General features: G+C 43.3%; 7 protein-coding genes, 3 long non-coding RNA genes and 3 pseudogenes across 23 annotated transcripts; 3 read left to right on the top strand and 10 right to left on the bottom strand.

Annotated features, from left to right (window-relative positions):
• Nucleotides 1-8,817: 8,817 nt before the first annotated feature.
• On the bottom strand, nucleotides 8,818-9,706 carry LOC123469947. 2 transcript variants are annotated; one of them, XR_006643233.1, is made up of 4 exons: nucleotides 9,604-9,706; nucleotides 9,373-9,458; nucleotides 9,025-9,308; nucleotides 8,818-8,946 (listed from the first exon to the last, which is right to left on the bottom strand). It is a non-coding gene; the product is annotated as an uncharacterized LOC123469947 (long non-coding RNA). The 2 variants fall into 2 exon arrangements; XR_006643227.1 differs by lacking the exon at nucleotides 9,604-9,706 and having other exon boundaries at nucleotides 9,373-9,534.
• A 796-nt stretch (nucleotides 9,707-10,502) lies between these two features.
• On the bottom strand, nucleotides 10,503-11,939 carry LOC123470479. Its single transcript, XM_045170752.1, has one exon. It carries the CDS (start codon nucleotides 11,766-11,768, stop codon nucleotides 10,503-10,505), a length of 1,266 nt encoding a protein of 421 aa, XP_045026687.1. The 5' UTR covers nucleotides 11,769-11,939.
• Nucleotides 11,940-14,170: 2,231 nt separating this feature from the next.
• On the bottom strand, nucleotides 14,171-15,469 carry LOC123471574 (annotated as a pseudogene).
• A 545-nt stretch (nucleotides 15,470-16,014) lies between these two features.
• LOC123470450 lies at nucleotides 16,015-20,341 on the top strand. The gene is made up of 7 exons (XM_045170723.1): nucleotides 16,015-16,116; nucleotides 16,179-16,371; nucleotides 18,886-19,044; nucleotides 19,105-19,719; nucleotides 19,784-20,007; nucleotides 20,067-20,188; nucleotides 20,308-20,341. Exons 4-7 carry the CDS (start codon nucleotides 19,230-19,232, stop codon nucleotides 20,339-20,341), a joined length of 870 nt encoding a protein of 289 aa, XP_045026658.1. The 5' UTR covers nucleotides 16,015-16,116; nucleotides 16,179-16,371; nucleotides 18,886-19,044; nucleotides 19,105-19,229.
• Nucleotides 20,342-20,911: 570 nt separating this feature from the next.
• Nucleotides 20,912-22,839, top strand: LOC116932934. Of its 6 annotated transcripts, none has more exons than XR_006642801.1 (8): nucleotides 20,912-20,928; nucleotides 21,186-21,368; nucleotides 21,441-21,681; nucleotides 21,763-21,872; nucleotides 21,935-22,072; nucleotides 22,130-22,406; nucleotides 22,470-22,563; nucleotides 22,635-22,839. It is a non-coding gene; the product is annotated as an uncharacterized LOC116932934 (long non-coding RNA). The 6 variants fall into 6 exon arrangements; XR_006642799.1 differs by lacking the exon at nucleotides 20,912-20,928 and adding an exon at nucleotides 20,987-21,104; XR_006642795.1 differs by lacking the exon at nucleotides 20,912-20,928 and adding an exon at nucleotides 21,019-21,120.
• On the bottom strand, nucleotides 22,425-23,897 carry LOC123469602. Of its 2 annotated transcripts, XR_006642803.1 has the most exons (4): nucleotides 23,711-23,894; nucleotides 23,574-23,641; nucleotides 23,173-23,496; nucleotides 22,425-23,077 (listed from the first exon to the last, which is right to left on the bottom strand). It is a non-coding gene; the product is annotated as an uncharacterized LOC123469602 (long non-coding RNA). The 2 variants fall into 2 exon arrangements; XR_006642804.1 differs by having other exon boundaries at nucleotides 22,425-23,496; nucleotides 23,711-23,897.
• A 2,097-nt stretch (nucleotides 23,898-25,994) lies between these two features.
• LOC123469597 lies at nucleotides 25,995-27,237 on the bottom strand. Of its 4 annotated transcripts, none has more exons than XR_006642782.1 (3): nucleotides 26,930-27,226; nucleotides 26,241-26,844; nucleotides 25,995-26,177 (listed from the first exon to the last, which is right to left on the bottom strand). XR_006642782.1 is itself a non-coding variant. In XM_045168622.1 (3 exons), the coding sequence occupies exons 1-3, from the start codon at nucleotides 27,171-27,173 to the stop codon at nucleotides 26,088-26,090; spliced, it is 405 nt and encodes a 134-aa protein (XP_045024557.1). In that variant the 5' UTR covers nucleotides 27,174-27,237; the 3' UTR covers nucleotides 25,995-26,087. The 4 variants fall into 4 exon arrangements, 1 of the variants encoding a protein (XP_045024557.1); XR_006642792.1 differs by having other exon boundaries at nucleotides 26,241-26,329; XM_045168622.1 differs by having other exon boundaries at nucleotides 26,241-26,311; nucleotides 26,930-27,237.
• Nucleotides 26,049-30,628, top strand: LOC123469585 (peroxiredoxin-4-like). Of its 4 annotated transcripts, none has more exons than XM_045168611.1 (10): nucleotides 26,049-26,104; nucleotides 27,132-27,218; nucleotides 27,290-27,481; nucleotides 27,761-27,795; nucleotides 27,863-27,956; nucleotides 28,066-28,133; nucleotides 28,227-28,353; nucleotides 28,454-28,545; nucleotides 28,625-28,732; nucleotides 29,832-30,523. In XM_045168611.1, exons 2-10 carry the CDS (start codon nucleotides 27,176-27,178, stop codon nucleotides 29,877-29,879), a joined length of 807 nt encoding a protein of 268 aa, XP_045024546.1. In that variant the 5' UTR covers nucleotides 26,049-26,104; nucleotides 27,132-27,175; the 3' UTR covers nucleotides 29,880-30,523. The 4 variants fall into 4 exon arrangements, with proteins under 4 accessions (XP_045024546.1, XP_045024548.1, XP_045024540.1 ...); XM_045168605.1 differs by having other exon boundaries at nucleotides 26,056-26,104; nucleotides 30,488-30,628; XM_045168613.1 differs by lacking the exons at nucleotides 27,761-27,795; nucleotides 27,863-27,956 and having other exon boundaries at nucleotides 30,488-30,628.
• A 9,461-nt stretch (nucleotides 30,629-40,089) lies between these two features.
• Nucleotides 40,090-42,093, bottom strand: LOC116922642 (annotated as a pseudogene).
• Nucleotides 42,094-43,469: 1,376 nt separating this feature from the next.
• LOC123470373 lies at nucleotides 43,470-46,360 on the bottom strand (annotated as a pseudogene).
• Nucleotides 46,326-51,005, bottom strand: LOC123470357. Its single transcript, XM_045170581.1, is given in 7 exon segments — nucleotides 46,326-46,822; nucleotides 48,206-48,967; nucleotides 49,150-49,295; nucleotides 49,755-49,869; nucleotides 50,188-50,424; nucleotides 50,427-50,789; nucleotides 50,792-51,005. Coding segments are annotated over 7 exon segments (2,328 nt in total). The 5' UTR covers nucleotides 51,000-51,005.
• A 166-nt stretch (nucleotides 51,006-51,171) lies between these two features.
• On the bottom strand, nucleotides 51,172-54,855 carry LOC123470336. Its single transcript, XM_045170543.1, has 2 exons — nucleotides 53,160-54,855; nucleotides 51,172-51,407 (listed from the first exon to the last, which is right to left on the bottom strand). The coding sequence occupies exons 1-2, from the start codon at nucleotides 54,853-54,855 to the stop codon at nucleotides 51,172-51,174; spliced, it is 1,932 nt and encodes a 643-aa protein (XP_045026478.1).
• An 876-nt stretch (nucleotides 54,856-55,731) lies between these two features.
• Nucleotides 55,732-56,706, bottom strand: LOC123470314. The gene has a single exon (XM_045170486.1). The coding sequence runs from the start codon at nucleotides 56,704-56,706 to the stop codon at nucleotides 55,732-55,734; it is 975 nt and encodes a 324-aa protein (XP_045026421.1).
• Between the last annotated feature and the right edge of the window lie 11,271 nt (nucleotides 56,707-67,977).

The raw sequence follows: 67,977 nt of genomic DNA, 5'->3' as shown, positions 1-67,977 counted from the left end.
CCCATTATGGAAAAAACCCCGTTAATTTTAACCCTTTAAGAAAAAACCCGTCCCATTTGGTGCGGGCCAAAGCCCTACTATAGGTAGCGCTCAGCCCCGCGCCAATCGGGGAGCTTTTTAGTTGATCTGGTGCGGGGATAATCTGAATCAAGGGAAGTCATATTGGTGCTCGGTGCGGTGATTTTGGTGCTGGGTGCCTTCCCCGATTATCAATAAGAAGTATTCCCCGATAATCAATAAGAAGTACTCCCCGATTACGATCCCCGATTAGGAAACTTAAGACAACGATTTTGGAAGTGTGGAATAACTTCGAATAAAAATTAGAAGAATACACCATCACAACGTAATTAAACTTGAATTAGTAATAAAAAATATTCATTTAGAATACTTTTTTACTAAAATGTTACTATTCTTCTTATATCAACCTGTCTTAAAAGCCTGTAATAAGTAAAAACGGGAAACCATAAATATTTCAGTTCACTCCGAAAATTAAAATGTGATTATATTCTGTAGACTGAGAACATGTTGTTGACGTAGATGTGCCTGTGGACAAGTTTTTGTTGAATTACTTAATTTTTCCTCGCAGAATTGGAATTGAGAAGAGAACTGACCTGCAAGACTACTTGCTTCTTTGTTGATTGCATTTCAGCACTTTCATCTGCATTGTCGTAAAATTCAATGCTAATTGTGCTTTGTGTACTGACGTTAGACGCATTGGACAAAGCCGACGCCGATCTTTTATGTACACGTGAATTCTCCGGTGGCATTTTCGTAGAAAAATCGCCTTTAGGTTAATCAAATAACAATTACACAACGAAAGGATCAAACTAATAATCCGACGATTCGTAAACAACTCAGAAATGTAAGTCACCATCAAACGAAAACAATACAGTGCCGGTCCAGTTATAGAACCGCCTAGCTATGGAACCGGCTCGGTTATCGAACCGATTTTTCTTTGCCGTGTTTCAACGCCACCGTTGGCCGTATTATGAACTATATCGATTTTCTATTGCGGGAATGAATGGGTTTTGCCTTTTAAAACATGCAAAGAAATATTACTGTAATTGGTTTTATCTTTTTAGGCAATGTTGTACATCGGTTCAATGACCCAACTTATAATAATAGGCGGTAAAGTTATTCATACCAAATACAATAGAAAAAATTAGTCATTGTGTTACTTATATCTGCGTCTGATGCGTAATGCCAACAGCATTACCACTGTGCTATGTGCCCTTACATTCTAAGACCGTCAAAGTTTGAGGGATGAAAGAACCGACGATAGGTGGCACTAAGATCGGGTGCTTGGTTATAGAACCATTCAGTTATAGAACCGCGCACAGGCCGGTTCTATAACTGGACCGGCACTGTAACAATCGCAGACTAGTCACGTGGTCCTGATTGACCAATGAGAAACATTGACTAGTCAAACATGGCGTCACCTTTTTTTTCCATTACTTCAGACGCATTTCTTGTCGGTGCTTGCGGTGCAGCACCGATTATAGCATCGTTCAGCACCGAAAAAAAAAATCCCCACACCGAACTTCCCCGATTAATTTTAATCGGGGATGCTAAGCGGTGTCCCCGATAACAACGTGATCGGGGCCGAGCCCTACCTATAGGTGGATTCGAAAACCAAACCTTTTACATGCAAATGCCGTATTCATCCACAGCGCTATTGAATCGGTATTAAAAGTTCCTATGCAAAGAACAATTATTTTGCTACCAAATATCGATATAAATTGTACAATACAAATCTGAACTGATCATCGTCTGCTTTATTTAAGGCTAAAGCGTATGTTGCAAAGTTAGTTTTATGTATATCACTAGTAACTTTGGGCCCGTCCAGGGCCGGGAGATAGGTGGCGCTAGCGTATTTTTAACGCTTTTTTCGCCATTTATTCTGCCAAACTGCAAACGTTAAATTTTTGCCCGTCTACTCTTTAAGCTTTCTGCTTTCCCAATTTTTGCCCGCCGACCCGTTCACTGTCTACCCGCCAAGGTGTCCGACGCCTAGTTGCCCGTCCTCTCCCTCATAGTCTGCACGTCAACCTATTTTGCCTGCCAAAACGACCGCTGTAGGTGCCCATCGACCCACTCTTTGCCTCTGCCCGTCGATCCACTTGCTGCCTTTGCCCGTCACATCACTCACAGCCACTGTCCGTCAACACCCTCTCTGCCCGCCGACGCACTCTCTGTCCGCCAAAACGCCCGCTGTAGTTACCCTATCGTTGCCTTTGCCCGTCCGCCCCCTCAGAGTCTGTGCCCGTCAACCCAATCCCTGTATCTGCCCGTCGACTCACTCACAGTTTCTACCCGTCGACCCAATCACTGCCGGTCAAAATTTCCGCTGTATTTGCCCGTCGAATCATTCACAGTCTTTGCCCGTCGTCCCACTCGCTGCCCACAAAAATGCCCAATGAAGTTGCCCGTCAACTTACATATTGTCTCTGGCTATTTAATTCCTAACAGTCTTTGCCTGTCGACCCCCTCTCTGCCCGCCAACCCCCTCTTTGCCCGTTGATCAACAATCGATCAGCAAACATAACCACTGTAGGGGGCCTGTCGACCATATCGTTGCCTCTATTTATCATCTTCCTCACAGTCTCTGCCCGTCAACCCACTTACTGCCCACCAAAATGTCCGTTTCAGTTGGCCGTCAACCTATTTATTGCCCTTGTCCGTCGGCTCACATTCTGTCTCGTCCACCCGTCCTACTAAATGCCCATGGACTGAAAAATTGCCAATTTCCACGATTTCGTCCACCTTTTACGCATCTAGTCTTCCAAAGTCCTATCCCACCAATTCCTCCCAACGCCAGCCAATCACAGGATGCGTGCATCGCAAAAGTCTTAAAACTCCTCCCACATTTTTCCTTAGATTTTTATAGAGTATAGATTATATATTTATATTTACGTTTATAGTAATACATTTAATTTTTTTCTAAATTAAAAGAATTTAGTGAAAGATTGGTAATGATGAACCTGAAAGAACGAAAACCAAACATGAATTGCACCATCAATACTACAAACTCAATGAAAATAAAAAACTTTTTTTTAGCTCATATCAAAAACAATTTACACTCGCAAAAACAACAACGATAACAATCACAACAATCCTTTTTTTCAAACCACTGACGTTTACCGGGGAAAAACACTTCTAAGATGGCGGCGTACTTTGCACAGAGCCCCCTACTAACCATTCACAATCTTGCAACCATGTATTTCGACGAAAAACCCCTATAAGCCACTAATACCAATTTACTAGCAGATAGCTAGCACACAAATAAAATAATTTTAGGTTTCCATATGCTACCCGATTACCCGACCCGATAATGACAATAACGAGTATTGGAAAGAATCTGTTTTGTATTGCAGAAATTGTTCCACTTAGCTATGGGAGTCTACCGATAAAATAGTCTACACTTTTTTCCAGACATGTAATACCTAGGGGAAAAAAAGGTGTCTGGACTGACATTACCCCAAAACCCTTATGATAATATTGCGCCAAAACCACTCTACCTCTCCTTAAAAATGTAAACTATTAATATTCACTGCTCAGAGATGGCTTTTTCAAAATAAATTGGTGTTCACCTTTTTGTGCAGGATACTGTACATGATCGCCAGATCACTCTCTGTAGGGGGAAACGGCGGGTGTTTACTAAGTGGTTCCAGGACTCCCCGCTAGGTTTGCTAGTCTAGCAGGCCGGTCGTCTACAGGGGTGATCAGGCAAAACACCTTTTGTTTATTTTTAGAATTTTGTTTGCTAGCTTTTCCGCTAGGGCTCCTTTTCGTTCCCGATTTTTTAGGTTCAAAATCAAAATGATGGTGCAATTTGGGAATTTTTTATTTATGTTTAAAATTTTCCCTATTTTTAAAAATTGCGCCGATCAACCAGGGCAAGTCATTGAACCCTGGATGGTTCACGCTGAGAGGAATCCCAATACCACGTTTCGTTGGTCTTTTCTCGATTTCGGATGGTGGCACTTTTCTGCACTGGTGCGATTACCTCGATAAAAAGTTGTTTGAGTGGCAATCTTAGTGCAATCCACTTTTTCGGTGCATCGATTTTGTACGCACTCCGGCACCGTCCGAGGTCACTCAAAAACTGCACTTTCTTGCCCGACCTTTTTAGTCAGTGCAAGCGGTGCAGTGCAATTTTTAGCAGACGAATTTAGAGAGTGTGTTGTTTAGTGATAAGAGCATTTTTTCCATTCGTCTGCTACTTCCTCCAGTCGGCGTAAAAAGTGAAAAAGGTGTTCGATTGCACCCTACATTTTCAGACAACCGCATGAAGTGCATGACATCACATGCCCCTTCTCGCTCCGAGCCAGTGTGCACTGGCTACTGCACCGGTTGCAGCCATCAAAGTAGTCCGGTTGCAAGTATTCCAAACTAGATAGGTATTGCAGCAATGCGTTGAATTCACGGTTAACAAGACTAAGACTGAGAGACGATACACGACTACGGGGGAACTATATACGGGGGAAACACTGACGTCACACGTCCGGTAGTATTGAATACTAACCGGATCACATAATGTGATCATTGACCACGTGACATCCCCCCCTCTAGCTGCATTCGTCCCCGAATGCATTACCAAATAAAAGACAAACAACAACAAAAAACCAAACAACAAAAAAGATATAAACTACGTTGACGTATATAAGTCCTACTAGGTTTTAAATTGATAACATACCCTCCCGAAAGAAAACCGGGAACATTGTTACATGATACAGGCGACCCCCCAAAAAAAAAAAACATCATCATTTGGCTAGATGCTCAATGGACGATTCCAGATCACGCAGTGTCGTCAAACAAGTTTCCTTATGTGCTGTCATACGGTTGTCTATTTCGGTGAGACAATGCATGGTACTCCACCCCAAACAGCCAGTGCAGTGCGGTACCGCCGACGTGAATAATACCTCTCTTGGCCCTCCTGCCACCGCCTCCCGCAGCGTGTCGTACCGTTCACGTACAAGTTCCAATAGCTCCAACCCGTCCGTCGCCCTTTCCACCATCTGCGCCCGTAACCGTGCACTATGTTGTTTCCTCCGCCTGCGATTCTTTCTTCTTGGCCGAGTCGGTTAAACAAAGGTGCAGTTTGTTTAGGGCGTTTTCTATGGGTCCGAACGAGACATCGGTCACTACTACCCATTCCGAGTCACTAAAGAAGACCTCCCCTTGTAATTGGAATATTACTCCATCCCTCGAAAAAGCCTCTTGGGAATGTCCTTGGCTGGGTTGTACCCCCATCAGCGGTCCCAGTAGTTCTAGTAGTTGGAGAAGAGCCCCCACTGCCGCCTGCGGCATTTGTCCGTATCGTACCGGTGGCATCCGGGCTTGTGTCGATCGACTCACCTGATTGTCCATCCTTTCATTTCGAGCTTCTTGCACCTCCTCGCCCAGGGGTATAGTCTCTCTAAATTCAGCCTCTCGGTCACGGATGTCCTTTCCCCCGGCAATTAGGTTACTGCGTTGCGGCTCAATTCTTCTTGCTTCTGCTCCCGTACTTCCTCTGTCTGTCGGCAGTAATCCTTCTCCAATCCTGCTTTCAAATCCGTGCTCCCGAAGCGCTTTCTTCTCTGCCCCTGCTGTCGCGACGGCTACTGGCATGTCTCCCTCCTTGATTTCGGTCACTGGCTTGATTATTCCTAACACCGTCCCCTCTTCGATTCATTGTTTGTGGTCCGATAAGTTGGTTATCGCCATCTGTTCGATTGTTCCCACGCCGCTAACCAGGACCTTTCCCGTCGACACCCTTTTCGTACTCTGCAATGCTTGGGATGGTTCCACCAGTGCACATTCGCCAAACCCTTTTAAATCTAGTGGTTGAGTTGCGACCGCTTTCATCAATCGTGGTGGGCCATCATCTCTTCCACCACTGCTCCGATGGCAATGTCTCCAGTGAAGATCTCCGGTAGCGCCCCAACCTTCATCCGCGTTCCAAGTTTTTCCAACATGTCCTTCCCCAGAAGTAAGTCGATGTCGCCGTCCAGAACCAAAGCCTCCCCCTCGACGGTCATCTTCCCATCTGATACTGACAGCATTGCGGTTGCGGCTCCTCCCGGTTGAATCTCCTTGCCGTCAACTGATACTAGACGATTTGCGCGTCATGGTGTCACTGTTATCCCTAGTTCTCTCACTAATTTGGGCGAACACACGGACACTCCCGTCCCTGTATCTATTACGGCAGCCACTCGTTTTTCCCAGCACAACACATCCAGTACTACCATCCTCTGGATGTCGATTTTCAGAATTGGCCATGCTAGCACCTCCTGGTCTACATGCTGTGTCCATTCCTACTAGACCAATTACTGGCCTACCCTCTCCAGCGAATCGCACCTGCTGTTGCTGTTGTTGTTGTGGTGCCCCTCCTTCTCGCTGGGAGCTCGGGCAGTCGCGACGTAAGTGTCCTATCCCTTCACACCCGTAGCACACAACCTTTCCGTCCGGCGTCCGACCCCTCAGGCCTCCCTGACCGTTTGTTCTTGTTGGACACTCTCTCCCGATGTGTCCCTCCGTCTTACATCTGCTGCAGATAGGTTTCCCATCCGAAGTCCATTTCAGTATCGATCGGTTATCCGACCGATACTGTTGACTCTCCGCTTCTTCTCCTTGCTGTGCGGCTGCCCCTGATGCGTTCCTTGATGCAACGGCTCCCATCAGTCCCTCTAGCAATTTTTCTATTCGATCCATTCTCTCACTTCCCGTCGTTGGTGTTTTTTTCCGACCACGCCCATCGCCCATTCCTCGTGTCTTGCTCGGGAAGTCATTTCCTGATACCGCTTAATTTTTTGAAGGAATTCGTCACACGAGTTGGGTTTCAAACTCCAGAGCTTCTCTAGTAAACTTGGCCTGAGTCCTCTCCATAGGTGTGCCAATTTCGTAGCTTCGGTCATATTCGGGTCTACTCTGCGGCATAAATCCAGGATGTCGTAAAAATATTCGATCGTGGATTCCTCGATCCCTTGTTTGCGTTCTCTCAGTTTTGCTTCATTGAATCGATTCTGATTGACTGACTTGAATAGCTCCAACAGCTGTGTTTTAACTCCTGGTACAATTGGCGGTCCTGCATCATCCTCCCATTCGGCTTCTAGTTGTCCCGCGGCCTCTTTGTATGATTACAACTTCTGTGCTGCCCCGAACAGCAATAGCTCCACGTGGTCGCGAAATTCGTCAGCTCTCCATCGATTATATCTCCCGATTCTTTCGTATCGATGCATCCACTACACGACGTCTTCCCCGTCCTTCCCCCAAAGGTGGGTGGGGATTGAAATTTTGTCTGCGCGGCCATCGCGTGCCTTGCGAGCACTTGCTGTTGAGCTGCTCTGAATCCCCGGATGTAGCTACTGATAATCGATGATCTTCTTCTCAAATCCGTTAAATACCACTCCGGCTTCTCTTCTCCGTGTTCTCTCGATCCTTCTTCCTCTTCAGCGTCCTCCCACCGCTCAGTTTCCTCCTCACTGAATGTGAGATGATACTCCTGCCGAACGGATGCCGGTTGCTGCTCCTGTTGGGGTTCGTTAGCCCCGTCCTCTATTTCTCCTCGCTCATCCGTTCCGCTTTCCCCCAACGGTCGACTGCGCGTCCTCGACCGCCCCCGGGATGCACTCCCGATCTCGGGTATCCCCCAACTACCCCGTGCCACGAACCGTCCCCGAGCGTCTCAGATTCTCTCCACGCTCCTTACGTCCTCCTCTCCTATCATCTACTTCCCGCAATCCTCACCCCGATTGTTTCTTGCCGAACTCTTCGGCTCACGGTTCACTTCTCTGCTTCTTGCCGAAAACTTCGGCTCATGGTTCACTGCCCGATTCTTGCCGAACTCTTCGGCTCACGGATCACTGCCCCGATTCTTGCCGACCACTTCGGCTCATGGTTTCCACTATCCACGTTCCCTCAATATACCCGTCTGCACCACCTTAACCCTTTTCACCGTTTTCCCCCCGGCGTCTCTCCTTCGTTATGCTTCCCCGATTGTCCTACGGTCGGAGCCGTGACCCCGTACCCCAACTATTTAAGGTGCTAAGACCAGTTGGGTCGTCGACTCTCAGGGGTCCCTGACAGCCACCGCCTCCGCAGCACAGAATCGAACAGAAACATAACCACAAAAGAGACTTACCAGAGGTTCTGCATCTCCACCATGTAGCAATGCGTTGTATTCACGGTTAACAAGACTAAGACTGAGAGACGATACACGACTACGGGGGAACTATATACGGGGAAACACTGACGTCACACGTCCGGTAGTATTGAATACTAACCGGATCACATAACGTGGTCATTGACCACGTGACAGTATTAATATTTGAATGTAATTATTGTATAGATTATAGTGCTTCGATTTATCGGCTAAACAAAACAAATAGATTTTAGACAACTATTTTTAGCTTTTGCGCTGCCCCAATCTAACCTAGTATTGTTGAAATACACGTTTGATCGGGATTTCAATCCTCTGAATGAACCCAGAATAATTGCCGAGCCGAGACGGAAGAATTTTGTATTTTATGTTAGATATTTAAAAAAAAAGAGCTACAAACCATTTTGTGTTCATTCATTTTATCTTATACAAAAACATGAGGTACAAAGCCAGGCCATTCCCACACGGCACATCTCCCTCCTGTGAACCTCCCAAAAGGTTCCTACCTTCCCGTGCGGATCGAACGATACCGTCAGGAGATACTGAGGAGGGAAATAGGAAGCTCGTAAATCGTTGACTATCACGTCTGTATTTTAAATAGAAGGAATGTTTTTGGGACATTCTCAGGAGTCCTTTAGGAGATTCGTTTAAAAAAAAGAAAGTCCAATGTGTTATACGGTTTCACATAATACTTTATTTAATCAATTTTTTTTGTACAATCTTTTATCAAATGAATGGCCGTCCTGGAATGATGAGACCCTGCCGTTTAAGTAAAGTGCATTCTAACACGCAATTTTCACCCACTAGATTCATAAAAAGCCAACAGCGACGTTAGCACTTGTCAACGAACTGGTAGCCCATAATACAAATTCATAACATACAACGTTGGCTCTTCACAGCGTAGATAACCATGGCTTATCAGAAACTCTTCTGGACTGGACAAAATTGCCTCCTTGTAGACTGAACAAAACCCTTGATTTTACCGCAGGTTATTTAAATAGACGGAATCTGGACAGAGGCTGTTGGGGCTGTAGTCTTTGTCTAAAAAATAAAACACATGTATAACACGTTTTTTTATTGCAATCCCGGTGGGCTAGTTTTTTTAGCAAAACTCTATTGGGTAGCGTTGGGATTATTTTTATTGCCATCTAGGACAAACGTAGCCCTGTAAACAGAAAAGGATACTTTATATTATGTGTTTGAAAATGTTTAAGTGGTAAGGCAAAAACCTTAACTTCACGTCTCCTTGATAATCAGCTGGTGCCTCCCACGATGTCTAAAGTTTTCTTTCCTCTGTCATCACCATGTGTATTCGCTGTAAAGAAAATGGAATGGCTTACTTGTAGCAGTGTGGTTGTGTAGAAAGATGGAGATGATTGAAGGTTATTAGGATTGTGCTGAAATAATGAGACATACAGTGAACTTGTTAATCTTATAAAATGATTTGACTTATGACTTACTCTGGGCGACATAGTAGAGAAGGTAGTATCAGGTGCCCCTCTGCAACTCATTATATGTGCCCATCTCAACATCAAGATATTTTTTGTTTTTTTGCCCTTCTGTTCAGATATATGTAAAATATGCTCAAAGTTCACAAGCATTCACCGTAAACGAAACATAATGGCTTTACCTTAGCGGCGTGTTCTTAACAATTTCACCGTATTTGAGGGCATGATAATTCCAATCAGCGAAGAATTTTTCATAAAGGAAGTGCTTACACATCTTTTTTTTTTTTTTTTTTGGTTGGTAGGCACTGGTGAGGGGATCTGGTGGCCAGATTTATCACCAGGTGATGGGCGCGGTTGGCCCTTTCGCCTCGACGATGCTTTAGCGTTCATTGTTTGGCTTGTGTTGTCTTCTCGTTGATTGAGTTTTCGAGTTGATTGATAAGTTACGTTCTTTTGGCTGGACTTTTGTCGTTCTTTTTGTTGCTTGGAGGTGTTTTGAGTAGGTGTTTTGAGTAGGTAGGGGGAGAGTAAGTTTGTTTGGTTTTTATTAAGATTGTGTTGATGAGTTTTTGTTGCTTTTTAGGAACTGGATGAGTAGCCTCTGTACTTCATGCTGATTGTGCTGTTATTTCTTGGGTTGAGTCCTAGCAGGTTGCATAGATTTTGTTCCATGTTGTGGGTTGTAAATTAGCTGTTGATTTCTTGTCTTTCTAGTTCAAGTGCAGGACGTGCTTTGTTGACTCATCTTCATCTTCGCATAACTGGCAGCTGGCAGGTGGAGTCTAGCTGGTTGTTGAATCGAGCCAGGTTGGCTTTCAGCCTGTTGTGCCCACCAAACTTTGTCGTTCTTCTTTGTTGCTTGGGGGTGTTTTGAGTAGGTTTGAGGGAAAGGAAGTTTGTTAATTTTTTATTTAGATTGTGTTGATGAGTCTCGTTGCTTTTAGGAACTGGACGAGTAGCCTCTGGACTTCATGCTGTGTGTTGCAGTTATTTCTTGGGTTGAGTCCTAGAAGGTTACATAGATTGTGTTCCATGTTGTGAGTTGTAAAGTAACTGTTGATTTCTTGTCTTTCTAGTTCGAGTGCAGGACATTCTAGAAGGACGTGCTTTGTTGACTCATCTTCATCTTCGCAGAACTGGCAGGTGGGGTCTAGCTGGTTGTTGAATCGGGCCAGGTTGGCTTTCAGCCTGTTGTGCCCTGTTCTGAGTTTGAACAAGACTCTTGTGATGTTTCGTGATTTGTGAGAGTGCCATTTCAGCGCTCCTGTCTTCGTTCTTGTGTGGGTATTATCTTTATATCTTCCTTTGTGCAATTCGTTGATGTTTATTTTCCTTAGGTATTCTTTAAAGACTGCTGCTTGTTCGGCTGAGGAGAGAAAGTTTTTGAGGCATCTGCTTGGAAGTAGCTGGTTGCTTTCTTCTGAGGCTAGTCGGTCGGCCGCTTCATTGCCTGGAATACCAACGTGACTAGGTATCCAGTACAGATTGATTTTGGTGCCTGCTGACTTCAGGTTATCTGCTGTGGTGAGTATGGCGTTAATGATGGGATGTTTTTCTTTTTTTGATGATTCTATTGATTGGACGACCGATCTTGAGTCTGAGAATATTGTAAGTTCGGCCACTTCGTCGTCTAGATGGTGAACTAGTTCTAATGTTCTGTTGATGGCTTCGGCCTCGGCTGTGAAGACGGATGAGTTTCTGGAGAGGGTTGTTGCTTCCTCGATGTTAAGACTGGGGATTATTACTGCTGAGGTGGTTTTTCCTGTTGATTTGTTGAGTGAGCTGTCTGTATAGGCGATGGTGGATGCGTTGAAGTGGTTGTGTTTGATCTCGTTAAAGAGTGCTCGTGCTTCTGAGGGATTGTTCATTGACATTTGTTTGGAGAGAGGGAAGTATCTGATAGCGATTGGGGGTTCCTTCCAGGGTGGTCTTTCTTGTAGATGGGGGTATTGTTCAGGTTCAGCTTGGAATAGGTCTATGTCGGCTAGGATGGTGCTGCCCATGGCTATTTTGAGCGACGGGACGTTAAGATCTTTCCAGCTTTTGGGGGTTCTTCTCATCTCCCAGCATCTTTTGTGCAGGGGGTGGTCTTGTAGTTTTTCGATTCTGAAGATATAGCGGGCGGCTAGCCAGGTTCTTCTAGTGTCTAGGGGTGGGATGTCGAGCTCACATTGCATTTCTTTGATTGGGGTTGATTTAGGTGCTCCTAGGATAATCCGGAGGATGTTGTTCTGGACGGACTCGAGCTTTTCTTTTCTTCCTTTGCTGGATGATCCGTACACCGTTAGTCCATATTCTAGTCTGCTTCTGATTAGGGCCTTGTAAAGTATGCAGAGTGAGTCTATAGAGGGTCCGTGTTTTGATCTAGAGAGGACTTTGAAGAGATTTTGAATTTTAATTGCTTTGCTGATGGCTACCTCGGTTTGTTTAATCCAACGCAGACTTTTGTCGAAGTGGATCCCTAGGTGTTTGACTCCATTAGCTTGGGGGATTCTTTTGCCATTCAGGAATAGTAGGGGTTCAATTTGGGTTCTTCTCTGTCTGCTGAAGTTTACTAGGATGGATTTTTCTGGCGAGAATTTTATTCTCCACTTTTTGCTCCATTTGCTGACAGCGTCTAGATGGGGGGTGAGTAGTTCTTCCGCTTCTTGGCCGTCGCTTGAGTGGACGTGACTTTCAATGTCGTCAGCAAACATGTAGGTTTCTCCTGGTGGTTGTAATGTTGGGAAGTCATCTATCATTACCGAAAATAGGAAGGGGCTGAGGGGCGATCCTTGGGGGACTCCGACTTTTAAGGGGCGGTCTTCCGATAGGGTGTTGCCTATTCTTACGTTGTAGGATCGATTGCGGAGGAGGTTGTTGAGCCAGCCCAGGATGTTGCCGTTCACGCCTTTCGTGCTTAGCTTGTAGAGGAGCCCTTGGATCCAGGTGGTGTCGAAGGCTTTAGCGATGTCGAGGAAGATGGCGTAGGTGTTGAGGGGCCTTATATTGTTGAATCCGTCCCGGATGTAGTGCTCGAGTCCTGTTAGGTTGTCCAACGTGCTTCTTCCTTTCCTGAAACCGCATTGAGTCTTCAATCTCAGGCCTTTTGTTTCGAACGACCATGATAATCTTTGGTTGATAATTTTCTCCATTATTTTTCCAAGGCAGGATGTGATGGAAATGGGGCGGTAGGACTCTGGTTTTTCTGCTGGCTTGTCAGGTTTTCGAATTGGGATGATGGTGGCCGTTTTCCAGTCTGGAGGGACGAAGTGAGTCGTGAGCATGCGGTTGAAGAGGTGAAGGAGGTGCGTTTTGTTGGTGTCCGTTAGATTAGCGATCATTTGATTGTGGATTAAATCTCTTCCCATGGAGTTGCTGTTTAGTTGTCTGGTTGCGTAGTTTAGTTCGTTGTTTGTGATTTGGGAGTTGAGGGCGTTGGGTTCGCTCGATTCGATTCCTTTGGTTATGTTGAGCTCAAGTCTTGGGTCGTCTGGGATATCTTCGCTTTGGTGGTCATATTGGATGGAGAAGATTCTGGTTTTTTCTTTTGCTGATGTAATGATTTGATTTGTAACAGGGTCTTGTATTGGGGAGCAGTTGAGGTCTGGGGCTCGTGTGCCGTTGATCCACGCCTTGGTAAAGGCCCAGGTTTTGGTTGCGTTGCTTTTTGGGCTGAGGTTGTCGATAAACTTGTCCATTGAATCTTTTTTGGCCTTGATAATTATTCTTTTTTTTTCGATTTCTTTAATTCTCCAGGCTTCTTTGTTGGACTCGCAGTTAACTCCTCCTTTGCTGGGGTCGCATCAATTTCGTGCTCTTCTTGCTTGAGCTACTGCTTTCTTGCAATTTACTGTCCACCACGCTTGGGCAGGTTCCGGTCTGACTTCTTCGGTTGGCTTGGAGAGCTTGATTCTGCTGGCTTTATTGGCTTCCATGATGGCGTTGTAGTAAATCAGGTATTTGGTTTCGGTGTTTTCTGTTGTGTAGTATTCGCTGTTGTAGATAATTCTGTTGATTTCGTCGTTCCAGGTGATCCAGTCGGCTTCTTTGAAGTTCCAGGTTGGTGGTCGTGCGATGGATATCGAGGGTTCGGACTTGACTTTGATGTGGATCGGGAGATGGTCGCTGTTGAGGTGGGGGCCGGTCGTTATTTCGGATGTCAGGGCCAGATGTGGTGACATCAGTGTCAAGTCAATGGTTGAAGAGGTGAGTGTAGTTGGGTTTTCCTTGTGCCTAAATTTGGTGGGGTGGCTAATTCTAGGTCGTTGTCTTCTTCTAGGATGTGGGCGATGGCGCGTCCGCTTTGGTTAGGGTGGCTGCAGGTCGTCTCCCATCTTCCGTGATGGGCGTTGAAGTCGCCTCCTACGATTAGATTTCCGCCTCTGCCCTGGATTAGCTGGTTAAGTTCTTCTTCTTCGATTGCGCTTCCGTTTGGTACGTAAACTGAAAAAATGTCCAAGAGGTGGTTCTGGTTGTTTCTTTTTATGGCTATAGATACACCAATTGCTTCTAGAGTTTTAAACTGGGGTGTAGGTATTTGGTGAAACTGAAGTGACTTGTGGATTAATATAGCGACTCCGCCGCCTGGACGGTCCGTCCGGTTTTTGTGAGCTACATGATAATTTTTAAATTTAACTGAAAAATTGTCTTTCCAATAGGTTTCTGAGATTAATACAATCAAGGGTTTGAAGAGATGTAGGTGGTATTTGAATTGAACTAAATTTGCTTTTGTTAAGCTTCTTGCGTTGTATTGAATAATCAACATCATTTGGATTTGCTGGGTGGTAGGGTTGCTAAGTTGTTTTTGTTTTGGAGTCTTTTAAGGTACGGGTTGGTGTGCTTGTCTTGGGGGTCTTGGGGGTTTGGATTGGCTGTTTGTTCTTTTCTCTTGGGTTAGGGGGTTTGGTGCTTCGTGATGGTCTTCTTCCATGGTAACGCTCGGCTCTTCTTGGTGATCCCCTTCCATGGTGTCGCCTGTATCTGCTAGCGAGGGGAGATTTTGGATTAGACCTATCAGTTTGTCTAATTTGTTGTTTGTTGAGCTTTGTCCTTTGTTGAGGTTGGATAGGGTGTTTTGGATCTGGTTGACCGAGTCTTCGAGGCCGTCGACTTTTTTGTCTAGTGTTCTGATTTTCTCCCGTTCCGTTCTAAGTTGGGTCATCTCTGTTTGGATGGCCAGGATTTGGCCTTTTAGTATCTCTGCCTCCGGGTTTGTTTCTGTGTTGGGCAGGTTTCTCCTGACTGCTTGGCTGTAGGTGGATTTTTGTTCATCTATTTGAGGACGTCCATCGTTGATGGTTCGGGAGATAGCTCTCATCTGTGAGAACTTGGGGCAGTTGGGTGAGCTTGAGGGATGGTTGTTGTTGCAGTTGACGCATTTTGGGGGTGCGGAGCATTTGGTCATGTCTTCGTGAGGCTTCCCACAGTTTGGGCATACCTCTTCGTTGCTGCAGTAGTTAGCGGTGTGACCTATCTTCTGACATCTCTTGCATCTGAGGGGGACTTTGGGTCTTTGGGTTTCAGGGTGGAAGACTAGGCCATTGAGGAAGATTTCGTGTGGGAGAGGACCTTCGAATTCTAGGGCGACAGTGGTGGATGGCAGTTTTTCTGTACCTTTGGTGGTGGTGAAGCGGTGGACATTGGTTACCTTGTATCCTTTTTGTTTGAGCGCTTGGTGGATGTCTTCGTTAGTGTCGCCTGTCGGAACTTGTCTTATAACCATTTTCTGCTTAGTGTAACTATTTGGGAGTGAGCAGGAAACTTCTATGCTGTCGTTCAGGACTGATGTGGTTTTCAGTAGTTCTTCTTGTTGTTTGGTGGAGGTGGGGCGGATGATTAGGTCACCTCCTTGTGCGATTGAGACTTTGTCGAAGCGGCTGTATTTCAGTTCGAGCTCTTTTACGATTGACGACATTTGATCGGATTTCATGTTCTTAAAGGTGGTGTTCTCATCTCTTTTCATGAAGATCGGCGGTAGCGTGTTGTTCACGTGGGAGCCCATGGCTCTAGAGGGGGGGAGGATCGGGCGGGATCGGCCTGGTGCCGGGCTCTTTCCTTGTCTGTGCAGGAGCGGGGGAGTGGCGCTTTGTAGAGAGAAGGGGGGGTGGATTTTTAAGCACTTTTCGACACGTCTATTCACTTTCAGAACTCCCGCGAAACTCGATTCGTTGAATTAAAAAAAACAGTGGTTACACATCAACGCTATCCAGCAATGGCTGCCGTCTGCAATGTTTGTATCGTATTGTTATGACTTATGGCAAGAGTTGCCAAATAAATAAATAGAAACAATTTTTTTTTTAATTGAAACAGTTCTTATTTTAAATTATGTCAATTATTCAATTTCATAAATACGGGTTTTTTTTAAACATTTGTCAGTTATTGTGACATAAAAAAATAAAAAAATTTTGTCAAGTAAAATAGAGATGTGTTTAGGGAAGGAAGCTAACAGGTGAAACTGCCAAAGCCGTAAAACGTGCTCAGTCGTATTTCTGCTTCCAAGAGTGCATCATCTCCACTTCACGAGTGTATGTTTCTGAATCACAGGTTGGATTAGTAGAATTATAAATTCACTGACGGTCTTGGTGAATTGTGGTTTTGTCTTTCAGAGATTCTTCTGGTTTTCGACGTACGCCGCCTTCGTTCTGCGTCTATTTGCTGCCATCACCAACTATTTTTCATTTGATTTCCTATACCGTCACCAACCGTCTGGTCGCTCCTTTGCTGTCGTGGCCAACTATCTTGCTGTTATTTCGTTGCAATCACGCGAGGTTTTTGCATATCTGTGGATCCCCAACAGAGGTAAATAAAATTTTGTTCTTTATTGCTAGATTAGCTAAACGTGGATGCTGGGGCTTGACACGGCGTCACCATTTCGAGGAACCTACACTATTAGCTACGTGCAAGGTAATTGTTGGTACACCTGCCACATGGGTTTTTCTTTTTGTTTTGCACTATCAAGTTTTCCCGTCCTCAAAATTTTTTTTCTCTAAATTGCAGAAATAGCTACCTATTTCATTCGAGATTATTTCGAAAATGAAAAGAATTACTTGTAGTGGGAAATCTCAAGCTGCAAACGCCAAGAAAATTCGACGTGAAGTGGAACGTAACATCCAATTATTAAATGCTTTTCAGTTACATGGTCAACAGCATAGTAGTAGTAGTTCCGAATCTGACGAAAACCAAGGGTTTTCGAACCACATTCCTTTAACTGAAACTGAGCCAACTGATGGCGATTTGTTCTATGAGTTTTACGATGACGCACCCTTGTTTTCTTTTGATGCTGACGAGGCTAATGCTAGTGTTGCCGAAAGTGACTCTGATTCGACAGATAATTCTGTTGAGATTGATGTAGATGATAATGCTTTGGTCTTTATTGAAGAGAACCCTCCACAAACGTTTAAAGATAAGTTGTCGTCGTGGGGCATTGATTGTGGAGTTCCGCATGTTCATCTTAATAAGCTTTTGACAATTTTAAAAACGCACGATTGCCATTATGAGCTCCCGTCTGATGCTCGCTCTTTATTGAAAACACCCAGGAAGGTGACACTCATTCCCATGCATCCTGGGGAATATTTTCACTTTGGTGTACTTGACGGTCTCAAGGGTTTGATTCAAGATAGGTTTCTTCCGGTGATTCGCACTGCCATTGCAATTGAAATTCTAATCAACGTTGATGGTTTGCCCATATTTAGTAAAAGCACCCTCAAACAGCTATGGGTAGTTCTAGGGATCATTCGGGGAATTGCGGGTCTTGAGAAAACACCATTCGTCATTGGTATATATTATCGTCTTGAGAAGCCAATAGGGGGTCCTAATACATTTTTGCGAGCTTTTATAGACGACATGAAAATTCTTCTAGAAAACGGATTTTTCCATTGCGATCGAATGTTTTCAATAAAAGCTATTATTTTTGTTTGCGATTCTCCTGCCCGAGCTTTTGTTTCAGGAGTCAAGTATCATTCTGGGAAAAGCAGTTGTTCAAAATGTACGACTACTGGAATAACTGCTTTTAAGCCAAGCGAAATTAGACGGCTAGTCCGTCCTAAAGGCCGTGTTGTATTCCCATATTTAGCTGCTCCACTTCGAGATGACGAGTCTTTCAGACAAAGAGAAGATCCAGATCATCATAACTATTATTCAATTGTCGAAGAGCTAGTGTCAGTCGATATGGTGTACGATTTTCCCGTCGACCCTATGCATTTGGTCCACGAAGGATCAGTTCGAAAGTTAATAATGACTTTGATGGAGGATAGCGACTTAAAGATCAGTCCTTATAGTGTTCGCAGGGTTAATAAAGAAATGACAGCTCTTTCAAAATTTACTCCGCGTGATTTTGCTCGTAGAGCTAGAGAATTTAGCTCGCAAATGAAGGCAACAGAATGGGCTCAGGCAATCGGCTACACAGCTCCTGTCGTGTTTAGAAACAGATTATCACCGGAAAGATATGCTAATTTGCTATCGCTCCTTGTTGCTATTAAAATTCTGACATCCCGAAGATTGTGCTTCATTCACAACGGTTATGCGAAAGACCTGTTGAAAGTTTTTGTCCAAAATGCGAGTCTATTGTATGGCGACGCCTTTGTCACATTTAATATTCACAATCTCATTCACCTAGCAGACGATGTAATGCGTTTTGGCCCCATATATTCCTTTTCTGCCTACGCTTTTGAAAATTTCCTTGGTATCATTAAGCGCTTGCTGCGTAAAAGTGAGAAACCACTGGAACAAATAGTAAAAAGACTGTTCGAAGTTCAAATGAGTTTTTGTCCAACAAGTCCAGCCGTTAGAACTGCCCCCACGCTAAAACTTGCACATAAAGGTGGCATCTTGTTACCTGGCGTTAGTGCAACAACTCCTCAATTCCGTCTTTTAGAGTTCAACCATTTTTATCTTAATCTTGAATGCGGTAACAACTGTGTGATGATGTCTGATCAAACCATTGTGAAAGTAGAGAACTTCGTTATACTTTCTGGAAAACCGTTTATCATTGGAAGAAAATTTGTCGATTTATGCAATTTCTATCCAGCTCCATTTGATTCCACTATGCTGAACATTTATCAATGTAAAATGTCTCATGATTTAGATTGTTGGCCAATTGTCGAGTGTATGTTTAAAATGTATCTGATGCCAATTACTGCAACTGACACGTTTGTTGTTTTTCCCATCGAAAACTTGTAGACATATATACGGCTAAAACCATATCATTTTTTTTTTGTCATTTAATGCCCAATAGAGTGAACGTTCTACTTAAAATGCCTCCTGTTCGAATTGGAACGAGAAAGCGGGTTGCTAAAGTATTTGGCGATTTTGTAGATGCTTCCTTTAGCGAGTCAGAACCTCCAAATTTACATACAATTCCTTCGCCACCAAATGTAAACAAAAGTATCCATGGTCATCAAGGTAGCGGAAGACCACCGAAGTCCGCGAAGAAATCAAATGTCATTCAAACCTCACAGGAATTGTGTAACGCTGGTAGATATTTGTCTTATTAAATAATTTCGTAATAATTTTTTATTTTTTAATTCTTTTTAGGCACAAGAAAAGACAGTGGCAACACTCCAGTGTTTCGCCATACTCAACAAACAAGCCAAGATACTGCAATATGGTCTTTTTCTGATCGTGGCCATAGTACTCTGGGTGACGAAGAATTGTTACCTATGGGTCCTAGAGCAACACAATATCACGGTACAAGTAACGAAACTACAATGTCTTACGACCAGAACAGTGAACCGGAACTGGCGGAATGTCATGCCCCAGACAACCAATTGGGCTTGAATTATTTCCGTCAGCAATCTAGTCAGCATCAGCAGCCTCACATTCAACCTGGCCCATCTACTGAAATGAATTTCCGCCAACAATCGAATGGACATGGTGGTCGTGGTGGTGGCACTTTGCAACAGCAGCTAAATCTCCCTGGCCCGTCTTCCGGAAAGAATCTCCGGCAACTACAAGATACTAATTTCTTTGATGCAGCAGAAACACAAGCATTTCCTGCTGAAGCGTGCAATGGAAACAAGCGACCGCAACTAAGTCAGCAACCGCGTCACACTGCATCAGAAGTGTCGACACAGGATTCCTTTGTTGGACGATCGTCCAACAAAGAAATCCTGCGGCAACCACGCAATCTTAACGAAATACCAAATGCAGGTAACTTATCGCGTAGCAAAAACTTCAGCAACGTCATTGTTAAATTTTTTATTCTACGTTACAGTATTTCAGGACTACGTGAAAAGAAGTTTGGAATTTTTGAAAATTCACTGTAGAGAAATGTCTGCCAAAATCGACGATCTCTTGGAATCTAGGCCAAAGCCTTGTATTTGTACTATCCAAAGAATGGAGGACAACGAGGAACAATTTAATTTGCCTATGGAGTCTTTTGCTGCTGTCGAAGACATGGAAAAAACGATGGGGGACCAACAAACTCGGCAGCAAATGGTAGTTGAAATTTTGTTTTGTTTACACAGTTAACCAAAAAAATAACTATTGATTTTCAGATTCTAATATTACTCCGATTGGGTGGAGTTTCCCTCCAGAAAACAGTTTACTCTAAAATGGAAAAGCTTTTTACCTGCGAAATCGGAATGCACTACACTTGGACCGGCAAATCCACAAAAAGGTTCGAAAAAGAAAAGTTTTCTGATTTAAAAAACATTTATGCTGCTATCTGTGGTGGGTTACAAACTCATTTGATAAGTTCTTATTCGTACAATGAAATTAATTGTTCTTTTTCTATAGGGGCCGTTATGGGCAACAAATACCTTTCCAGTGACGAGAAAACATCCGTAAAGATACATTTCCAAGTGACAGAATGGCTTCGTCATTGCCGACAAAATGTTATTAAAAGAAGAATAAGTTTCTGAAATTAAATAAACATTTTCAAACAAAAAAGTTTTGTCGCCTTTTTATTTTTTTTTATTTTATTAACATTTAAGTATTATTAAGTATAAAACAGCAGCTAAATGTGTGGGTTAATATGCCATACACGTATTTACCTGTCGTCGTGGGAGGAACATGGGACTGGCTGGGGAGTATAAAGGAGGGACTGAGGAGCCTATCAGGCAGTTGTCAGGCGACCAAAAAGAAGGTCCTGAGAGGATTTTAGTAACGTTACAGAACAGATTGGGGAGGAAAGTTGGAAGTTCTGGGGAGTTGCTAAGGAGCCTGGTGTGCCGTGTGGGTTATTGTTAAACTTTTTTGCACATTTTTACTTATTACCAAGGCTATGTCGGATTGTTATTACATCGGAATCGGATCGGATCGGATCGATATCGAATATCTAAAATTATAGATACATCGCTGTATCGGTATCGGTATCATGGTATATGGGATGGTAAACGTGTGCCTGCAACACACCCGGTAAGGCTTTGAGACCAGTTTTCAACTACCGAACATCTGTTTTATCCCCTTTGTGACACCCATCTTGCGGTAGTAAATAAAACTTTCCACATCTAGTTGAAGAAGCATGCAGCTATTAAAATTCTTTTGTTAATGGCGTCTCTGTTCGTTCTCGGCCGAAAATGCCAAAAGTGAAAGTGTGCTTTATTTGTGGTGTGATTGATAAGGAAAGTGACAAATCCTTTTTCTGTTTACATTTCTGTTTTACATTTCATTAGGAAAATTGGAGGAATGACAGAAAAAAATTGCCAAACCTGGGTTGACGAGAGCATCAAGGTTGTGCGAGGCACATTTTGAGAAAAGTGAAATTCATAAAGGAACTCAAGTAGGCAACGACTTTGTTCCAGCAACAAAAAATCGTTTGTTAACGAAAAATGTAGTGCCCACAAAAAATTTGGCAGGTAGCTATTAAACATAGTGAACTTGTAATTGGCAGTTTTTAAAAAGCTATAAATTTGTGTACCAACCGGTAGAGCAATCTTGAATCGGACTAGAATGGCTTTACAGCCATGTATCCTTAACATTGGATCAACAGCAGATACGTATAAATGTTAAGATGTTCTAAAAAAATAATAAAAACCGAAATATTGTGAAACCCAGGAGGACCAAGGTTACGTACTGAACCATGTACCAAAATACAGAAGCCACAGCCATAGCCAACAGAACTTGTTGGAGCTATAACGAGTTTAGTTCATCCAGATGCAACAATGACTGGTATTCATCTTTAAATCGAAATAGTTCTCTAGATGAAATAATAATTTTCATTCTTCTTGCTTGAATCACCAACTACCTCAGATGGATGCCACAAAGATGCTGTAATTCCTGCTGTTTGCCCCCTATTGCTTATGTTGTTGCCAACAAAGAAGAGAATGAATCAGTTTGTGTTAACATGACAAACGAAGAAGGTATTAGTCTTTAACTCCAACTCGTTTTCTAGATAAAAAAATAATTCTACTTTTCAACATAGTTCAATCATCAATTTATACCAATGGATGCCATGCAGAGGCTGTGATCCCTGATGCTTCACGCTATTCTTCTTGAGCTACTGATGTTGCAGCTGACAAAGAGAATGAAACAGCTTGCAATAACGTGACAAGCGAAACAGGTGCTGTTGTTGAAATAGAATTAAGTTTGTTTAAAATTATTATTGTTCGTTAATTAGTTGAAACATCAACAAGCAAAGCTGGATGCTGCGGAGTAACTTTGTGAACGAGTAAGGCGCCTCGATCTGCAATGAATACTAATTCAAACTGCAAATAAAATACATATTCATTGCTTCTCGCAAGAGGAACGTGTTCAGGAAGATTTTGCCAGATTCCTGCATCAATTGTTCAAAGAATTGCGCAAAGGTAGCAAAATTGCAGGAAAAAATAAAGGAAAAGGAAAAAACCATTAGACGATTAAGACAACAAAATGCACGTCTAGTTTCATATTTCAACGTAATTAAATTTTAATGATTCGTGGTTCTGTTACATATATTGACTAATCTGTTTTTTTATCAGGATATGGCCGGAAAGATCGAACAATTTAAGGTGGAACTAAAGAACTTGACTGAGAAGTCACTGGAAAAAACAAATATGTCACTTGAAACCACAAGTTAGTGTTTTAATGAATGATTCTATTGATTAATTTACACTAACATAATTTTTTTAAAATAATGTTTACAGGAGCAGGAAGTAATTAGAACATTCATTGTGAAGGGACGGACACAGCTTACGTCGGAGAGTGGGAAAGCTTACTCTATGTGATATGGTCCTGGCTTTTTACTCCAGTGTTTACTCTGGAAGATGAAAAGCACCTCGGTGTATAAACATTTGAGGAATAGAAGCATACTTCCTCTTCCACATCCAGATACAATCAGTAAATTTCTGAGATCAACTCCATGCAAGTTTGGTTATAACGAAATCGTACTCGCTGTATAATTCGTCTACAATGGACGTAAATGTGGGAATTGTCGATAACGAGGAAAAATACTGTTTTTTATTGGAATATAAAGGTTGCCTATTGAAAAGATTCAAAAAAGATAATGCAGCTGCCAAAAACTTAAGAGAATCCCTCTCATTGCTGGAGGAATTGAGAATACGTTTTGTAGAAGATATTGAATATGAACCTGCAGAAATAGGAGTAAATGAAGAGAATTCTAACCCAGAAGTCAACGAAATACTGTCAGACGAAATAGTGGAAAGTATCCATAATGATGCGTACGTAGCAGAAGATGAAGTTTACTATGTTGAGAAGAATCAGGATATTATGGTTTTTGGAGGTACGAAGAACCAAGGGATCTATGACGTAGTGGGATACGTGCTATACAGTCGCTGCCGGCATATCTTGAAATGCCAAGACTGCAAGTCTACTTGAAACTGAACAACATTTGATCCCAGAAAATTTCATTGCAGCAGATCATACCACCAGGAGGAATTATGGTGGGCTGAAGTATCCATCGATTGCGATGTTCAAAACTTTCAAAGAAGTAGAGACAATAGTCTCAGGCCATTTTCAATCTAACATTCATTACTATGTTAGGGACAGCTATAAAAGTATTTTGTCAAAGGTTTCCAAGTTAAATTTAATTAATATTGGTTGTGAAAAACATCAACATGTTTTACCTCATGTAATCTTCGAATATGTTCAAATTCGTTTTCATTTTGAAAGTAAACGAATCCGTAACCGTGATCTGTCAAAGACAAATTCCAGGGGAAAGGCTTTTGGAAAACATGCTAGGCTTGTTTGATACTTCTCATACCTTTCAGTTTCCCGTTCTTTCTTTGATGTTTGTTTGTTTATCTTCATATTAACCATTACTGAAAATATTACTAACCTTTTGCAATCCAGAAAGAAACACAAATGATTAATTTTTTTCCTTTAGCAGACAAATACTCAGTTTGTTTATTTGTTGCCCTACAGCAGACGAATACTCAGTGTGTCAGGTCCACGACCAACACAGGCTGGTCGCAGACTATCTCGTCGATCCTTAGCGACGAATCGCACCGTCACTTTTTAGCCCTTACCAAGAGCTATCCATTTCTGCAAAATTTATTAATTTTTGTCTTATAGTTTTTCCGCAATAAATTATTGAAATATTACGTATTTTTAGGGGGGGGGTACCTTTGACCCGCTTAACCGCACCGACCTACCCGAAAAATGGTGAACCGGTTTTCTTTCCTAATTAGTACACCCTAAGCAATATTTTAGCAAAATTGGATAGACCTTATCAAGATTTATCCATTCCTATAATTATTAAAACTTTTGGACATATAGTTTTCCCGATTCTCCCAAAATTGGGTTTTGGAACCTTTTTTCTCAGACCCGCACCAACCCAATGGCCCGTGGGTGACAATTCACAATAGTTGTAATGAAAACACACTAATATCTAATTTATTCCTGAGCAATAAAATTTAAAATGATATAATAAAGGTATAAATAGTTTATTAACAAAATAGTAAGTTAGAAACAAAATAATAAATAAATAAACATGAAAAACAAACAAATGAAGGCGGCAGCCCGACTACTCCACACACACCACAGGCCACACACCACAAGCAGAAGGGGTGGAATGGGCTATAGAGTGAGGAAAAGGAGAGAGCCAATCAGAGGGCCGGAATAGTCCCTATGGGATGTAGCAGTGACGGTTTCGACCCTTCGAGACCGTCTCGCGGAGACCAAGTTGGGCTAAGACGGTGCAATCGGTGCAGCACCGATTCTAACAACGATAAAAAAATCCCCGCGTCAAACTTCCCCGATTAATTTTTAACGGTAAACGTTAGCGGTGTACCCGATTAGAATGTGATCGGGGCCGAGCCCTACTTTTATGACTTTTATTGAAATGAAAAATAAAGTTTTGGAGTTCTACTGTCGGCCGTAATAATTATTTAAATATTCAGTGGAGTTTTACTGTCGGGTGTTGGGGTTCTATTGTCGGGTGTCGGGGTTCTACTGTCGGATGTTGGAGTTCTACTGTCGGGCATTAAATATCATATTTAAGGTGTTGGAGTTCTATTGTCGGACAGAAGAGTTCTATTGTCTCATGCTATTTGTTATTTTTAATTTTTTTTGCGGGGTTCTAATGTCTTTGGAGTTCTATTGTACATGGAGTTCTACTGTCGGATTTATCTACAATTTTTTTTATATATTTTTAAAAGTTGGGTTCTAATGTCTTTGGAGTTCTATTGTACTTGGAGTTCTACTGTCGGATTTACCAACAATTTTTTTAAATATTTTGAAAAGTGGGGTTCTAATGTCTTGGAGTTCTACTGTTTTTGGAGTTCTACTGTCTTGGAGTTCTACTGTCGCCATACCGTTCCCTAATAAGAGCCAAAAAACAAGGGTTACGACGACAACATCTGGCGCTCGCAATTATAGCCTCGTTGAAAAATACCCCCAAAAAACTTTAACACTTGTTATAGATACATAAACTCATGAATAAAGATAAAACAAAAGGAAATCAAATTTTTGAAATGAAAAGTGTGCTAGTTTAACAGCAATATGGCAATTGAGTTGTTAAAAAGAAAAAAGTAGTATGTTAAAAATATACAAGTTTTATTATCATGTTAATTAAAAATTTTCTTCTTTTTCTTGTAGTTAATTGAATTAATCACTTAGGAAAAAAATCTATAAACGGATTAAACATTTTCACTTAGAGATAAAATTAAAAATTTAGAAAAATATACTCACATTGATAGTATGATATTGTATAGACTAGAACCGACATACCCATATCCATAAATATCTAGGTAGAGTCCTTAACCATCATTCAAATACCGATGTAGATTGTTTGATTGAAATGATGAAAATATTACTTAGTGGACACAAATCTTTTTCAAAGAGGTGATTTTCTACACTTACTGGAATTCTTTAACTAAAAGTTAATGATTCTAACATACTCTTAATTAAAAAATACAATAAAACCCTGTTTTTGCATAATTTTGTATTTAGGTTTTCGAAGCAGTAGCAGTAGCGAGCGCCAGAGGGTGTCGTCGTAACCCTTGTTTTTTCTCTGATTAGTTGTTGCCAGCAGAGTCATAGAGGGGATCCCCTCTATGACTCTGTTGCCATGTAACGCGTCACCGCCATAGGAGGTATACGAGTTTACAGGCCTTAAGCATTAAGTAGGCCTTGCTCAGTCAGAGACCTTGTTGAGATAGGGCCAGGATAAAATGCGGACGCGGACCGCGGACTGCGGACAGGAGAAACTGCGGACTTTCACCTGCGGACTGTCCCAAAAATTTTGACAGATTTTTCGTGGACTTAGGGATAAAATGCGGACCGTTTCGTACATGGAGCGATTGAAAGTGCGGACCGGACAGGATAAACTGCGGACTGGTATCTGCGGACTCCATGCCCATATCTGATATTAAATTTCAAACTAAAAATAGTATTTAAAAGTCAACATATGCATTATTCAAAATATGAAAGTAAAGGACAGTTTATATAACATGGTTACTTCTTAACTAGGTAAACTCTTGGTACAACAATGCAAATAAAACATGTAATAAACTTAAAAGGATTTGGGGTATTTCCAAGGGGTTTTTAAAAATTCCTGAAAGGCATAATGCTGTTCTTTTGGAAGAAATTCCTTGTGGTACCATTCTTTGCAAAGTTTGGTACCACATTGCCGCCTTCTGAAGGACGACTTAACTGCGCTACGGTTGTCTAATTCAAATTCTTAGTTGTGCATAAAAGAAAATAGAATATAATGGATTTGGCCTATAGGAAAAAAAAAAAACAAATAGTCAGCTGCTAAGAGCTGTGCGCATTTTTATTTTTATTCATTGGAATTGTTGCATGCATACATATTTTTAAAAAGCAACAGTTATCGAACAACAGCCAATGCATGACAAAAATAAGGTTGATCTGTCTTGACTAGAGTAAATTCAATGCCTGTAAAAACAAGTCAAATTTTGCTGCTATATATATTATGAAATTTTAATGTTAAATACTATTATGAAATGAAGACTTTACTTACCAATTTTCTGCCTTACCAACGCATAGACATGTCTATATGGAATGCTGTATCCCCGTATAATACGCGGACTGCGGACAGCTACCCTGTGGAGAAACTGCGGACTGCTGTCAAAAATTTTGGGCCAGTCCGCAGGTGAAAGTCCGCAGTTTCTCCTGTCCGCAGTCCGCGTTCCGCGTCCGCATTTTATCCTGGCCCTGTTGAGATAGTCGCCAACATTATTTGACAGACGCAATTTGTGCGGCATCGATGTCACATACTCAACAGGCCCGGCTGCATTGTTTTTCTACTGGTTGTTAATTTTTACTTTTTTATTTTCAAAATCTCATCCGTTATAATCCACAAGTGAATTTCATTAAAAAGATTGTACAAGAAAAATTATTGGGAAGAAGATGGACTCGAGAGCTTTTTCGTTCGTGGTGCAAATAACAACATTGTTGATTGCAGTAAGTATTGTAAATGGAGATGAGTGTCAGACATATGCTGGTGGTGCTGTCTACCCGAGGGAAACAGGAAAAAGCAGTGGACATTCTTTACAATGGACAAAAGCCATGAGTATTATAAATTTATATAAATCTATTCTATGTATGTAAATGTACTAGATTTATCATAGTGTGCACTCGTTGTGCATTTTCTTTTGCTTTATTGTGTTTTAGTTAGCATTATTTTGTGATTAAATAGAAGTTTGCAAAAATTTATAATTAATTGTATGTGTGAATGTATAGAACTTTGATAGAGGACTGCAAACAGTTCAAATTTTGTTTGGCAGGAAAATAACAAAGGATTTCATGCTTTAATTCTGTATATGTATATATATATATATTTTTTTTTTAGTATCAAAACCAGCTCCGTTTTGGGAAGCAACAGCGGTAAATTGTGCTTCGATAATTTGTTTTCTTACTACAAATAATTTTTTTCTTGATTGCCTCAATGTAGGTAGTGGATGGCTCATTTAAAGACCTTAAATTAACAGATTTTAAAGGAAAATACTTGGTTTTCTTCTTTTACCCTTTGGATTTCACTTTTGTCTGTAAGAATAGGTTTTTTGTGATTTACAGTTTTTTTTATATGATACTTTGTTTTTCTGTCCTTCAGTATATTGCTGGGATTATTATTATATATTAATTGGAATTATGCAGGTCCAACAGAGATTTTGGCCTTCAATGATAGAATTGAAGAATTTCGAGCATTAAACACTGAACTTGTGGTAAAGTATTTAGAGTTATATAGATTCTTTTCTTTTTTGTTTTGTGTTTTTGTTTTGGTTGCTTGGTTGCTTGACTATTCATAGTAATTCTAGGCTTGTTCAGTGGACTCTCATTTCACACACTTAGCATGGGTCAATACTCCCAAGAGAGAAGGTGGACTTGGGCCTTTGAAGATACCATTGCTCTCGGATTTATCTCACAAGATTTCAACTGATTATGGTATGTTTGTTTTTATTTTATTTTATTTTTTTATTTTTTTTGTGGGGAAGGGCCAGAAGAGTTAAAGTTCTGTTAACTAACTCAAAAAATGTATTAATAGGAGTCTATTTAGAAGACATTGGTCACACACTTAGAGGTTTATTCATAATTGATGACAAGCAAACACTGAGGCAAATCACAATGAATGATCTGGTATTGCAAACATCGAATGATTATGATATATTCTGTTTACGGTTTATACTTAGCTCAAAATTTCACTTATTCTATCCAGCCAGTAGGCAGATCAGTTGATGAAACGTTAAGACTGGTACAGGCGTTCCAGTATACTGACCACCACGGCGAGGTTTGCCCAGCTGGATGGAAGCCAGGGAGCGATACGGTAATATTGTTCTAACTATAAACAAACATTCCATATTTTAAACCATCCGTGGTTTTGTCTGGCGAATTTTGCCTGCTTTAAGCTACGTTTATATCCATAGTTCCGATGTGGTTCTGTCGTTTTTATGCGTCTTTAGCCTTAGGTCGTTGACTTACACAGACCGTATAGGTAAAGGAAATTCAAAAGAAGTGTCGTTTTTAGAAGTTCCTTAGCTTTTCCATCTCAATACCATACGATCATAAAATATTTTGTTTAAAGTGTAACATCGTTACATTTTCCCGGCGATACTTATTACTCTTCTCCCGAATCTTTTGCATGTCGTATGTTGTCGGGAAAAAACAATAACGATAAAATGTGTTTGAATTCGCATAATTTTACTATTAAGCAATCAAAAGTCATTGCTTTCGGCTGTCGAGCTAGTTCAGTTATCCGGAGAAAAAAGACATTGCTCCACGAGAAATCTTCTCCGGATTCAAGCGCTAATAGATTCTTTTAGATAGAATATTTCGTTAAGTTTGGAAATTTTGATAAACAAAAATTCAAGTTTAATTTTCCTTCTCTATCCGTCTTTTATGGGCGCATGTGAAATTTGTGTGTTAACGGAAATAAGTAAACTTCGTATGCTCTTTCATTTAGCAATGGTGGTTTACATGAAGAAATATGAAAAATTTTATCCTTATCTTGTTAAAGTAGTTTATAGAAATGTTCTCGTCTGTAAAAAAAGATTCTACTAAAACAACATTCTTTCGTCTAAAGCTCCTATTTTACTTATTTGCATAAAGTTTGCTTACTTTACTTAGTTTTTCCCCGTATTCAACAGCTGGCTAAATACTTAATTTTGGTTTGTGGTAAATCGGAAACCACGAAAGCTTCTATTACAATCCTGTTCAGTATTTTGCTTTAATCGCCTAATGCTTACCTACAGTAAACATAAATATTCTTCCCGTATTTGCAGCAAGATTTTTAATCGTGATCTGTTGAAGAACACATGGTCCTTACGTCCGTATATATAAAGCTTGCTTAGTCGCATCATTCATTAATCTGACTCCGAAATTTTCATTTATTATTCATTCATTTTTTGGGGTTTTTTTTTTTTTAGCTTTATCGTTTCAGAGTGATGGTGGGGAATGGACGGCAAGAGCAATGAAAGTGAAAAGTACAGTACCCGCGCTAAGTTTCACACTACTACTTTTCAGTATAACCGATGGTTCACTATTATTTGAAAAGGGAAAAAATCAGTGGAAAAATCAGTTCTTTTATGATTAAAATTGTATTTTTGATTATAAGTTTTAAGTTAATGCAAAAAAAATTAGGAATACATTACCCAACGAGAACCGCTAAAAGTGCGGAAAACCACTGCGCGTTTCCAAACTGTGCACGGAGTACTGTATCAACACGCTTGGCTATTGCCATATATTTTTAATAGTTACCAGCTTCTGTTTTCTTCGTATGCTTTGACAGGTGTATGAAAACATTACTCTTTAAATGCATAAAAAATTAAATACGAAAAAGACGACCAATTTTCATGCATGTCAATGTGAACGTAAAGTCAACAGTCCCACCACAAACCTCATGTCCTGAAATATGCTCTCACTGTAAGTCGTTGCCAATGGTTTCCTTCCAAAAGTTGACTAGGTTTTTTCCCTCTGCATCGCGAATGCACAAAATAATTCTGTTTCCGTACATGAATAACTGATCTCACAGAAATTCTACGTGTTTCTGATGTAATTTTTTTTTCTTTGTTGGATGTATTAGATTATTCCCCATCCGGAAGAGAAAAAACTCTATTTCGAAAAACAAAAAGATGAAATTTGATATACTTCAACCACTTATGTCGTCAAAGAATGATGACTGATGAAGATCAGATGGATGTTCCAATAAATTGGGTTAACACTATTGAATATTCTTGTTTCGTTCTTAACTTTCCCCCTTTGGCTTTTAATTAAATACAGTACCCGCCCTTAGTATCCGAACGCTAGGGCCATTTAACCCAGCGTCTTATGGCGAATTGTGTGTCGCACGGATAGGGAAATGGGGTAGTAAAAATTAAAATAATGGAACAAAAAAAATTTCCAGTGTTAAATAAACAATAAGCTATCCAGTACAATTTTGTTTAATTATTTTCCAACAAGATTTGGTGATTAGCATGCTAGTCATCAAATATCCGAACACGACTTCGCCCTATGGGGTGCTAAATGACACAGTGCCGGGGTCGACTAGCCGATGGAGTGGCAGCCAACAGGATTGGAGCAACAATGGGTATGCAAGAGATTTGATATATTCCTATTCTAGATCTCTCCCCCCAGTAGCTTTAAGCAATATTGTGGGGAAGGATTAGACAGTTTGGAGGGCTTGGGGGCTCATTTCCGCTAATCCTTGGATACTTAAGATGGTCAGGAGTGGGCTGGAACTTGAGTTCGAGTCGCCTGTGATGCTTCAGTTTCCGACAAACACACGAATGAGCGAGGGACAGTTGAGCATTGGGCGTGAGGAGGTTGGTCCAGAAAGGGGCGGCCGTAAGGGCCAGTAGGATCCGATTTGTCAGCTCGATGTTCATCATAAAAAAGCAGTCGGGCGGATTCAGGCCTATAATTAATTCGAAGAAGCTCAATCAGTTTGTGGTATAAAGACATTTTAAGATGGAGAATCTGGCTTCACTCAGACATTTGATCGTGAAGGTGGATTGGATGGTGAAGTTAGACTTGAAGGACGCGTATTTAACGGTCCCTGTCCATATGGATTTCCACGAGTTCCTACAGTTCTTATGGGAAGGGGAAGTATTCCAGTTCACCTGTCTTGGTTTTGGCCTGGCCTCAGCCCCCTGGGCATTTACTAAGCTTTTGAGACCGGTTGTAGCCTTCTTGAGGAGCCTCGGGTATAGAATAATCGTTTATCTCGACGACCTCATCCTACTAAATCAGTGTAAGAACGTCATCGTAGAGCAGCTAGCCTTTATCAAAAGATTATTACGAGTTCTGGGTTTTGTGACCAATTTGGAGAAGTCTGTGGAGACGCCTGCCCAGTTGATGGAATTTTAGGGAATGATGGTGGATTCGGTTTGGATGCTGTTCCGTTTACCAGAGAGAAAGGTGGAGTCGATAGGAGCCAGGAGCATGGAGTTGGCAAAGAAACCAAGAGTGGCACTGAGGGAACTAGCAAGTCTGTTGGGCAGTTTTACCTGGGCGTCAACAGCCGACCCGTTCACGCAGGCTCACTACAGGTAGGCACAGGCTCTTTATATTGAACACTCAAGGGTAAACGGGGGGGGGGCCTGGAGTCGCGGGTTTCCCTTTCACGACCAGCAAAAAAGGAGTTAGAGTTGTGGGCAAAAAACCTGACCGCTTGCGAGGGCCAGTCCATGTTTGAGTAAGACCCGATCATGTCAATCTGTGCCGGTGCGTCGCTCTCGGTTTGGGGCGGAGTGTGGCGATCTCCGCACCGGTATGACTTGGTCACAGGAGGAGGCGAGTCGCCACATTACCCGTACGCGACGGTTAGCTAGATAGAAGCTGGACGCAAGCTTCGTACGGCAGGCTTCCATAGTAGTGTAAGCTTCCACGAGACAAGCTAGATTTGCTCCGATCCAATTTAAGATTTTTCAGCTAGCATCAGACTTGGGTTATTCAAGCTTAGTTAGCCAGCGCCGTGCGAGCTTGGATCTGTCAACTTGAAAAAAGAAACTCCTGGAACTGGATTCGAACCCGAGTCTTCCGCGTCGCAGACGCTGCTTCTTCCAATCACCTATTTGACTTATAATATATAAGAATTTTAAATACTAATTATCAGTAGTCTATCCTATACAAAACTTATCTCATCTTCACAATAAAACATTCCGCATAAATATCTTACTTTTAACTTTTTATTGTTATATTTTACAAGATATAATTAATGGGAATATCAAAGAGCTATCTTCTGTTATTTTTAAAAATTGCAAAAACTTGTTTTATTTAAATAAATTATTTTTTTTCTTATGACGGATCGTTAAGACAAGTAATATTTTAACAGATAATTGATTTCCTAAAAAACTAGCTTAAGAAATATAGCCTAACTTTTCATAATAAATGATTCTAACTGAAATTCGCCGATGATTTAATAATACTATTATAATATACTAGCAGCCCACAACATCCAAGCTAACCCTTTCATGCGCCAAGCTTGACACCTAGCTGTAAGCTATATTATAGCGCGGGGGAAACTTGAATAAAGTAAGAGTTTTGTTAGCTAACCGAACTCAAGTTACCCTGTAAACGATAAGCTTGACAACTGCAAGCAAGTGCGGGTGCAGTTTGAAGAGGCAAGAGCTTTGTTAGGTTTCCTAACTCAAGCATACCGTTACATACAGCAAGCTTGATATCGGTAGGCAAGTGAGGGGGAAGCTTTGGTGAAGCTAACGCCAATACCCCAAGCTTGACTTGGTTTCGTACGGGCAATGAGCTGGAACTGTTGGAGGCCTTCATTGCACTTAGGTCATTCGCCGCACTGGAAAAGAACTGTACTGTCGAGCTCAGACTGGACAATACAACGGCCGTCGCATATATTAATAAAAAGGGGGACACGCATTCCGAATCGTTGACACGTTTAGCCATACAGGTCGCGCGCTGGTGTGAGGAGCAAAATGTTAAATTAAGGGCTCAAAATTTACCGGGCATTTTGAACGTTATCGCAGACAGGGAGTAGAGAAAGAGGATCGACTAGAGCGACTGGCAACTGGAACCGAGGGCATTTCAGGCTCTTCGGAGAGTTTGGGAAGTCTCGGTCGACCTGTTTGCAAATCCCTGGAACGTGCAGCTGACGTAATTTGTGTCTTGGAACCCGCAGCCCGGATGGGGTAGGCATGGGATGCGTTTTCACTGAATTGGGCACAGCTGACTGGAGCGTATGCGTTCCCGCCTATCACGGTCATTCGAGATTGCCTGTCGAAAACGTGGATGGTAGAAGAATCAATTTTGTTATTTTACCCACTTTGGCCGGCTCAGCCGTGGTTCCCAACGCTGATGAGCATGGCATGCGATCTCCCTCGAGTCTTGAGACCGAGCCCAGGGCTTCTGAAGTCGGTCAAGGGGGAGACGAACCTACTTTGCAGCGTCCCCGGCTTCCGATTAGTCTTCTGGAAGTTGTCAGGGTGGTCTACGGAGAGCAAGGATTTTCGGGAGAGGTGGTCGAGCTATTCTTGGGGGCCATCAGAGCAAATACGACCTGCACGTACGATAGTGCCTGGTGAAGTTGGTCAGATTGGTGTATGGGAAGGGGTTCAGGTCCCATGTCTAATGATTTAATCGTGGTAACGGTCTTTTTGGCGGAACAATCCAGATCGAAATAATACAGCACGGTCAATGTTTATAGATCTGCCTGTCTTCCCCACTAGAAATAGTTGAAGGCTTCCCAGTGGACCAGCACCCAAAAATTGTTAATGAAAAGGATTTATAATAAGAAACCACCAACAGCGAAGTATGACTCCGTTTGCGATGTTATCATACAGTGCTGTCACACCTCAATGGCCAAGAAAATGCGTCTCTCTCACTAAGTGCATTGACGTCAAAATTAGCTACACTCCTGGCTCTGGCCACTTTAATTCAAGCGTCGGACTTGGCGCCAGTAAATTTGAAATCCATAGTATTCGCGGGAAATAGAGTCTCCTTCGCCATCAGCAGACTCCGCAAGGCCCAGAAGGTGTCCAGGGGCCCTCATAACGAAGGCTTGCTGTTCATCAGCTCGGTAGGTCAGCACAATCCGGTCAAGAGCGTGACAATACCCGGCTGGATCAAGCAAGTCTTGAGAGAGGCAGGCATCGACATAAACATGTTCTCAGCCCACTCGACACGGGGAGCCGCGGCTTCAAAAGCAGTCGCAGCGGGACTCTCAGTCGAAATGGTTCTGCGCGCGGGTTACTGGGCTTCCACGTCCACCTTCAGAAAGTTTTATCATCGTGAAGTAGCGACGGACCCATCACTGGTCGGAATCGTTCTTCAGCCAGATGGAAAAAGCAGCCGCCCTCCCTCCCTACCTCTGTTATTAATGAATGGTCTGAGGAGACAACGGCCGGCTACTCCCGGCCCCTTTTTTTCCCTACCCTTTAAAAACAGCTGTCAATAAAATGGTCAACACAAGCTCAAATCAAATCGAATAATCTCGTACAATTATAATTGTCCAGGCGTAGACTGGGACAATTGTAAATTGTGTGACAAACAGCTCGGCTTGAACTTGGTGTGTTGACCTTTTTTATTCTAGCCCTTCCTACGCAAGTAACGAAACATAAAAAACCAAAAATACGCTCAGAGTGGAGAAACTGTTGGAAGTAAACTCGGAATCTGTGTTCGATTGTTATGCTTCAACATCAACGTTTTGTCTCACTTCCACTTAGTACGATCGTCTATGTATGATTTTGTTGTCCCGCTTCCCTAAACCCTAGGGTCGAGAAGAACGTTTTTTCCCCTCTGTTTTTTCACTCTCAAGACTTGAGAAAGTATCTTCCTTCTGATTTAGAAGAGTTTAACTAAGTTCTATGCAACTACTAGTTAAATACATATCTAATCAAACAAATTGTGTTATTTATCTGCTGAATTTCAACAGGTTTTGGGCCCAGAATGGTGATTTATTTTTTGTTGTGTAATTCGCTAATCTTAGCGATGGCTAGGGCTCGGCCCCGATCGTTTTCGATCGGGGCGAACCGCGGTTCGCCGGCTAAAAATCACCAAACCGTCGGTTTGGTTAAGCCGTTTTTTACTTCGGTGCGGTTCTCGGTTTGGAATTCGGTCAAACCGGTGCGAACCGCCGCCATTTTGAAAATTTTTTGAAAATTTGACGGAAATTTCAAATCAACCAATCAAATTGCGTTGAGCGTAAAGTGGCACCAATGGTTGCCAGGTGGGACCTGAGTTGAACTTCGAACTTTGACTAATTGACTTAATTGAGTCAGGTCGTCAGGCTGTCAGGCATTGCTGTAATGGCCTAAATTATCAAACATGGCTAGAGATATGTTAAGTATTCCAGCCACTAGTGCAGGCAGTGAGAGGGCGTTCAGCACTGGAAAAGATTGTTTTGGAATTGCTAGGATGAGCCTTAATACCGAGACTGTTGAAGCCCTCATCTACTTGCGCTCCTGGTTTAAAGCCGGTTTGCTCAACGAAATTGATTCACGTTCCCACAATCTGACTGAATTCGATATTGAAAACATTGACGAATGATGATTCAGAAAATTGTTGTAATGATGTGGGGAAAAATACAACTGGTTTCTCTCATAATTTACGACTTATAGAGCAGTAAAACCTCCTGCGTTGCGCGTTTTCCACAAATGCGAAAATCTCATTTGTGTCCAAGTTGGTCTGCTGCGGCTGCAGCGTCTTATGGAGAAACCATCTTCTTCACGTTAAAAATTAAGTTTTCATAACTATAATTTAGATTTCCCTCTTTTCTTCCTAGCAGTGGGTACCCTATTCATCTTTTCATTTCCTAATTTTTTTTTCTAGCTCCAGTTCTATCTACTTTATTTTTATTTTATTTTTGTTTGTAAGTTGCTCGTCTCTTTTAGCCGAAGAATTTCGTTTGCTGCCAGAAATTCGTCTGCTACAAGGGGATGAACAACAAACCATTCACAAACAATAGCTAAATAAAAATAAACCAGATAGAACTAGGGCTAGAAAAAAAATTGGGAAATGAAAATGAATAGGGTACCCACTGCTAGGAAGAAAAGGGGGAAAATCTTAATTATATTTATGAAAACTTATTTTTTAACATGAAGAAGTTGGTTTCTCCATAAGACGCTGCAGCCGCAGCAGATCAACTTGGACACAAATGAGATTTTCGCATTTGTGGAGAACGTGCAACGTAGGATGTTTTACTGCTCTATACTGTTGTATAAACTGTGTAAAACTTGTTGTGTAAACTTGTGTAAACTGCCGCGGTTCTTACGGGTCACACCGCGGTTTTTCCTAAACCGCGGTTTTTTACATCGCGGTTTTTCCTAAATCCGCGGTGTGACCCAACAAACCGCGGAAACCGCGGTGCGATCGGTTCCCAAAAATTGATAAACCGAACCGCACCGGTTTGGCCTTTTTAAAAAAGGAACCGCGCGGTTCGGCCAAAATCGTACCCGATCGTCGCGGGGCCGAGCCCTAGCGATGGCGTCTATTCTTCAAAGGACGTTATTCATACTAAGAAATTTGTCGGAACAGATTTCTCTTTCTGGAAGTTTAAAGTTGAGTTGGTACTGGAACAGCATAAACTGTTAAGTCTGATTAACGGCGAAGAAATCTGTCCTCTACCAGATGTCCAAGAAGAAATTGTTGTCACCGATCGCTCTATGGAAGACAAAAAAAGTAGCCAGCCCGTTCGTGTTTGATTAGTACGACTGATGACTACTGTAAAACACTGTAAATTTTTTTTTAACGGTTTTCGTACCCATTAATAGTCTGAAAGCGGTGGACAAGAGACGTACGATTTAGCAGATAAAAACTGACGGTACGTTTTCGAAAGCGAAAATCGTCGGTTTTTTCGCAACGATTGTAACAGAATACCTATTCTGCAAGCATGGCTTCTTCACTGTCTCTCCCCTACATGCCTCGTCACACAGACTTCACTAGAACCCACCATAAATCTGCAAGCAGCAACAGAATAAACCTATTTCCCATCGACTCCTAAAAAGACACCTACCCCGCCCGAAGACATATTCTTACATCTGCCGACTAACACGAGAGCATCATTGTCTAGCCGGGAACTTACAGAACATCTTCCTACCTTTTCCTACTTCTAGAATATTCTTGCACCTGCACCGCACGCGCCAGAATAGTTAAACCCTTCTTAGATTAAGATCACAATGCATAAATAAAAGTAAGATATAGAAATATTTTTACTAATTATTCACTTAAACCCTAGTGAAGTGACCTGTCCGAACTGTCACCTCAGTTCGGGGTGGCTTTAACACAGAACTATTAAATACAAATTTATATCTCAAACTCACGCTTTCTCCTGTAAATCGTACGGCTTAAAACAGTAATTCTTCTCCCCCTCCCGTGATTCATCATAGCGGATCACTCCTTAACCTCCCTTATATATGACTTAAATGAGTTGACAGAACTGTCAACTCGAGTCGGAGTGGCTTTTGCACGACCCTCAAATGTTTGAACGAAGTCAAACGTTATACTTACTTCATCAAGACTCTTAATCCAGCGAAGATTCAGAGCAGCAGGAAGAGAAAGCATCCAGTTCCTCACGTCATTCTCCGTCACTTATCCTTGGGTCTCGTGGAAAAACTTTGCATAGCTCACTCAACAATATTCATCAATGACTTTCTTCAATTCACAACCCTATTACAGCGTCTAGTAAACTTTGCAGCAGTACCAGACCAAACCCACCAAATAGTTCTAATCTCATCTCACACCTGGAAAACCTAGAGGATCTTCCGTAAATACTAAAAACGGTATAATTCACAGTACAACAGCTAAGAGCCCTGATCAAAAAGGAAAACTAACGCACATTCACGTCAACGTTAACCTCCAACAACAAGACACAAGCGAGAGGAGCAGCGCAAGTCTCAGCCCCATTCTCGCGGAACAGCAAGCGCACACACAATCACCCCCTAGCGTACAAAACACACTACAGATAAGTGAGACAGCCAGCGAATTCCAAGCAACACCACTTAGACCACCACACGGAGAATTAACGCAGCTTCAACAAACAAAAAAAAACTACCAGTGCCAACCGTGGCAGAATGAACGATAAAAAATGAAACAATGAAAAATGAACAATAAAAAGCAAAAAGCTTTTCCATACAGAACAATCAATAAAAATGGGTCTACTTCAATATTCATTAGTGACAAATGTCATTCCAATAGGAGAACTACAGAAAGGATAACGCGCACAAACTATGCTTATCCAATTACAACATTTTACTGGAGGTCCATCGATTCGTTTCAACCGCTGGATCAAGTTGTTCGAAAATATCGTAGCTATGTCAAACTGGAATAAAGAAAGAATGAATATGTTGGTGACTAAAATGGCCGGTTCCGCTCACGATATTCTACAAAATATTCTCGAAAGCATCACTCAAGATTACAAATAAGAGACTTCTACAAGAACGTTTCAATGGAAACGAAAATCAATATTTTTTCAAAACACAGATTGAAGAAGTTAAATTACATCCAGTTGAAGCTTTTATTGATTATAATTTCCGCCTCAAAAACATTTTTGAACATTGATACCCCAAGGGCAAAGAAGAAACAAACACCGATGAAACAACGTGACTCCAAATGCTCTGACAACAATTTTTGCACCCTTATGCATAACCTTATGCAAAAACACCTTTTTTGCGGTTCTCTCAGTACTACAATTTTCACCCAAACGGTACTATTTTTCGTGTGTACGTTCTCAACAAACAGCTAGGGCTACGAAGACACAAAAGAGCTTAAAAAAAGAGCTACGTTAGTTCTACCAGTAGCCTAATTTTCAGATTTTTCTCCGTTTATTCAACGATTTTAGAGTAGGTTAAAAAAAGAAATTATGGAAATCCTTTTTTTGCGGCATCAACCAGAGTTGCCCTTCCTTCGTTTTCCCTATAGTTTACCAGAGTAATAGAATACTATATATATATTGTTACGATTTCCAACATTAATTGCCGACGACCGGCGACCGTTGACCAACGACAGTCAACGAACTCAGAATACCAAGAAACCTTGACCTGCCTGTTTCGTCTATCATCAAGAGTTCTTTTCCTTTTTTTTGAACGGCCGATTAGTGTTAGCTGAGCTCGACTAGAGGGTGATTCCCATTAAAACCTTTTGTGGTACATTTTAAAACTCTTCTAGTTAACCGTGAGTTAATTTCTTTTTCCTCCCGTCGGATATGCAAGTAGTTAGATCATGTGTTTAAACAATTTAATGTGATTCTATGTAAAGATTGGTCCTAAAATGCCACTCAGCATGGCCAGTGAGGTCAATGTAATTCTATGTATGTGTTGGACTGAGATGGTACTGGCTGGCGACCAACAGTAAACTGTTATGTTGTCATCGGTGGTGTCGTCTCTGGCAGGATGGAGGATGATCGTCGAGGCGTTTGATGAGAAGGACCCGACTTCCAACTCCTCGAGGGATTCGTCATTCGATGCGTCCAGGGAGGATTCGTCTTGCGCATCTTAATAGGAACCCTCACATGGTGATCTGCACAATAAAGGATGTCTTCGTCGTCCATGTCGCAGACCCCCCAAGCAGCTTCAGTTTCCTTCGAGTCGCTCTTGTTTTCGGCCGATTGGAAGGGAAATGGGATTTGGTGCCTGTGGGAAGAATTAGGTAGGGATATGGGTTGCTAGGAGACGGTTAGGTTATGGATTAACAGGGAGAAAGGGGCACATTGTATACATGGACTATCTAATGCGAATCTCTACTAAAGATACTGCTAGAAGACCTACACATTGCATGAGACATAAGATGTTTAAGGGTACAATCAACTGGTGGGGGTTTTGCTACTAAGGGCGCGAGAGGCGAGCGGCTGCTTCCCTATGTTGTGCCAAACTACGAGGGTAAGAGGTGGGTGGACTGATGTACTGTTGTTGGTTTAACCCTAGCCGCCCTATAAGATTGGGTCCGGCAGGTGTTGGGGCTGGTGGTATGTTGTCAATGGTAACGGGGGGCTGGGGCCCAAGCTGGTAGCTGGTTGGAAAGCCAGTTCGATATCTCGATGTGTGGGATGGGGTGGCGTTGACCAACTACACGGGTTTAAGAACCGGCAGCAGGGGATGTAAAGGCCCAGGAGAGAGCCTAGTCCACAGAAACGAAAAGCCAAAGCAATAGATACTCCTATTCCATGATGCCAAAATTTCGAAGCAAGAATCCGATCCTTGCCATGAAGGAGACGTCTTGTGCTTGTCCGGGCTGGACGAGGACTGTGTTGACGTGTCATTCGCCCGACATTTCTGTGACATAGCCCATCTGTATGTACGCCAGGATTTCGGCCAAGATGGTTGAAGCCCTAAGGGGATGCGACGTTATTGTTGGGTGCAACTGCAGTATCATGCCCAAAGAGTAATCGACCACCAGGGGCATAGTGTCGATGAAACGGCTGCCTTGTATCTGTAGGTTGGAGTTGATGGGCATCCAGGTGTTGTTCTTGAAGGTGTGGGCTTTCCCGTTGAATTTGACGAAGTTTGCGTGCCAGTAGCAATCGGAGTACTTCGTGAGCTCCCAACTTTCCACGTTGATGGTCTGGTTGCCCCACCAATGTTGGGCTCCACATGGCGTGAAAACCGTCTCGAAGGTGACGTTGCTGGGAAAACACTGCAACACGGATACGGATGCCCTGACCGCCAGTAGCTTGGAGCATAATGGAAAGTACAGATGCTTAGCGGCTAACCATCCGTCCTACTGTGCAGTCGTTGTAGTGGCGTGGTTGGCTGTTTTCCGGCTTTCGCATTGCAGGTTACGAATTTCCCGGGCTAGGTGTTTTGAAATTTCCATTGCGAAGTCTCTGATGTATTGTGTATGACTGGCGTATTCGATCTCCGCCCGTTTCAGTTCGGACAGTGCCATGTTGGTCATGGCGTCCGCGTTATTGGGCCCCATCTCGACGAGATCGGTTCCCTTGGCGGCTTCTCGCACCGCGATGATGACTCTGTCCATACCTAGGACCAGATGCTAGGTAGTGAGGTTTCCTCCTCCGCAGACGGAACTGTTTATTATTGAATATATGAATTCTAGCTGCATGATTGGGTCCCGAATACGGAAGGTATTGTCCTTTTCGGTTGAGTACTTGACGCCCATTCCCTTTTCGAAAACCCTTAACTCACACGGCTTCGCTTCCTTCCAGGAATCGTCCCAAACTAGGGTCAAGAGCTTGTGTTTGAAAGTGCCTTTTATCGCTCCAGGGATGTCGCCAAGTGGAGAGCTGATGGTACAGTTCGGACATTCGCTCTGTAAGGCCACTTTTTCGAGACGACAGTTGGTCATCTTTTCTGTCGCCGTCCGAAGCCAACTGGTTTCTACGAATGGGTGGCCTTTCAGGGCGAATGAGTTGAGGCCTGTTATATCCATCGCCTTTCCTCGACATTGTCGTGATTCTCTCATCCTTCGGCACGTTGCTGCATCCACTTCGATGGGTTTGCGGCCGTAAGCTACTTGATCCCATTGCATGAAGTCCTTGTACACTGTAGTGGTGGCTACCCACATGCTACACGTGTAGCCAGCAAAGCGTTTAACTTCTGGTAGTGTAGAGTAGATAGCGTACGTAATGGGCACCGGTAGAGTGGGGGCAGCTTCAAAAGAGCAGTCTTCCTCCGTGAACTCCAGGAATCCCAGTTTTGCCGCACCATCACAGTTACACACGGTAGCGTTAAATATGGCCAAGGGGGAAAAAAACAGGAGGGCGAGGAGAGACATCAACAATAATTTAGGCAAGTGAAGATACGATACGGCAAATAGCACGAAATAACGAGTAAAACAAGGAAATGCATGGATTATGGACATGGAATTATGGATTACTAAAGGGTCGCGTAGCGACCCGAAGAGTAATCTAGATTATTAGAAATGAAAGAACGAGACCTTGACGGTGTAGAACCCATTTTATTAGCTCCTCAAAAGACAAAAAATAATCTGGCAACGCCTGAATGTCTGCACAGTGGGCGCGCCAGATCCCCACATCCTCAGAACTTTTTACAGATACAAATAAACACAAACATGATTGACTTCAAAAACAGATATTCTGTGTTGGTGAGGAACGCGAACTAAATCTTGTTGAGGATACGTTAATTACCGTAGCCGTTCTTGGAGTTAATGAAGCGTTTACCTCTGTAAAAGAAAAAAGGACATGAATTTAAACAGGGAGGTGAGGGAAGGATTAACGAGACCGTTAAGGTCTCGTTCTTTCATTTCTAATAATCTAGATTACTCTTCTGGTTGCTACGCGAACCCTCAAGTAATCCACAATTATTATCATTCAGCCACTTCGACCTTAACGGTGACTTTAAAGATGATGTCAATCTGTTTGTGAGAAGATTGAACTTGCAACAGATGCGGAAGTCAAAGGGCGATTGTAAAATCGATTAAATGTGGACTCGTTAGTCCAACTAGCGGGCTTTCAAAATTTGTTCAATGGGAATGCCTACTTTGGCTGCTTTAGATGCACCTGAGCCTCTCGTGGAGTGTGCGGAAAACAAATTATCTATTCCAGCGTCTGACAGACACTTTTTTATCTACCTGGCGATAGTGGAAGAGCCCAACGGTCGATAAGGTTTCTTCAGCTAGATAAAGAGGGAATTAGATAATGGACACAATGTCTTCGAGCGTCCCAGATAATCTTCGAGGCAATCAACTGGACAATTACGCCCAGAGAGGCGAGGCAGAGAAATAGATTGTACCGGCCCATCATGTTGGGTCTTGCGCGGGCGGGAAAGAGAAAAGGTCGCTGCAGATGCGGAACAATGAATGGAGGTTCTCATGATAGCTGTAATTTCGGACACTCGAAGAAATGCTGACAGAGCAATAAGGGTAATGAGTTTATAAGAGATGACTATAAGAGAGAAATCAGAATAATCAGGTAATGACGACAAGAATTTGAAAACGTCGTCTGGATTCCACATTTTGCTGTATCGAGAGCGAGGGGGTAATGAATTGTAGCATCCTTTTAAAAGCTGGACCACCATAGGTTGTTCCCCAATATTAACGCCTTTTATGGGCTCCAAGGTCATCGATAGCATCGAACAGTGTAAATTTATCGTTTGCGTCGCAAAATCGGAATCAAACAAGTGAGTGAGATACTACAAGATAGTATTTAAATCGTTTGACAAGGGATCCTGGTTCCCTGCAATGCACCAACGGTACCAGCCATTCCAGGCTGACTGATAGGTAGATAATGTAGATCCACGGGAGCTGGCCAACAATAATTTAACAACTGCTGGCGGAAGGCCTCGGTTTTCGAGGCGTCCCCTGATATTTTCCATGCGGATAGGAGGAAATTTTCCGATTGAATGAGTGGGTGTGGCTCGAGAGAGTTCGAATGAATGAGGATCAGATGTGAGCTGAACACACTCGGAATGTCTGTTGCCATTTCCAACAGAAGAGGGAACCATGGCTGAGACGGCCAGAGCGGGCAAACTAGAATGATAAAGGCTTTCTGTCTCTTTTTCTTTGTCAAACATCTCGGAATCATTGGGAATGGTGGGAACGCGTAACAATTCAGCCGCGCCCAATTGAGGGAGAATGCGTTCAAGGCTATCGCATTCGGTTGGGGAAGCCAGGAGACAAACTTCGGCAATTGTTTGTTCCATGCTGCCGAAAAAAGATCCACCTACATGGCCCACACGTCTTGGAGACGTTTGAATGCCCCTGTGAATAACATCAAATCGCTGGGGTCTAATGTTGACCGTGACTCCCGGTCTGCAATGAAATTAAACATCCCAGGTAAATGGGAAGCTGACAAAGAGATGTTGCGTGTTTCACACCAAGAAATCATTCGAGAAGAGATGGCGGAGAGGGAACGGGACTTGGTGCAACCGCAATTATTTATGTAAGCTACAGCTGTAGAATTGTCCAAAAGAAGAGAGACAGAAATATCGCGCGAATTATGTGTAAAAATTTGCAGGGCATAAAGGGAGCCTAATAATTCAAGCTTATTAATGTGACGTGATTGGTCGGCAAGAGGCCGGGGGCCTCTTGCAGTAACATCATCACACACCGATCCCCGAGGTGGAGACGTTTGAATGCCCCTGTGAATAACATCAAATCGCTGGGGTCTAATGTTGACCGTGACTCCCGGTCTGCAATGAAATTAAACATCCCAGGTAAATGGGAAGCTGACAAAGAGATGTTGCGTGTTTCACACCAAGAAATCATTCGAGAAGAGATGGCGGAGAGGGAACGGGACTTGGTGCCACCGCAATTATTTATGTAAGCTACAGCTGTAGAATTGTCCAAAAGAAGAGAGACAGAAATATCGCGCGAATTATGTGTAAAAATTTGCAGGGCATAAAGGGAGCCTAATAATTCAAGCTTATTAATGTGACGTGATTGGTCGGCAAGAGGCCGGGGGCCTCTTGCAGTAACATCATCACACACCGATCCCCACCCTTGCAATGAGGCGTCAAAATAAATTGATAAGTCGGTAGGAAGAATGGATTTGCTAATTGAAGGTTTAAGATTGCAAACCCAACGCTGAATATCAATTCGTGCTTCTTTCGTGGGAGTAACTAGTTTGTTCAAACTACTAAAAACTCCAACAGACTGAATGTAAAATCTTTGTAAGGATCTGTAGTGACTTTGGGCGTAAGGAACCGATGGTATCGACCAAGAGAAATTCCCGAGTACGGCGGCCAGCTCGCGAAGCTTTACTTGATCTTTTTGCAAAATGGATCGGCAGAGGGAGACAATGTTCTCGACTTTACTTTTGGGAAGGGAAAAGGACAACATGCGCGAGTCGATTAGAGACCTAGAAATTCGATAGACTGAGACGGGATTACGACCGATTTCTCCCAATTGATAAGGACGCCAATGGATTAGAGTAAATTCACGCCTGTGCGCAAATGTCCTAGAACTTCATTGGTAGAACTGCCCAGGATTAACTTATCGTCAAGATAAATTAGCAAACGAATTCCAAGTTTACGCAAATGAGCAATTTTTGGTTTCATGAGCTTAGTCAATATCCGGGAGGCCCTACTCAATCCAAACGGCAAGCATACGTATTGGTATACGACGCCATTCCAGATAAAACGCAAAAATCTGTTGTGTTGACTAGACACAGGAACAACAAAATATGCATCTTGTAAGTCGAGTTTGACAAGTCAATCGTTTCTGCGAATCAAATATTTGACATTGTCTAAGCATTCCATTTTGAAGTGCTCATATCGAGTAAATCGGTTGAGCGCCTTGAGATTAAAAATGGGGTGATACTTTCCGGTTGCTTTTTTTGGGACAACAAATTGGTTACTGATAAAACTATTCTCGATGGAAGAGGGGGCCATAACGATGGCTCCTTTCTTTTTAAGGGACTCGACTTCCGAGTTGCAAATTGACGTTTTTTCCTTGTCCATAATTACTAATTACTTCTGGTGGGATAGACTTTTGAACGGAAGAATGAGTAAATTCAACAGAATACCCATATTAAAAAATACTTAAGATCCAAGGATCATCAGTGAAAGCTTGCCAGGCATTGGTAAAAAGAGAGAGGCGACCGCCTACAATCGAACTATCAACAGAAGAGACAGGGGGAGAAACTCTTATACGTACTTGTTATTATTAGAAGCGCCGGTAAATTGTTGACCGTCGGACTTGTTGGGGCAGTTAAACGAATGGTGTTTGTTGAAGTTCCAATTACCGTTGGACTTAAAATTTGTGCCAGAGCCAGAATTTGATCCGCCTCTGCGGAAATGAGAACTGCCTCCGCGGCTGTTGGAAGGACAACCGTAGCGTCCGATCTGATCCATTTTGTCATCAGCAATCGCTTTTTTTTCCAAAGCGTCAATAAATTTGTTGCCAAATAAATTACGGTAATCACGAGATGAGAACAGGCGATTATCGGTCGACATCGTAGAGAATTTGGGTGCGCAATGGCACATGGCGTTGGAACGTCTCATCTTGGTGATGCGAGAAAACACGTGGCCCAGCAAACGAATAGCAGTTTAAACGGGCATCTCAGCATTAGAATTTTCGGGCATAACGCCCCACATGTAGACTAGAGGCTGAAAGGAGTCTTTCACTTCTGTTTGCAATGATAAGAGCTGTTTCTCCCAGAAATCTTTCAACTTAGCGCGATCAGACGATTCACCAAGATTACGAAGCCATTTGCGAGCCATTGACGGGTACAATAATTGAGCCATACGTTCAAATTCACCTTCAAATTTGGGAACATAAGCAGACCGGAGGGTGTTTCCCTCGGATTTGGATTCAATACCTTCTTTCATCCATCGACGTAGGTCGCGAACACGTGATCGAGGCAGCATGGCGACGTTGGATGGCTCGTCAAATCCGTTTGTATTCACGTCATCCTTGCGGGGAATTTTACGATCGTGAGATCTCGTAGATGACGATGAATTCCAGCTTGAACCAGAAGAGGAACTATCACTAGAATTACGACGCTTCTTCTTGTTCTTCTTTGCACCACGTGACTCCATGGAGACTGAAACATCAGGTGGTAAATCAGGTTAATTAACACTATTTCCACCTAAATCTACAGTAAGCGTGTCACCAGACATGCTTCCAGACGGAAGACTACGTAGGGCATGACGCCGTTCAGTAGATTAACTTCACGATTTCGAGGACGGACTAAGCTTGACGGACGGAGTCACCCATAGTCATGGGGACGGATCACCAATGACTAAGCTTGGACGGAGCTGAAAAGGTTCTGAGGATGTGGGGATCTGGCGCGCCCACTGTGCAGTCAGGCGTTGCCAGATTTTTTTTTTTTTCTTTTGAGGAGCTAATAAAATGTGTTCTACATCGTTTAGGCCGAAGTGGCTGAATGATAATAATTGTTAATTCCATGAGGTATAAAATATATCCATATAAAACACAATTAAGTTCGAGGGAGGGTGTAAAAGGTTAGAACATAAATAAACAAAACAAATGAATGACTTCTGAAGAGTTCCTGACCTCTGGAACAAGACAACCCGGTGATTAGCTGCGTTGGTTGTTCTTGAAGTTTTTGTTGCCACCTCTGAAAGGAAAACAAAGAATAATTTTTTTTTTTTTTTTATGATTAATTAAATGGGTGGCAGGTGGGAAATAGAGACCGTTAAAGTCTCGTATTTTAATTAGTCCTCTAATTAAAATTACACTTCAGTCGCTTCGCGACCTCGTGGAATTAACAATTACACTCCCAATACAATACGCACTTTAACGGTGACTTCAAAGATCAATCACTCGGAACTTATTTGAGTTAACACTGCTTCCGTTACCGTGGTACCAACTAACTCGCGATGATAAAATTTTTGAAATGTCGATTTTCTCGACCAGTTAGCTGTTTTAAGGATGGTATCCACTGGGATACCTTGCTTTACAGCTTTAGAGGCAGCAGCGCCGCGGGTAGAGTGAGCAGAAAACGATGACGGGTCTAGACCAGCGTCGGATAAACACGTCTTGATCCAGCGACCCAATGTAGACGAACCGACTGGTTTGTGAGGTCTTCTAATTGACAAAAAAACAGCAGACGAGTCTGGATCTCTCCATTCTCTAGAGATAGCAACATAAGACTCAAGGCACTCCACCGGGCAACATTTGCCTTTAAAACGAGGTAGCACGAATTATTTAAGCGGACCCGAGTGCTGCGCTTTCTTCGGTCGGGTGAGGGAGAAACTGGCTGCTGTTGGTGAAAATTTTAATGAATGAAAGGAAATTAACATAATTTCAGATACACGAGATATAGTGGCCAGAGCCAATAAAGTGGCTAACTTTTTATATAAGACAGCGACACCGAGATCGGAATTATTGGGCAAGGAGTCCAAATAAATTAAGACAACCTCTGGATCCCAAAGGGAATTATATCTGGCTTTAGGAGGCTTACGATTAAAACAGCCTTTTAGCAATTGCACAACAGTTGGGTGTTCCCCTATTTTGTATCCGTCAATGGGGTCGAGAGTGGAGGAAAGCATTGAACGAGATGTATTGACGGAACTGTATGAGGAATTAGAATTAGCCAAATCTGTCAGAAATTGCAGAATGGTTATCAAAGAAGAAGACAAGGGATCCGAACCCTGTTCGTGGTTCCAATTAACCCAATTCTTCCAGGCGGACTCGTAACTAGCTGTTGTGGACTCACGGACACATTCCATGAGAAGGTCGACAGTCTCTTTTGAAAATCCTTTACTTTCAAATCGTCGCCTGACAATTTCCACGCGACTAGAAGGAATTTCTTTGACTGAATTAATGGGTGTGGCTCTAGCATTGGCGAGTGTAACAAGAGTCGATGCGGAGTTAGAATTCGAGGAAATTCGATCGACATTTGCAATAGAAGGGGGAACCAAGGTTGAGAGGGCCAAAGAGGGCCCACGAGAACAAGATCCGCCTTCTCTTTCTTTATCTTGGCCATGCAGCGTGGGATGAGAGCAAATGGGGGAAAGGCGTAGCCGAGAAACTTCCGCCAATTCAATGCGAATGCGTTGATCGTCGAAGCTTTGGGTTGCGGTAGCCAACTCACGAAATTGGAAAGCTGAGCGTTCCAGGCCGACGCAAAGAGGTCGATTTGTACAGTCCAAATGTTCGATAGTTGTTTGAACCTGTCTTGCAGCAGCATCCAATCGCTTGAGTCGGGCGCCGTCCTCAACTCCTCGTCTGCAATAACGTTAGAATTTCCCGGTAAATGCGAGGCCAAAATGCGAATATTGCGAGCTTCACACCATTGAATAATCTGAGCCGCGATGATAGAAAGACCTCTTGAATGCGTACCCCCAGACTTATTAATATAGGCGACTGCTGTGGAGTTATCTAAGAATAATTGAATAGAAATGCTTTCTGAGGCGTTTGCAAATGCTTGTAACGAAAAATAGGCAGCTAAAAGCTCCAATTCGTTAATATGCCGTTCTGCATCGGTCATTGTCCAAGGTCCCCGAGACCGAGAGCCATCGCAAACTGCACCCCAGCCGGTAAGGGAGGCGACAGAAAAAATAATCAAATCAGGATATTCAGGAAAAAAGGATTTGCGATTACAAAGTTTGAGATGAGATGCCCACCAAACCAAATCAGCCTTGGCGGGTTCAGTGAGGAAAACCATTTTGTTTAAATCTCCATGGGCTTGTGACAGATAGAAATTTTGTAATTTTCTAAAATGACCTTGAGCAAAGGGGACTGAGGGGATAGCCCACGAAAAATTCCCCATGACCTTGGCCAGGTCCCGCAATTTTACTCGCCCAGCCTTATCCGACATAATGTCGTTGCAAAGTTTTACAATAGATTTTACTTTATCCGGGGGCAATGAGAAAGATAGGCAAAGAGAGTTAACAATCATGCCCAGATACTCAATGATTTGTTGAGGCACAATAACCGATTTTTTAGAATTAATTATAAAACCCAGTGATTCTAATAGACTGATAATGATCTCGAGGTCAGCGAGAAGACCGTCCCTAGATTGGTTTAAGATAAGCAAATAGTCAAGGTAAATGATTAACCGGATGCCACGCTCGCGTAAATAGGCCACAACAGGTTTTAAAAGTTTCGTAAAGACTCGCGGGGCTGAACAGAGGGCAAAAGCGAGACAGAGATACTCATAGAGGTTGCCTTTCCAAAAGAAACGGAGAAACTTATAGTGCTTGGGTGACAGGGGCACTAAAAGATAAGCATCCTGTAAATCAAGTTTTACCATCCAATCACTATGTTGAAGAAGGTATTTGACGCAATCCAGACCTTCCATTTTAAAATGCTGGTAAGAGATGAATGCATTCAGACATTTAAAATTAATGATAGGCCGCCAACCGCCCGATTTCTTTGGAACGGCAAACATGTTGGAAATGAAACTGTCGGCAGAGTTAGAATTAACAGGCCTAATTGCACCCTTTGCCAGTAGAGTTGTGATTTCTTGGTCGCAGACAATTTCCATCTCTTTAGACATAATACACCCTGAAGGGGCGAAATGTTGGACGGGGGGTTTAACAAAGTCAATGGCATAACCGTGATTGACTGTAGACAAGATCCTTTGATCATCAGAAAGAGAGAGCCATGCGTCTGCGAATTTTCTCAAACGACCCCCAACATGTGACTGAACGGGAGACATTTTCAGAAAAAAAGGGATGTGAAACCATAAGAAGAACTTACATACCTGTTGTTGGCGCCCTGGGCCGTCTGCCTGAAGTAGGCATTCCCCTTGTCGCTCTTCCCGCCTTTGTTGAAACCACTACTCTGGTTATTACGGCTGACGTACGAGCTTTGATTGCGGCCGCCATTGCGCCGATTGGAATTGCCACCATTCTGGCTGTGTGAGGGACCGCCATCGCGTCCGATTTTCGCCAACTTGGCGTCGTCATCAACTTCTTTTACCATGACGTCTATGAATTTTGAGCCAAACAAACGCTCACACTCACGAGAAGAGAATGCCCGTGGGTCCTTCAGCAATGGTTTCATGGACGGGGCCACATGCCGAATCACATTTTCACGTGCAATTTGGAAACATTTGCAACTGCAGAGCCCATTAAACGGAGAGATGATTCTACACTGTTCAATAACGGATCGTCCACTCTCATCTGGTTCCAGGTATGCAGCATTGGCCGCATTGAGTCCATCATCTGATATTGAATTGACTTCAACATAGTCTCCTGAAAGTCTTTCAATTTAGGCAGCTTCTTGGCTCTCAGCCACTTTCTTTCCATGGACTTATCCAGCTTAGGGCAAAAAAATCAAACGAACTGTCGAAGACTGGCTTGAAATTAAGACGCAATGCCTTGGCCTCGCTGTTAGGTAAGCCCTGAACTAGCCCCTTACGAACCTGACGAGATTTAGAGGCAGAAATGTTAAATGTTTTTTCAGCGGCAGCAACCACGTTTAGCAAACGGCTGCGAGACCGAATCCTGGAAGCTGAGCGTGTACGCGAACGCGGGTTGGAACGAGATCGTGATCGGGACGGGCTACCACGCGGACGATTATCTTGATCGCGCTGAGTTGAGTTGTTACGAGCATGGCTATCACGAGGACGATTATCTCGATCGTGCTGAGTTGAGTTGTTACGAGCATGGCTATCACGTGAACGACTATCTCGATCGCGTGAGTTGCTACGAACACTATTAGGCAAAATAGATAAAATATCTTGATCAGGAACAAATACTCGCGAATCGATAGGTGAATTCCCACGTGGAGGATTCGCCGAAGAAAAAAGAGCACGTTGGCGTAGAACTCAGTCACGGATTTTATTCTACGGCACGGTATGTAGTGAAAAGGCACATGGTTAACTTCGCATGATGAAGTGTTTCTATGGCGGCTACTCAAATTATATTTAGACATCTAACATTTATACGAGGGAATGCGCTACGTGTCACGGCCATTGGGGGTTTAAGGGCGCTCCATGTCCGTAGGCCATGGTAGCGCTCTGTGCGGGGTGCTACGGGGAGGACTGACGGAGCTACTGGCTCTAAAGCCGTTAAAGGGGGTCGTTTCGGGGTTTGAGAGAGGTCTATGTTTAGTCCTTTGTGGAGGTTTGAAGTTATCGCTCCTTCTGGTAAGGGGGATGTACCGGCGTCGAGGTCTATCAGATCCTGTTCTTCCTGCAGAGCTTACTCTTCATCCGTTGGGCTTGTTACTTCTAGTTCGTTGGTGAGCTCCGGTGGTATGGGGTGATCACGGCTCTCTTGGAAATCTACGCAAGGTTTTTCCTTCCAGATAATAGATTCATACAGAGGTTTGATCCTGTTTACGTGCAGCAATTGGGTCTGTTTTCCCACGCATTCTTGAATTTCTACTGTGTGGTTGTTGTTTATTTTTGTGATGCGGTAGGGTCCCATAAAACGGGGAATTAGTTTCTTGCTCGTGCCTGCCATTATCGTTCTTACGTCGATTAGCACCTTGTCACCGATGTTGAAGGCTTGCTCACGAGCCCGCTTGTCTTACCGGGTCCTTTGCTGTTACCTGGCTTGGGTCAAGTTAGCTTTAACGAATACGAAAGCCTCGTGAAGACGTTGCATTAGCTGGCTTTTGTAATCGGATGGAATGATGATGTATGCTGGCTTTTGTAAAAATTGGTCAATGGGCACCACTGCATCTCGGCCATGATTTAAAAAGTAGGGGGTTTCTAGGGTGGAGGAGTGTACAGAGTTTCTGTAGGCGAAAGCAACTGGGCCTAGCACTTCTTCACATTTAGAGAAACCCTGTTTTATGTATTTCTGGCAAACTGGCACTGTCGAGAGATAGCTTGACGTCACTATTCTCGCTCTCCACCACGCATGCGGATGATGGGGATATTTTTGTTCTAACAGCCACAATCATTGTTGGTTTGTCATCGTTTTGAAGTTGATCACTCGATAGACTCGCCTCTCACGACCGTCGATCATAAACTTATGTTCATAAAGAGCGTCTAAACCTAGTACGCATTCTTCCATAATTTCTGGAACGATGATGAACTCTTCCTGAAAGGGTTCACGGGGCCTCTCGTCCTCGACGAGAACATCTACTATTACGGTGCCCTGGCAGACCAGGCGCCTGTTGCTTACATCGAAAAGGTTTTGTAAGATTTAGTTCAGCCCGTGACTGAACTTACCTTAGTAAAGATGAAAATGTAAAGATGAAATAAAGAAAACACGGGAGCACTGGCTGTTGTCTTGACGGTGTGAGGTATATTCAGTAACTAACTGCCCCTTGCCCTGTACATTTTCCGGCCGGTAGGCCGAGGGGCGGGGCTACACAAAATAAATTGTAACAAGGTGGCCTCCTAGCGAGGGCCACCCAAATCATATAAATTAAAACGTGATGGAAGTCGCGTCCGTCTTCCAGCTCGTGTTGTCGGATGTTGGGAACGAGTTTTTTTCCAACCCCCTTCCCACCAGAGCCCGTGGTCCACGGCTCTTCCTGCTCGACTGGATCTGCGGCGGCCACGGTTGGAGTTGCTTTTTTTTTTTCCAATTCCAGCTCTGGCGTAGGTGGAATTTCGACGTCGTCCTGCTGATCCTCACGTAGCTCTAAGGGGTGTAACGATTGAATGGCACGGTTGATAAGGTTCCCGTTCGGCGTCTTGACCATAACCGAACGGATCAACCCGTCTCTGCTAGCGACTAGCTCCTTCACCACTCCTATCGTCCACATAAGGCGCTTGGTGTTGTCATCGTGAATGATGACCACTTCTCCTACCCGGATCTTGCGGCCGGGTCCTCCTTTACAGTGTAACTTGTCGATTTGGAGAAAGTAGTCCGTCACAAATCGTTCGCAGATATCGCTGACATACTCCCTACGTTGACGATCCATTTCCAGCAGTTTCAAATTGGTTGCGTCGGGAGCCATGAGGTTTTTGGCTGGCTCCGGCGGAGTGCAGTTCGAAGGCCTATTGTTGAGAAACTGGTTAGGGGTGATGGGGAGAGGGTCGTCGCTCCCTTCTGCCACGTAGGTGAGTGGCCGTGCATTCACCACGCTATCGGTTTCAATGAGACTAACCTCTAGCTCGTCGTATTTCAGACATGCACGACCATTGGAGCGCCTCAACAAATCCTTCATCGTCCGCACCATGCTCTCCCAGAACCCTCCCCACCATGGGGCTAGGCTGGCCGAGAAAATCCATTCGGTTTTCCGCATTGCCAGAAGGTCGTGGATCGCTGGGTCGGATCTTATGACTTTCAAATGTTTCGAGACGCATCTAAATGTTTGGGCATTGTCCGAATACATGATGGAGACACTACCCCTCCTGGCGGAAAATCTTCGAAATGCGAGGAGGAAGTCGCGCGCGGACATCGTTTTTGTTAGCTCCAGATGGACGGCCCTCGTTACAGCAGAAGTAAATAGGCAGGCATAGCTCTTTGGCTGTTTAACTTTGCCTTTCGTTTTGGCTGAGGATTTGTCCAATTGGCGGTTTTCTTCATTTTCCTCCGTTGGTTCTGTGGTTGGAGGTTCTTCAATGGGCTCCATCGCTGGAGGCTCTACCGTAGGCTCCAAAGCCGAACCATCCGTTAACGAGGGATCCGTGGAGGATGTAGGATCCGTTTGCTTGCGTTTCTTACGCAATGTTGGGTGTTTGTAATACAGCGGCCCTGCGAAATCAACACCAGTGATTTCGAAGGCTTTCGCTTGTTTCAGTCGATTAATCGGTAGAGGTGCAGCTATTTCTCTGAATGGCGGTAAAGATAGCCGTTGGCACTTGACGCAGGCGTGCCAGACTGATTTGGTCTGTTGGCGTCCTTTAATGATCAAAAAACGTTCTCTTAGATCCGATAGAGTGGTTTTAACTCCAGCGTGTTTTAGCGAGACGTGTCGATCTTGGATGATTAGTTTGACGACTGGATGTTGAGCGGGAAGCAAGATGGCGGGTTCAATCTCCCTGTCTCTTAGCGCTAGCTCTACTCTTCCTGTTATTCTAATCAACTTGTCTCTTGCGTCCCACACGGGTCGGAGTGCGGCAATTTTCTCCTTATGGTGCGGTAGCCGCCCTTCTTGCAGATCCTGAAACGTCTTGGGAAAAGCTTCTTTTTGGAGCTGTCTATAAATAAGTAGCTCCGCCTTCGTCAGTTCCTCTACTTTTAGATGTTTTACCATTATCTGTTTTCCGTCTCCTGTCTTGATTGGAGTCTTCACTTGTGTGGCGTTTGTGGGGCGGTTTTTGGAGGCGAATCTCAGTATCCAAGCAGTTCTTCTGAGTAGTCGATTCCAAGACGGAATTCGATCCAGCTGCCATTCCACTGAAGTGGCTGGCTCCACGGAAGCTACCGACATGGTGACGGTTTTCGATTTTGCTTCCGCTTCGATTCTTTCATGATCACTGGGTTCTTCTACCTCGGGCGTTGAATCCGGCCATTTGGTTTCGTCTTCTTTCAGCCATGGTGGTCCGTTCCACCATAGCTCGGAGTGTACCAGCGTTACGGTTGGTGCTCCCCGCGAGGCGAGATCCGCAGGATTTTGGACGCCTGGACAGTGCCGCCACCAATTTGGGCCAGAAAGTTTCTTAATAGCTTCGACTTGGTTCCTGACGAATGGTTTCCACCTGTTGGTGTCTCCTCGGATCCAGCCAAGTGCCACTAGAGAGTCAGCCCAGAATATAGTTCGCCACGATTCGATGTGGAGAAAGTTCTTGAGTTTTTCTCCCAATCGTGCCGCCAGAAGTGAGCTTAATAGCTCCAATCTTGGTAAGGTGACCTTTTTCTTTGGGAGAGGCGCCACTTTTGTCTTGCTAGCAAGAAAAAGGATGACTGTGTCGTCGTTTTTTGTTTGTAGCCTTGCGTAGGCAACGGCTCCATAAGCGGCCTCGGATGCGTCGCCGAAGACATGAATTTCTGCATTTTTTATGACCCTTTTCGAGTAGCCTATCCAACGTGGGATTTTTAAGTTGGCAAACTCGTTCAACCAAGTCATGGCTGCTATCCATGTCTTCCGTATTTCAGGAGGCGCTTCCACATCCCAGTCAATTTCGGCTTCCTAAAGTTTCTGGTAGATTATTTTCAGCAGGAGCGTTGTGGGTGCTAAAAACCCAATGGGATCGAATACCCTTGCCGATATTGTTAAAATATTTCTTTTGGTCACTAGTTCTCCCAATTCCGTCGCAGCTTCGATGATAGGTGCGGGATCGAATTGGAAGGTGTCGGATTCGGTATCCCATCGAATCCCTAGGACCTTAGGCTGACCTTCTTCCAGTTTCTGAGTGAAAATTTTCACTATGGGGTTGATGAGCCCCTTTTCACTGAGAAATTTGCGAAATGTTTTGTCATTGGTGACCCAACTTCGCATGTTGAGTTTTGCCTCCTGGAAGATGGATTTTGTCTCCTGTATCCTGGTTTTAGCTGTAGAGATGTTGTCGGCGCCTCCAAGGTAGTCGTCAACATAAATTTGTTCCTTTAGCTGTCTTACTGTGATGGAGTAGATTGATTTCATGCCGTCTAGGTGCTTGTTTAGGGTAGCTCGCAGCAAAAATGGGCTGGAGCTGAGTCCAAATGGGACTCGTTTCCACTTGTATGCCACTAGAGGCAAATTTGGCGTTTCTGACTCCGTGATCCACAGGAATCTGACAGCTTCGGCGTCTTCAGGATGCAGGGCGATGTTTAAGAAAGCTTTTTCGATGTCTGCTATCCAAGCGATTTTGTTCAAACGGAATCGCATTAAGACGGCTAGCAGATCGGGGTTTAGGTTCGGGTCGGTTTCCAAGACATCGTTGAGGCTTGGGCCATACTTCGATTTTGCCGCCCCGTCGAATACCGGTTGAATCTTCGTGGATTTTTTGTCCTGTCGCATGACAGGATGGTGTGACAGATAAGTGTGGAGTCCTTCGTAGTTCTGGTCTGCCTCCTCTACGAATCTTTGGACGCGAAGCTGGTCTATTTCCTTATGGTAGGCTGATAGAAGCTCTGGTGTTCTTTTGAGTCTTTTCAATAGACTCTCCAGTCTTCCTTTTGCCATCAGGAAATTCTTTTCTAGCCTCCATTTGTCCGTCTTCCACGGGATTGGGGTGCAGTATCGCCCATCTTTTTGACGGGTGATTTTGTCGCCAAAGGAGCTGAGAGCATCGTCTGGCTCTACTGCATCACAATCGTCTAAAATGGCAAAGTGTTCCAGCTTCCAGAACAGAGATAAGTCAAAGTCCGTTGGCCGCTTCAATTCTTCTTTTACGATTTTCCATTTTTCCTTTTTGTTTTTGGAGGTATGGTTGAGCTCCTGGCTGGAAATTTCTTCCATAGGCCTCGGCTGGGCAGGCGAAAATTCTTTGGCCTCCTTGCCGGCTCCCATTACGTCCATATCTTCGGAGGGATTCGTAAAATAAAATTCTGAATCGAGACATCTGGCTGCGTACGATGATACTGTCTGATGATTGGAAAAGCTACTGCATTGTAGCATTTGCTGGATTATTGTCTTTTCTTTTTTCGATCTTTTTTCCTTCGAAGGTCCAGCTATCTTGCGACCTAGTTTTGTGTTGTATGCTCTAAGGCCGCATGGACTTTGGATAGCCGGTTCGTTAGGGATGATCTCAAACATTTGGTCGACTCCGATTAAAATGCCGACTTCTTTTTCTTGGCTGTCGGTTTCAAACCTGTTGTCAGCCATTTTTTTGTCTTCCAACCACAGGTGTCTTGCGAATGCCGTGTGGGAGTAGGGTCCAGTGTCTCCGATGTAGTCCGTCTCCAGAGCTGTTATTTTGACGAGTGGGGCTCCTTTCCAGGTGCCCCGAACCGCCAATTCCACTGCGTTGATTTGTTCTACTGGATTGGGTTTCCTTTGTTTGAAGACTCTCGTCCCGAAATTTTCCACGGCCACTATCTTCAAATTCAGCGATTTCGAAATAGATCTGGTGACCCAGAATCTATGGCTGCCATCATCAATAAATAATATTGCCCTAGTTTCTTTACCATTGGGGCCTACCACCATCACCGTTGCCGTTTTCACCACGAGATTGCCGTAGGTGTTTGCACTGGAGACAGATGCCATGACGTTCGTTGGGGCATTGTTTCCAGTGTGTGAAAATCTTGTCACCTTTTTGTCACAGAGGGCGGTGTGGTGTGTCGCCTGGCAGTGTTTGCATAAGTAGTTGGTGGGGCAGTTTGAAGTCTCGTGATTAGGGCTGAAACATCTGACGCACCTTTTCTGCCTGGCGATGATGGCCTTTTTGTCCTTGAGGTTTACTGGACAAACCGTGGGGTAGTGTGTTTCCCCACAGAAAATGCACGGTCTTGTGCATTGTCGGACGATGAAGTTGTCTTGTCGTCCTGGTGGTGTATTTGATGGATGTGTGCTTTGTTTTGAAGATCTTTCTCTGGTTTGTGGAGTAGTTGGGATCTAGCTCCAATCGCCAGTTGAGAGGCTGTAGCAGCTGGTGGCTGTTTCGCCGGTGTGGTTGTTGTCGTCTGCTGTGGTGTTTTTACCGTTTCCGATTTCCATCGGCTATACCTTTCAGCAGCGTCGACTTGATCCCTGATGAAATTCAGCAGGGCTGTGATGTCGGTTATGTCGTTTGCATCGGAATTCGACCATTCGTTCTGCAATTCTGCAGGAAGCAATTTCATTAATTTTGTCCAAGGAATCCTCCAAAGGTGTCTTTTTGTACCCCGAGTGCCTCCAAGGCGTTTATGTGCGACTGGACGGTGAGCTGAAGTCTTCGAAGAGCCGATACGTCTGTCATAGACTTAACAGGAGCCAGGTTATCAAATTTGCATAGATGGGTTTGAATGAGGTCCTTTGGTTTGGCATTGACCCTTTTCAATTCAGCAATAGCGATGTTGTAGTTTGCTGCAGTCAGTTCCAAGTTTTCCACGCACAAGTATGCTTCCCCCTTGAGATATTCTTTGAGATAGTCGAATTTTTGGACGTCCGACATTGTGGACGAGTGGATGGAGGCGTTAAAGCTCTCCCAGAATGACGTCCACGCAAGGATATCTCCTTTAAAATGTTTGATTTGCCTTTGGGGAAGGCGTGTTGATTGTGGTGCAGGTATGGCTGCTACTGGAGCAGGAGCGGCTGCTATTGGAGCAGCAGCGGCTGCGGCTGCAATTTGTGCCGTAGCTTGGTTTTGAGCTATCAGCTGCTGAATTTGTTGCGTGTAGGCCTTTTGTTGCTGAAGGACTTGTGCTGCAAAGGCTTGCTGTTGTTGTGTAAGCAAATCATGTAGCAGCTTGCTTCTATCTTCTTCACGTTTCGCTCGTCTTTTCTTTGCTGGTCTTGGAACTCAGCGTCCAGTTGTCGTTTGTACTCCTCGCGTTTGTTTTTGTCTAGAGCGAGTACAGCACTCATGTCTTCTTCGACTTCTGCCACTGCGGAGTAATCTTGTTCGATTTGCTCCTCGGTGGCGTTAGTGGATTGTAAGGTCCATCTAACTTGGTCGCTTGCCTTGATGAATTTCTGGTAACTTTGCTTGAGGAGTTCGGTTTCCGTTGCAAGGTCGTTATTTAGTTCTGCCGTCATGGAGAGGTTTTTGTACTGCTTGATTTTGTCCATCGTCCTAGTAAGGTGGCCTTTCAGGCCAGCGCGTGTTGCCGATACCCCTCGTGACAGTTTTATTTTGGTTGCTGGAACGAACTAAGGCAAAAAGAGAAAAGGGGGGCTTGGATTTTCCTGCTCCTATCACTGAAATTTCTTCAGTTGATGTCGGGTTTTGCGACCTTTTCCGTTGCTTGATTCTTAGTAGTAACAGCTGGGTCCTACTTCTGGATTTCCCTTAAAGAAGTGGGCAAAAAATTGAGTTGAAAGCTTTTAGCTTTCGTGTTGCCACCAGTTGCGAGTAATGGAAGGGAGTAGCGTTTCGCTGTAGTCCAAACAGTGGGCGTATTTTTTAAACTCCACTGGCTTGGGATGTTCTTCCTTCCTTTATCAGGCGACTGTAAGATATGGCGAATAAATTTGGCTCTTAGTTAGCTTTCGGTAACTTAGAGCACTGTACCGACTTCGTGTCAGTTATACAGGTGTCACGAGGTTTGGACCATGGTTTAGCACGATCTAAGATTATTGGACATTAAGCGGAGTGCAAAAAAATTTGACTCCTCCAATGGCATAAAGAATTCAAAGCAAGGTTTCAGGAGTAGCGTAGAAATCATTAATTTTAAAAAAGGGATCCACCATAGCGTTATTTCTAAAGGCTAGGTGGCATTATTTGCAATTTTTTATGAAATAAATGAAAATTTTGGAATTCTTGAAAAGAATAAAATAATTAGTGGGTCTTATGACCGTTAAGTGGCGTACTACTTCAATATAAAAGAAAAAATCACAATTTCTGAAGTGTACAAAAGAAGTTGTAATTTTGAACGCTATGTGGCGTAGACGTTCGTTTCTTAGAAAGAAAAAAAAATCTTGATTTTGAGATTACCAACAAAAAGAGGAAAGAGTTTTGAATCTGAGCGCTAGATGGCGTAAGACGTTCAGCTCTGAAGAAAATGTTTGAAAATTTAAAAAAAGGAAAAAGTTTGCTATTCTGAGCGCCAGATGGCGAAGGCGTTCAGTAGATGGAGAAAAATGTTTTAATTTTTTGAAAAAGAAAAAAAAAAGCTTGTTCTGAGCGCCAGATGGCGTAGGCGTTCAGTAGATGAGAAAAAGAAAAAAAAAATTGAATTTGAGAGGGAAAGAAAAAATTGAGTGATAGGTTTGTAAATTTGAACGCCAGATGGCGTTTGCGTTCAGTTAGAGTGAAATTTTTGAAAGTTTTTGAAAGTTGGAGCAAATTTGGAATTTTGAGCGCTAGATGGCGTTTGCTGCCCCGAAATTTAAATAAATAGAGAATGGCGCTGCCTATTTCTAAATATGTGAGAAAGTTTTTTCGTTTTGTGGAGTGTAACTATTAAATTACTCTCCAGTTGAGAAAAAGAGAAGGAAATGGCAACAATGGATTTTGAGTTTTTTGTTTATTACAGAAGAAACATTAACAATTCGTGGTAGAGATCGATCAGATCGTCAGGGTCAATTTAAAGGATTATGATGTCTTCTTCTTCTTCTTGTTCTATTTCTTCTCCTTCTTTCTTTTTCTCTTCTTTCTTTCCTTCTATCTCGTTGATGGTGATGGGTTTGATCACGGGGGTCGGGTCGCGGTGCGGTTTGTCCAGTATGCTTTTGGGGCGGAATTTATTTCGGGTATCCGGTGGAATGTAAGGCGTTGGGTCGAGGTGTGGAAGGTTTAGTGGATGTCCGCGTCCACCTTTGATTTTCGAGCCATACTTGAATATATTATATTCAATATAATTTGGTGGTGGAAGGGGCTCCGGTTCTTCCTCTGGGAACAGTTCAATCAGGTCGTTATCCGGGGCTTCCGCTGTTGAAGGCCCGGGATCTCGTTCGGGTTGCCCGATTATTGTTGATGATGCTGTCGCCCCTTCCTCTATCTTCGGTTTGTACCGAATGTCTCCAGAGTACTTTGGAGTGATGGCCTCCTTCAACTCCGCGAGTGGCATGTGCCGCACAATAATAGGGAGAAGAGACTCCAGGGGCGAGGTGGTTGTCGTTTGGGCATCCGGATTGGCTGCAGCGGTTGCTTCCACGTGGTGGTTGTAGGCTGCAACTCGGCGCCGACCTTCCTGGGTGTTGTGGAATTTTCTCGGAAGTGTGGGCTCTGTCCACGGCCTTTCCAGACCCGCCTTACGCCTCTGCGCCCTTTTTATTTTTTCTGAGTCCCTAATTTTTTAGGCTTGTTTGGAGACCCGAGGTGCTCCGCTATGGCAGAGGACAAACGAGAAGAAGGGAAATTAATGGAGGAACCTCCAACAAAACAAAGAAGAGAAAAAAAAAATTTTTGAAAGAGAAGAGTAAAGGATTTAAGCCAATATGGCCGCCACCGACCACGTAAGGGAGAGGCAAAAAAAGTAAACTCAAACTCTTTGGCTCGAAATAGAGAAGACAAAGGAAATAGCAAACGAGAAAAGGAAAGAAAAATAAAAATGTTTCATCAAACAAAAAATTGTACTGGGAGGTAACCTTCGTGGAGGTTTCTCCAAAAAAATCCTTAGCTTGAGCTAGGTTGAGCCCACCGTAATGGCCGCCACTGACCACGCGGTGGAAAAAGAAAGAGAAAAGAAAAATTTTTTTTTTTTTTTTTTTACAAGACAATTATTTATTCTGTCTACAAGAACGTCGCAGTTACTACGACGTAAGTAGCAAAAAATGAAAAAGGTAAAAATTTGCCCTGCGGCTAACACGTGGTGTTCACCGAAGAAGAAAAAAAAGAAGAAAAAAAAGAATAAATTTAGGGGTGAGTTACGTCTCCCCACAGTCCACTGACAGCGAAATTTCTTAGTAAATTTAAATTACTTAACTAGTTCGAAAAACCATGTAAGATTTAGTTCAGCCCGTGACTGAACTTACCTTAGTAAAGATGAAAATGTAAAGATAAAATAAAGAAAACACGGGAGCACTGGCTGTTGTCTTGACGGTGTGAGGTATATTCAGTAACTAACTGCCCCTTGCCCTGTACATTTTTCGGCCGGTAGGCCGAGGGGCGGGGCTACACAAAATAAATTGTAACATGGTGGCCTCCTAGCGAGGGCCACCCAAATCATATGAATTAATACGTGATGGAAGTCGCGTCCGTCTTCCAGCTCGTGTTGTCGGATGTTGGGAACGAGGTATATTCCCAACAGGTTTACCGCTACTTCTCTTGTGGTTCTGAATTCTTCCATTTGTTGCTGTAGTCTTTGGAAGAGTCGACTACTAATGAGGCTTTTGCCTGCTACACTGTCTACTAACACTTTGAATGAACAATTTCCTACTCTTAGTCCAAATCTGGGGGTGGGAACTTGGGTGGACACGGATTCGATAAATTGTTGGGGCTTGTGACACCCACCGAGTGGCTCAACAGTTGATTCGGTGGCTTCTTGTTTTCGCCCGCGACTGCAGGATGCCTGGCGGTGTTGCTGGGGGGTTGGTATAATGCCCTGGTGGTGGAGGGGGCCTTGGGTTCCGAATGGTAGGACAGAGGTTGTGTCGATGTCCTAGGTTTCGATATAGGCTACAAAGCTCGTTCCGCTGTTGTAGCTTGGTGAAGCAATCTGCTTCGGCGTGGAACCCATAAGTGTTGTGGAATTCGCAAAAGACGGTTTCCCTTTTAAAGGCTTCGGGTGGCGTCGAGTTGGGGTCTCTTGGTCTTCCGCCAATCTGGGGAGGCCTCTGGGCTAGTTTTCGTTTCATTTCCGCCAGACTCTGTTGGCGTTTCAGTCAACCTTGGTGCTTAAGCGATTTAGGGCTTCCAGCACGCTGGTCAGCTCATTTTCATTGGTTGGGGCGTTCGTTGATGCGTATGCTGCATGGATTCTAACTCTTGTCTGTGATTCTTCAATAGCTAATGCGGTAGATTCAGCTCGATGGATAAGCGTCTCGAACGATGCAAACTTTTTAAAATTTAAGGGACTTGTACGTCGCTGGGTAGACCTTCCAGAAACCTGTCCATCATCATTTGCTCCCGGGATGCGGCGGTAGCTGAATCTAGTATCCCATCCATAGGGTAAGCTTTATAGAAAGCCTACCCGAACACGATTTGCGTAACGACGCATGTTTTCCTCTGGCTCCCTCTTCATGTTTAAACTCGACACTCCTTTGTGACCGCGTTTCGGTCGAGTGAAAGAGTTTGAATAGTCGTGCTTTTACTGCTGCGTACTCTTGGGATCGGATAGGGTTGTCTTACTTTGAATGTGTCGAATTCTTCAGCAGCCTCTCCGTCGAGCTAGGAGCGCATTAGGCGTAATTTCCTAGCTTCCTCGAAGTTGCCTAGATCGAGGGCTGATTCAATATGAGTCGCCCAATCGTCGGAACGACCAGACCTCTGACGATCGCAAAAGATTGTCACTGAACCAAAGGCTTGCATTGCCTGTTCCTGTTGTGCTCTTTTAGTCTTTTCATCTAACGCGGTATTATTGAGAGGGGTCGTGGGGTGACAGCCGTTGCTGCTCATAGTTGGGTAGGTTGTGAGCTGCAGCTGAGTTGGTTGAGTCTGGTGTGGGGTTGTTCCCCAATGTGGGCCGTATTGCCCGCATGTTATTCCCTTGCCGTTTAGGGGGGTGGATGTGGCTAACCCTTGTTGGGCGTTGATGTGAGACGGTAAGGTAGTAGTGGTGGCTTGGTTCGCTGGGTTTTGCAGTGTGTAGGATACTCCATAACCAGCGTACTGTATTGAGGGTGTGTTCGTTCCCTGATGAGTTTGTTGGTTGGGCGTAGCAAAGGTGCCATTGGCTTGTTCTGCATTTGTGAGGGCCATGGCTGTGCTAATGGCTATTCTTAGCTCGGTTCCGACTAAGAGGAGTCACGATAGCTCTCTTTCGTAGATACTTTCGAAATCAGTATCTTGTTGTGGTGGGGCATTACAACTGTGTGTAGGGGGAAACGGTGTGAAGGAAACCTTCCGGTTGGGCGGTACCCTTCCCAGGGTTGGGTGATTTAGGGTGGAGACAGGCGTGGGTTGAAAATTCGTTTGAAAGGACATTGTCGGTATGTAAATGCCAGCTACCAGAAGTGGGGAACTGGTTGACTGGGGGGGTGCTGCTATTTGTGCTTTTTGTTCGGGTGGGTTAGCTACGTCCAGTTGTTCTTGTGTAATCGTCGGTCTAGTAGATGTTAAGCATTCAGTTTCAGCAGGCTTGAACTGGTCTGTGAGTAGGTGGTAAAATCGGGCGTCGGTACGTCGACGAGCTTTTCCTGATACGGTGGTAATATGTTTCCTATTAGCCTATGGGGAGGTGCGGGTGGTTGCTCAGATGACGCTTGTGATCCTTTGCTGTTGTTGTACGACCGAGGTTGTACTGGAGTGTAGCAGGTGTGTAGGTTTAGAAATTCGAATACCTTTGATGGGGTATTGAGAAAGGGGTGCAGTAGAAGTAGTGACTCTAGAGCGATGAATGCTTCTTCGTCTGTTAGGGGGTTTCTATGATTGGCCTCTAAATGGTGTTATAATTCTGCTTCGAATTCGTCCCCGGGAATATCTACGATAGATGTATGCCAATATTGGCTGTAAAACGAAACTCTGGTCCCGTTTTGCGTCGGAAACGACGGGTCAGAGTTGAACAATAGTGTGGCCGCTTTTCGGATTAACCTTAACCTCTCCTCCTCTGAGTCTCTGTTATAATTCAACAGAGGTCCCGCCTTGTCTAAATGTATATTAAAATTCCTTGTGGCCCGGGCTTGTTCCTGTGGTATATCTTCTTGCGGCCCCGAGTACGGTGGTGGGACGGTTGCGGTTATTTTGGATGTTTTTGGTTTGGCGCCAATTTTTTCCCAATCCTGTTGTTGATTGTTTTCCCTTTCGTGGTCTGCTTCTGCCAAGCCCGTATCCGTCAGGGTTGTTTCATTACAGCTCTGTACAAATTCTCCCAACTGCCCTTCCATAAATTTATCGTTTGTAGTGCGCTGCTGCGGGCCGGTCCCCGTGCGGAATGATTGAAAGATGTGACGAAACGATCTACCCAATCGCTTATATAAAGGGACCTTCCTCTCTGTGGTGACCTCCTCGGTACCTGGTTTTAACTTATTATCAAACATTGAGCACCACTGAAATTTATTTCAGTGTTGCTCCCCTACCCCTTTTTGGATGTGTAGCGTTTATTTAAATTAAAATAAGGTGTTCCCTCTAGCTGAAGGAATGTACAGGTTCTAGGGTATTTAAAAAGTATCAATGCCGGTTGCTGCATAAAGCCGAACGCAGGTTCCAATGTCGAGAGAGACAGAGAGATAAAAAAAGAATTGTAATTTTAATAAATCACCCTAGCGGAGGTGTGTCGCAGTTGTTTTGAAAAGTATTTGTCAAAGGAAAAATTTGCCTTGACGACAAAGAAAGATGGATACCAAATTATTATTATTTTTTAAACCGTCCTAGCGGAGGTATGTCGAAGTTGTTTTTTTTTTGAAAGCATTTGTCAAAAAAAAATCTGCCATGACGACAGAAAAAGGGAGATCCGAAAAAAATTTTATTTTAAAAATTCGCACTAGCGGAGGTGTATCGAATTTATTTTGGAAAGCATTTGTGAAAAAAAAAATGCCTTCACGACAGAAAAAGAGGGATACAAAAAAATTTTAATAAAAAAAAACCGTCCTAGTGGAGGTGTGTCGAAGTTATGGTCAATGAAAAATTCTTATGACAGTGAAAGTTACTGTTTAGCCGAAAAAGGTTTCAGTTTAGCCCCAACCCGCGTCTTCATTCAAGCCGCCCGTGACATTATGCGTCGCATGTTCATCTGAGAGATTTTCACACGGCTCATAAAAATCTCGTGCCACTGAGCCTGAAGATCTGGGTTGACGAGAGAGAGAGGAAAACTATTGGTAACGTGGGAGGGTCAAGGCTCGGTTGGCGGTTCGACTTCGCTGCCACCACATGTAATAATTACTTGCAATAATAGATGTGGTAATAGATGACTTACGGTGTTGGTGTTGCCATGTTTACGTCTCGTTGGCGCTGGTAAAAGCCGCGGCGTTGGATCCTGGGGTACGGTTTGGACTGGTAGTGTAGGGGCGACGGTGGGCTAAAAACGAAACGTGACGTACGCAACGAGTCTCAGCAGTGAAACGTTTATTCTTCTTCGCACTAACTATTGAGTTTCTACACAACGGCAGGAGACACAAAATAAACAGCTACACACGATTGCTAAAAGTGGACTAACTTGAACATCTAAGAAACGGTGGGTTTTATACCACAACCAAGATACGGACGCTATAAGATTACCGTTGGCAATAAAGATGAAGGAATGTGCCACCAGTTCACGGGACATGTGAACTGGTGTGAAAGAAGGAACAAGGTCACTGAAAAGACTGGGTGTCATCGACACCTCGGTCAAGCGGAAGATAGCCATAAAAGAGATAGCGAGGGAAAGAAGGTCAAGGGTGGGGGAAAATATGAAAGAAGTACAAACATTTAACTAAATGCTGTGAACTAAATTCTAATCAAGTATAAAAACCTACAGACATATACGAATTAAATGCAGCAACTTAACTATAGCGGGAGTCCTTACAATACATAGGGATAATATATAATATATAGGACGTAATATATAGGATTAATACGTATTATCTATTTTATAGTAATAATACGTAGTAACACGTAAACTGTTTACGGATTGAATGTGAAGGATGTGTTGGCTAGATGGTGAAGTATTGAATCGTTAAAAGACCGGAAAAGAATCGATTCTTTGGAAGGCCCTATCCTTTAGCATTGGCGTATTTATCGTCTGCACATTAAGACGCCGTCTCAGAGACCTTGTTGTTAGATCACTATTCATTAATAATCGGGGAAGGCACAGAACACCGATATCACCGCACCAAGCACCGAAATCACTTCCCCGATTAAGATTATCCCCGCACAGGATCGACTTAAAAGCTTCCCGATTGGCACGGGGCCGAGCGCTAATTTATACCGAATCACAGTCGGAGTTATGGAACTCTGGTTGGTTCACGCTGAGAGGAATCCCTATACCGCGTTTCGTTTGTCTGTATGTCTAAAATTTCGACGGTTTGGGGGCGCGGCACAGTGGTGGAAACTAGAATCAGAGTCATCTATCGAGAGAAACTGAGTTATTCAACGGCCATTGCCAGTGTTTCTTTTCGAGCTTCAATTTTTCTGTTGTCGTCTGCTCTGTTCGTTTTCTTTGTGATGTTGTGACTAGCTGTTGAAGTTTTCAAACACGTTTCCTGATTGGTGCATTAATCACACACCCGCTGAAGGCTCTGACTGCTATTTCCGAAATTAGACACAATGACAGACGATTTTCCAAATGTCGTGGAATAGTGGATATCTTTTGATGAGGGCTATCGATATCTGTAAAAAAAATTTAATTTTGACTTATAGTTTTTCTGCAAAAAGTTATTTAAGTTTTACATAGATCAGGGAGGTGAGGGTTACCCGATACCCATGAAACCGCATCGACCTAAACAAAAAATTTTAAATTGGTTTACTACCCTAGTAAAAATTTTTAATGAAATAATTTTGCACAAATGGATAGATCTTATCAAGAGCTATCCTTTCCTGTAATTTTTTTTTTAATATAGAGCTTATGGTTTAGTTTCACGATCCGTCAAACCACATTGACAAAAATATCCAATCGGTTTACTACTCGGTTAGATATTTTTTAATCAAAAATTTAACGGAAGTGGATAGCCCCCATTATCGGCTATCCATTTCTGTAAAATTTGTTTATTTAGACCTAATATTTTGACCTATGAAGTTATTTTAATTTTGTGTACTGGGATAGAGGGATTACCCGAGACACGTTAAACCGCACCGACCTA

The sequence above is a fragment of the Daphnia magna genome, linkage group LG1 (genome assembly GCF_020631705.1).
Source record: "Daphnia magna isolate NIES linkage group LG1, ASM2063170v1.1, whole genome shotgun sequence".
In the NCBI taxonomy this organism is placed as follows: domain Eukaryota; kingdom Metazoa; phylum Arthropoda; class Branchiopoda; order Diplostraca; family Daphniidae; genus Daphnia; species Daphnia magna.
The sequence above is the reverse complement of the archived record's forward strand: the minus strand, read 5'-3'. Positions and strand labels throughout refer to the sequence as shown.

Excerpts from the sequence above, each read along its gene's own strand:
- LOC123470479 (XM_045170752.1), bottom strand. The coding sequence starts at position 11,768 with ATGCAATGTGAGCTCGACATCCCACCCCTAGACACTAGAAGAACCTGG.
- LOC123470450 (XM_045170723.1), top strand. The coding sequence starts at position 19,230 with ATGGGTCCTAGAGCAACACAATATCACGGTACAAGTAACGAAACTACA. Across the intron at positions 20,008-20,066 it reads AACAAACTCGGCAGCAAATG|ATTCTAATATTACTCCGATT; the intron begins GTAGTTGAAATT and ends ATTGATTTTCAG. Across the intron at positions 20,189-20,307 it reads ACCGGCAAATCCACAAAAAG|GGGCCGTTATGGGCAACAAA; the intron begins GTTCGAAAAAGA and ends CTTTTTCTATAG.
- LOC123469597 (XM_045168622.1), bottom strand. The coding sequence starts at position 27,173 with ATGCCGCACAAATTGCGTCTGTCAAATAATGTTGGCGACTATCTCAAC. Across the intron at positions 26,312-26,929 it reads GTTGGTAAGGCAGAAAATTG|ATATGGGCATGGAGTCCGCA; the intron begins GTAAGTAAAGTC and ends ATTTAATATCAG. Across the intron at positions 26,178-26,240 it reads CGCACTTTCAATCGCTCCAT|TCCGCAGGTGAAAGTCCGCA; the intron begins GTACGAAACGGT and ends TTTTTGGGACAG.
- LOC123469585 (XM_045168605.1), top strand. The coding sequence starts at position 27,176 with ATGTCACATACTCAACAGGCCCGGCTGCATTGTTTTTCTACTG. Across the intron at positions 27,219-27,289 it reads GCTGCATTGTTTTTCTACTG|ATTGTACAAGAAAAATTATT; the intron begins GTTGTTAATTTT and ends TTCATTAAAAAG. Across the intron at positions 28,354-28,453 it reads CAAGATTTCAACTGATTATG|GAGTCTATTTAGAAGACATT; the intron begins GTATGTTTGTTT and ends ATGTATTAATAG.
- LOC123470336 (XM_045170543.1), bottom strand. The coding sequence starts at position 54,855 with ATGGTAAAACATCTAAAAGTAGAGGAACTGACGAAGGCGGAGCTACTT. Across the intron at positions 51,408-53,159 it reads GCCGTGGACCACGGGCTCTG|TGTTCGTAGCAACTCACGCG; the intron begins GTGGGAAGGGGG and ends TTTGCCTAATAG.
- LOC123470314 (XM_045170486.1), bottom strand. The coding sequence starts at position 56,706 with ATGGCAAAAGGAAGACTGGAGAGTCTATTGAAAAGACTCAAAAGAACA.